At 38.8% G+C, this 72,089-nt stretch overlaps 1 protein-coding gene across 3 annotated transcripts; it reads right to left on the bottom strand.

Moving 5' to 3' along the window:
• Nucleotides 1–21,880: 21,880 nt before the first annotated feature.
• TNIP3 (TNFAIP3 interacting protein 3) lies at nucleotides 21,881–69,575 on the bottom strand. 3 transcript variants are annotated; one of them, XM_058666684.1, is made up of 12 exons: nucleotides 69,470–69,575; nucleotides 55,069–55,155; nucleotides 51,533–51,607; nucleotides 50,160–50,225; nucleotides 48,735–48,863; nucleotides 46,348–46,476; nucleotides 41,631–41,750; nucleotides 38,695–38,820; nucleotides 34,281–34,331; nucleotides 33,379–33,477; nucleotides 31,237–31,297; nucleotides 21,881–22,500 (listed from the first exon to the last, which is right to left on the bottom strand). In XM_058666684.1, the coding sequence occupies exons 2-12, from the start codon at nucleotides 55,132–55,134 to the stop codon at nucleotides 22,469–22,471; spliced, it is 954 nt and encodes a 317-aa protein (XP_058522667.1). In that variant the 5' UTR covers nucleotides 55,135–55,155; nucleotides 69,470–69,575; the 3' UTR covers nucleotides 21,881–22,468. The 3 variants fall into 3 exon arrangements, with proteins under 3 accessions (XP_058522667.1, XP_058522668.1, XP_012785077.3); XM_058666685.1 differs by having other exon boundaries at nucleotides 46,348–46,473; XM_012929623.3 differs by lacking the exon at nucleotides 69,470–69,575 and having other exon boundaries at nucleotides 55,069–55,162.
• Between the last annotated feature and the right edge of the window lie 2,514 nt (nucleotides 69,576–72,089).

The following is a 72,089-nucleotide window of genomic DNA, read 5'->3' as shown; positions in this document are numbered from 1 at the left end:
TACGAATGTACCTTTAATTTTATCAGCTAACAAATGATAAAATCATGAACATTGGGGCTGTGTTGGGGTACTGTGTGTAAAGCTGTGACAGTAGCATGCCATAGGAATGCAAACTCAAGTCCCTGCTGCTCCGCTTCTGACTCAGCTCCTCGCTGATGAGCCTGGGAGGCAGAGGAGGATAGCCTTGGTACACAGGCTCCCATCACACGTCTTTGGGAAACCCAAAACAGACTTTTGATCTGCATCCTGTTCCAGTCTTGACTACTCAAGCCATTGGTGAATCAAGGAATAAAAGAAGTCTCTCTCTCTTTCTCCATAACTCTGACATTGAAATAATGTTTTTTTTTTTTTACTTTACCATTAGTTTTATAACACAGTGAACATATTGAAATGCATCTATCCTGTATAAGGAATAATATTAAAATTCAGACCCAAATTTTAGATCCAAAGAGTAGCTTTGAAATAGGATTTCTGATGAGTCTGTTTATGCTGTGAATTGTAGCTAGATCTCCATATTTTTTCTCACACATTCTCTTTGTATTTTACTTTGCTTAGACAAAAATTAACAATAGGCAAACCACTTCAAAAGTTCCAAATTATTTCTCAAAATAAAATTATAGATTGTTGGCAAAAATAAGAACAAAAAATGGGCAAAGATTTATTAATACTACAAACAATGAAGCTTAGCTTAAAATGGGCAAATTATCTCCTACCATATTCCAGAAATACATGCTTTTGACTTTTACTCAAAGAGGTTTGCTTGGTCAACATGGAAACTTTATTGCCACACTTAACTGGTACTTCAGACTGTTTGGAGGATTTCTAGGGTCTGTTGTTTCAGCAAATTAACAATGCCATTAATAATTGAGAGTTGTTCTTTTGTTCTACCAGTCTTGCCTTTCAGGCTTGCAAAATGAATATCTCCAAACCCAAGAGTCTCACAGATCAATGTTCAGAGACAAAACAAACAAAAGGACTCTTTGTCTCATGCCTCCTTTTAAGAGCTTAGAATCTTTTCCCAAAGGCACTCCAAGCGCATCAATGTACACTTATGCCTTGTTACTTAGTATTAGATCCTCAATCTCTGTCCTACTCAAACTAGCACAGCACACTCTTACAGCTTCAGCATAATCCAGGTTCTTTTTTTGGATCCGACATGGTTTTTTGATAAGAAAAGACAGTGCTAGGAAGAAAGGCCAAATGTCTGCCATGTGATACATCATAAAGTAACAGAAACTAGCATCTTCAAGGACGATGGAAGGCTATTCTAACTAATCACTGCCCTATAACTATATTTAGCTAAGGCATATTTTGTTATACTAAAGAAAATTCAGGCTCCTTTTAGATCTACTATTTTACGACTTGGAAATTTTAGAGACACCATGAATTACTTATGTATGTGATTTTCTATGTTCCTGAGTATTCAAAAGTTATATGTATTCACAAATTACTATTTCATAAATATTTAAAATGTGTGATGGATGCTTGGAATAGTTCTGTGAAGAGATTACACAAAACATTTAAACCTTGTGAGCACATATTCTATCAGGGAAAAGACAGAGAACAAGTAACAAACATAATAAATTTAAAAATAGATTATTATAGACCACATAAGTGCAATGGAGGAAAAAAGAATGAGGACAAAAATTCTAGAGCTTTCTTTAATGAGGTGGACAGGTGAGAGCATATATTAACATATATATTAATATATGTGTACCCATTGATAAAGGTACAGAAATATATGGTAAATTAAATACCTGCACAATGAATGTGTGTGTGTATACATGTATACTATTTTTACATTGGAGATCCATTAATATAGCCAACTAACTTAACAAATGTTGGCATTCAAAAACAATGTAAGCTATGGGCCCGGCTGCGTGGCCTTGTGGCTAAAGTCCTCGCCTTGAACTCCCCGGGATCCCATATGGACGCTGGTTCTAATCCCGGCAGCTCCACTTCCCATCCAGCTCCCTGCTTGTGGCCTGGGAAAGCAGTCAAGGACGGCCCAATGCATTGGGACACTGCACCCGCGTGGGAGACCTGGAGGAGGTTCCTGGTTCCCGGCTTCGGATTCGCGTGGGAGACCTGGAGGAGGTTCCTGGTTCCCGGCTTCGGATTGGCGCGCACCGGCCCGTTGCGGCTCACTTGGGGAGTGAAACATCGGATGGAAGATCTTCCTCTCTGTCTCTCCTCCTCTCTGTATATCTGACTTTGTAATAAAAATAAATAAATTAAAAAAAGAAACAATGTAAGCTAAAACTTCTTTGGTTTCCATAAAGAGCTTCAGCTAGTATAAGATTATCTCAAAATTACATCTATAATTGTTATACATCTGTGTAACACATTTTATTTTTCTTGATTCTAAAAGCTTGTTTATTTTAGAACACTCTTCACAGGGCCCAGCGGCGTGGCCTAGCGGCTAAAGTCCTCGCCTTGAAAGCCCCGGGATCCCATATGGACGCTGGTTCTAATCCCGGCAGCTCCACTTCCCATCCAGCTCCCTGCTTGTGGCCTGGGAAAGCAGTCGAGGACGGCCCAATGCATTGGGACACTGCACCCGCGTGGGAGACCTGGAAGAGGTTCCAGGTTCCCGGCATCAGATTGGCGCGCACCGGCCTGTTGCGGCTCACTTGGGGAGTGAATCATTGGATGGAAGATCTTCCTCTCTGTCTCTCCTCCTCTCTGTATATCCGGCTTTCCAATAATAATAAATCTTAAAAAAAAAAAGAACACTGTTCACATTGAGAGTATAAGAAATGATATCAGTAGTTAACTTTTCGTAGGTACATACCAATACTTTTAGAAGAATTCCTCCTTGGATGACTGATAGGACTTACAAATTGTCATACATATTGTCCTTAGCAGTAAATCTGGACGTGCCTTGTAAACCTGGAGTGCATTCAGGTGTCATGTGGATCAGTGTGGACTTTTAGTTTGATAATTGTGAGATTTCTAAAAATGCTTTTCACAGATTAGCCATTAAAAGACAGTATTTGGGCCCAGCACAGTAGCCTACTGGCCAAAGTCCTCGCCATGCATAAGCCCGTATCCCATATGGGTGCCCATTCCTATCCCAACTCCTCCACTTCCCTCCCAGCTCCCTGCTTGTGGCCTGGGAATGCAGTTGAGGACAGCCCAAGGCCTTGAGATCCTGCACCCATGTGGGAGACCCAGAAGAAGCTCTTGACTCCTGGCTTCAGAGCAGCTCAGCTCCAGCTGTTGTGACCACTTAGGGAGATGAAGGATCTTTCTCCCTGCCTTTCCTTCTCTCTGTAAATCTGACTTTCCAATTAAAATAAATAAATCTTTAAAAAATAGAATGTATTTGGGGTATATGGTTTCAGAAGTAATTTCCTATTAAATGAATTCAGATTCTCTTTTGGGTTACTTCTGCTTCCAGTTTTGGAAATAACCTAATTAAAAGTAGGATGCTTGCAAGTATCTTATTGAAGCTTCTTGATTGTCTCTAGGAAATTGCAAATATATTTAGACATGTGTATCAAGATATCATGGCTTTAAAAATGAATATGCTGGAAGTCTTTTTTAAACTGCAATATTATCAGGATCCAAAATTCCATTGCTTAGGCTGATGTACGTAAGTTTAACTTTGTTAGGCTGCCTGAAAAGCGACAGAATGCCCTAAAAGCCATACATATGCCAGACTGCTAACCAACACTAGATCTGCACATGGGGACCTGCTTCTCCTTAGTGGTATGATTTGTTTTCTAAAGGATATTAACTAGGAAATGCTGAAATCAGAAAGTCTTGAAATTCTTGAGAACTAAGAAGAACTGTAAGTCAGAATGAAAATTGCAAAAAAATGATTTCGTGTAATGGTCAATGGGCAATGTGTCATTAAGAGACCTGGTACTCCTTGATTTTGAGCTTTGTCCTGTATAGACCTTCAGATTTTCAAAATTATAACACACTCCCTCAAGGAAGCAAGCTGCTTGAATATACCATTGCTATATTTTAACTAACCCTAGATATGGTAACATCTTAATGTATTTTTAAAATTTCAAATGCATATCTAAGAAACAAGGTATTAATAATTGTCATATCATAAATTGTTTAGACATTCTGAAAGCATTTATGTAAAATTTAGTGTAGTTTATTCACAATATATTTTTGCACACTGATAATCCTGAGATGATTGAAAAAATAAATGAAGAATCATAGTAAAATGTGAAAAATCTATCACAAATTCTGCCCCATTACCTTCTTGTATTAGGAGCTTCCCAGGCTGTGTTTTCCTTTGCAGACCAACTGATATTGTTGCCTTAGAAACCTAAATAATATTTTTTAACAGTGTATGATTTTTTAAAGATTTATTTTATTTTTATTGGAAAGTCAGATATACAAAGAGGAAGAGAGGCAGAAAGGAAGATCTTCCATCTGCTGATTCACTCCTCAAGTGGTCACAACAGCTAGAACTGTGCCAATCAGAAGCCAGGAGCCAGGAGACTCTTCTGCATCTCCCACATGGGTACAGGGTCCCAAGGTCTTGGGCTGTCCTCAACTGCTTTCCCAAGCTACAAACAGGGAGCTGATGGGAAATAGGGCAGCCAGGATTAGAACTTGTATCCGTATGGGATTCCGGCGCATGCATGGTGAGGACTTTGGCTGTTAGGCTGCGGTGCTGGGCTCAACAGTGTATGGTTATTAACTTATAAGCCAAAATTGTCTTGTGATGTATCTAGAGACTTCCATTACACTTGGGTTAAGATGAACCTTCAATTTGCTTGGCTTGATCCTTTTTCAGTAGTTTGCAGATTAAACACCATCGTTGCTCATGTAAGATTTTCTTAAGGATTATTTCTAGGTTTCTATGCCCTTGTCACCAATTATTTGGTCATCAGAGCCATGCGCTGTCAGCATTAGTGTTTGTACTTGGGACTAACAACCTTTCTCCCACTTCCGGTTGGAGCAGTTCCAAGGATTAGGGAGATACCAGGTGTCCTAAATAGCTAGGTTCTTGGTGGTGCTGATCTTGCCAGAACAAGTTGGTCATTAGGTCTGAGGGCCACACGGACCTCTTTTTACTTGTATGATGCCAAAGTCAGTATTATTTTTTATGTGGGACCAATGCAATGCACTGAGTCCAGTGAGTTTGCTCCTAGCTCAACACATGCACAGCTCGCAGTGGCCCCCCCTGCAGTCTCAAAGCTTTTGCCCACTGTACAAAATGGCACTAGATGTGCCACTGCTGGAGTTTTAGATCCACTGTCTGTTAGGTTTGGAGTTATCTGGACGTTTTTTGGGTGGATTCTGTAGGATGCCACATTGTTGCAATTCACTGAGCAGGAATGAGTTTGCTCCCAGTTTAGTGCATGAGCAGTTGTGTCCCACAATCTTTGACTCCCTTAAGAAAATGGACCCCAATTTGGCTTTGTCAGTGGTTCGGGCAGTGAAACCACCCGGTTTCCACACTGCCTGTTTGGGATCTGGTGCTGTGCCTGCTCCTGGTCAAATCAAACAAGTCAGTAGGACAGGCAGTTCTGGGTTCACCTCCTGAGCTTCCAGTGAACTCGCATTCCTACTTGGTTGCTTGTGGAGTTCTGGCCATTGGTGGAGTTAAGATCACTGAATACCTCTGGGGTATATGGTAACTGTAATACCACATCACTGGCTTTGCTGCTTTCCCATTCTGTCAGTCTCTACAAGACCCTCTGGCATAGGTCTGTCCTCTCCTATTTCCTGGAATATGCCCTCTCTGCTTGGCACTGGCTAATGTTTCTTCCTTTGTTTAAACGTATCCTTACTCTATTTCACCATCTTGATTTCCCTACTTTCAATAGTTTTTAAAAATCCTTTTTTTTGTAAAATTTCTTTTAAATTAATTTTTGCTCTGGGATTAATTTTTAATGTTTCATTGGAAAGACAGATTTTCTGCGATGAATGCTATTAGAAGTTTTTGTAACTAGGAAGACTATAAAATATAAACTAAAGGTTAGTTGTCCTTTGGGGAAAATGGGTTTAAATTTTCCCAGTTATTAGAGCAAAACATTTAAAAAGAAGAATTTAGACAATTGTGGAATGCTTGGAAATTGCAGTATCTTTTCCTCTAATTTAAATTGCCAAGTTTTGAATTATGACAGCATAAGGATGATGATATGCTAGAACTTTTGGAAGACAAACAAATATTGGGAAAATTAAAAGACTCAACATCCCGTTGCTTCAACGCATCTTCCCACAGCTGCTAATAATTTTCCCTAGACAATAAAAGGGATAGAAAGTTTTTCTGTTCCATTCATCATGGTACACGCAGCACAGCATTCTTTCAATGAAATGACATATCCAAAAAATGACATTGACAGATAGCAACATTCAAAATAGACATTTGATCAAGATGAGAACCAGAATGGGGTAGAACTGACTGAATTATTAAAATTGTACTTACAGAAAAGTCTAAAGCCATTGGGAATGCTACCTTAACCTCTCATTGAGTCGCTGCTCTGCATTTAAAGTTTTGTTACAAAATATGGACAAGTTTATAACTCCAGAATTTAATTTTGCTGGAAAGAAACATCAACAGAATTTATTTGTTACAGTTTTTTAAAAAGATTTATTTTCTTTTTATTGGAAAGGAGGATATACAGAGAGGATATACAGAAAGAAAGCTCTTTGACCGATGATTCACTCCCCAAGTGAGCCGCAACGGCTGGAACTGAGCCAATCCGAAGCCAGGAACCTCCTCTAGGTCTCCCACACCGGTGCAGGGTACCAAAGCCTTGGGCCGTCCTCGACTGCTTTCCCAGGCCACAAGCAGGGAGCTGGATGGGAAGCGGGGCTGCCGGGATTAGAACTGGCGCCCATATGGGATCCTGGGTGTGTGCAAAGCGAGGACCTTAACCACTATGCCATCGCGCCATGCCCTTGTTACAGTTCTTAAAGAAAGGAATTCTACTTCCTTGACATATTTATTAGCAACATATTACAAAATAAATTATCAGGCACATTCAAGTAAACATTTCAGAAACAGAAAAAAAAATTACAAAACAGAGGTTTTGGTGGTTTTTATTTCACTTTCCAATTCCCTTTACTAAATTATCTGCTTTGTCAAACTTAGGAGAAAGTTCAAATAAAATATTACATTTTGTTTTCCTATTGCATTTTCTACTTTTAAAATGCAGTAAAATTTATTACGCCATTATCCAAGCTAATATTTTGTTAGACTAGAAAATGCAACGTTTTGATTGCTTAGCTCATCAGATTAAACCACTCAGTATTTTTATGAGAAGACTACTGCCAGTTCTACTTTCTGTAGTTACTGTAGAAGTATCTATAACATATTTTATGTTTTATGTTTGTGAGAGAGATATACCTGGTATAGCTATCTACATAGGCATACCTATATAGATATATCTGTATCTCACATAACACCATGGACACAAACTCTCTGAGCTTTTAAATCCGCATTTGTCATTCTGATTTTCTTTAATTCTATTTGACCGAAGAAGAGACAAATGGGATGCAAATGGGATGACAGGGACCTGCAGGATGTGTCAGTATGAAGAAGCTGAGTCAGTGGTCGCTGCTCCCTCAAACCACTCAGCTGGCTTGAAGTTCGAATTCCAGCCAAGCAGTATCCAGTCAAACTGGTTTGGATCACCTAATGATCTTGACCAAAAGAGGCCACAGGACACTTTAGATCTGATGGGAAAAGAGATAATTCTCCTAAAGAATATTAAGGCAGGTGTGTGACATCTGAGCAAAGGACAAGTTTCTCTGTTACCTTGAGTGGAGTATTAAACTAGGATAAATTTTCTCAGATACCAGAAAGATCTTTTTATTTTGTACCATCTGTAGAATATGCACACGTAATACAAACAAGAATAAATAACAAAAGATACTACCTAATAATTTAGTTTAATGTATAGGTGTGACAGATTGTTTTAGGATATATTCTAAATCACATTATTATTTGGAATTATTCTCATTTCACAGATTAAGAAGTTAATCTGTATTTGGCCCAAGTTTTAGTGCTAGGGACATATGGAGAATATATTATATTTAGAAAATTTTATTCACAAATGTCTGTTGTAAAGAAATTTCTGGCCTAATGTGGTAACCTCGTGGCTAAATTTTCACCTTGGGTACCAGTTCATTTCCTGGCTATTCCTCTTCCCATCCAGCTCCTGGCTGTGACTCTGGATGGCACTGGAGGTGGTCCAAAGTCTTGGGAGCTGGAGAGAGACCTGGTGGAGGTTCCTGGCTCCTGGCTTCAGATTGGCTCAGCTGTGGCAGTTGAAGAGTAAGCCAGTGAATGGAAGATTTTTTTCTCTGTTTCTCCTTCTCCCTGTGTTATCCATCTTTCTAATAAGACAAATAAAATAAATCTTTAAAAAAGAAAGAAAGAAATTTCCTTGAAGTTCTTTCATTTCTGGATGTCCTGCAAACAGAGGCTGTGACAGGAACCAGTACTGTGGCACAGCAAGTTAACCTGCTGCCTGCAATGCCAGTATCTCAGAGGAGCACTGGTTTGAGTCCTGACTGCCACACTTCAAATCCAGCTCCAAGTTAATATACCTTGGAAAGCAGAAGATGACCATAGTGTTTTGGCCCTGTCATCCATGTAGGAGACTTGGATGGAGTTCCTTGATCCTGGCTCCTGGGTTTGGCCTGGTCCAGGTCTTGCTTTTGCAACCTTTTGAGGGAAGACTCAAAGTATGAAATATATCTGTCTTTCGCACTCTCTCTGAGACCGCTTTTGAAGTAAATTAATTAATTAATCTTAAAAAAAAAAGAATGCCAGAAGATCTGACCATCTCTGTTCTGGGTAATATTTGCAAAGAATATTTTTGTGGTGAGTAGAATTCAGAGATAATCCAACAGATGTCCAACATGACAAAAATAATGTACTCTTCTAAAACTTCAGGTAGGATTCCTACCTACTAAAGAAGACTTGACTTCTCTAAGCACATGATTTCTTTGCTGCAATGCAGCCTATTTCATGCACTTCTATCAGTTGGGATTTAGAACTCAGCTAAGAGACAAAATGAAATGCTGATTCTATGCCTGTTGTCACTGCTGTAATGAAATCTGTCTTCAACCCTGGAGTCTCCTTTTTGCCATCATCAATACGATTGTGGCGTGCTGATTTGGAATTTCATAAACATAATGAAATATGAGAAACTGTATGCTTTTTGACACTATCATGTCAACCTTTTCCACATAGATGTTTTCCTTACAAATATAGAGACTGAAGCATGTATTGATTCCCTGATATATACTAGCCACTATGTTAAGCTTTTATGTACATTAATTGATGCCATTCAACATTTAAATAGTCCTGTATATTAGCATCTATTATCTTCAATTTAAGCCTCAGTACTTACAGAGAATTAAACTCATTACAATTTGTCTCAAAGGGAGCCCTGCAATTTGTTTTGCTTCATTTTCGGTGACAGAATACATTATCTCTGCTCTTGATAAGAGCTCAAAAATACATGTAAAATACAAGGAATGGCTATAAAACAGCCAAATTCATGACAAAGAAGGGAAGGAGTTTTGCTGCTAGTTAAGGGAGAAAAGAAGCACAAAGCTAGATAGTCACAAAACATAGCAAGGACAGAAACACAAAAATAAACTTGTGCTGGAGGGAAAGGCAGACTATTCAAATATAAAAGAGGGAATTTCAGTGTAAGACTATGCATGCGGTTTCTTCCAAGATTCCATGATTCTCCAGGATTAACTCTTCAGACCCTAAGACATTCATGAATGCTCTGATTACTTGTGGATGCTCCAAAAGGTTTTGATTTTTAATCCAACTTTTCATCAAGATGGACATGCAGTTTATGAGTTTCTAATATGATGATAAAAGAAAAAGCAGGGGGCTGGAAGCCTCCAACTGCTGTCTGGGATAAATACTGAAGGAAGACTCTTGGAGCACAGAGGCTAAATACATTGTTCTAACTTCTGAAACTACTTAATGTGCTGCATATTAGAAAAATAAGAAGCGTTCGTGTTTTCTAGGAGAAGGTAGAAATAGGCACAATAGCTGTCGATGTTAGTGATATGATGGTTAAATAAATGTATGAAGCTTGTGTAATTTGTGGAGCACAGGATGGAATGAATGAGTTTCCTGGGAAAGACTCTCTTGAGGAAAGTTCTTGGTTAGGCCAGAAAGAGGAATGTGACAACTGGTATTCTCTGGAAATTGCTCTTTGGTTATAAATTGTCTTAAAAGCCGTACGAAGGAACTTGCCCTTCATTTTACAGGTCATTAGTTTTTAAATGTTATAAAATGGGTTTTCAGTTTTGTCCGACGGATTGTTTTAAAAAATTTATTAGCCATAACTGAACACACTGTTGGGCTTGAAGTGGTATTTTAGAATGTGTATATAATGTGTAGTGATCTAAACAGAGAGATCAGTGTTTCCCCTTCTTTGAGAGTGCCTTCCAATTAGCGGCTTGGAGTGTCTCCTATTTATCCATACTAGGCATATCAGCTATTTTGAACTATGGTCTGCCCCGACTGGGCTGTTTAGCACTAAAATTGTACTCTTCTAATCTGACTGATTTGGTAACTCATTACCCAGACCCTCTCTGTTCCTCCCCTTTTCCTCCCAGACTCTAGTAATGAATCATCCTATTTTCAGGTAGGGGTTCTTGTTTTCTTTTTTAGTTCCTACTTACCAATGAGAATATGAAGTATTTGGGTTTTTTTTTTAAGATTTATTCATTTTATTACAGCCAGATATACAGAGAGGAGGAGAGACAGAGAGGAAGATCTTCCGTCCGATGATTCACTCCCCAAGTGAGCCGCAACGGGCCGATGCGCGCCAGTCCGAAGCCGGGAACCTGGAACCTCTTCCGGGTCTCCCACGCGGGTGCAGGGTCCCAATGCATTGGGCCGTCCTCAACTGCTTTCCCAGGCCACAAGCAGGGAGCTGGATGGGAAGTGGATGGGAAGTGGAGCTTCTGGGATTAGAACCGGAGCCCATGTGGGATCCCGGGACTTTCAAGGCGAGGACTTTAGCCGCTAGGCCACGCCGCCGGGCCCGTATTTGGGTTTTTTGGGATGTGTTTAGCTTATTTCACTGAGCATGATCTTGTTGAGTTCCCTACATTTTATGAAAAATTTGAGGATTTTATCTTTTCTGTGTTGGTGGGATAACATTCCACTCTGTACATATACTCATTTTCTTTTTCAATTCATTTAATAATGAGTTCCCTGATTTATTTTGTATTTTGGCTAAAATAAAGAGTACTTCAATAAACATGGCAGAGCAGATATCTTTGGTACAATCAGTGTTTGCTTTTTAAATATATATCCAGTAGTAGAATTTTTGGATTATTTGTGAATTCCACTTCCAGTTTTTAAAGAAATACCCATACGGTTTAGGAGCTTTACTGATTCACAAGCCTCAAAATGTGAGACTTCTTTCTCCGCATCCTCATCAAGATTTATTACTTCCTGTCTTTGTGATAGTAACCATCCAAACAAGAATATAGTATCATCACATTGTGGTTTTGATTTGCATTTCCCTGATGATTCAAAATATTGAGCTGTTTCCATATATGTCCTTATTATTTGTTTCTTCTTTTGACAATGGTCCATTGCTATCCCTTGCCTATTTATTAGCTGAATTTAAAAAAATCTTTTTGTTGTTGAGTATTTTTCTGGTATGTTTTCGATATTAATCCAGTGTTGACAAGTAGCTTGCCACTGTTTTTGCCATTCTCTTGGCTATCTCTGCCTTGTTCCCTTTGTTGTGCAGTAACTTCTGCATTTCATTATAGGTTTGTCTAGTTTTTGCCCTGGTTGTCTGTGCTTTTGGTGTCTTACCCAAAATAAAGCACTGTCTATACCCCGTGTCTTGAAGTGTTTCCTCATGCTTTCTTCTAAAAACTTCTCAGTTACTCCAGGGTTTGTAGCACCAACAAAATCTATCCAAGAGCTGTGAAACACAGAAGGAACTTCTTTCAGTTCCCACAAGACATGCCAGGGCGGTGCTGCAACTTGTGCTGTAGCTAGCACCCTGTGCTAATGAATGCAGAAGGAAACTTGCTCACATGGATTCCTCTGGGCTTGTGTATTGGCCACTGATGGTGCTGAGCCTCAAGAAAGAGGGTGGACTTCGAGAGCAGTACTGCTACCTGCATGGTATGAACCAGGTTGTAGTGGGAGGTAGCACACAATTTAAAAATGAGAAGAGAGAGCGGTAAAATATAGAAGTATAAAGACAGGAATCCAGAAGGAAGCCTCCTCTTTTGATTAGTGGAAGGGAGGATGACCCTATAGGCTCCCTGAATTGCTTGAGGAGTCAAATTACGAAAATTGATGCCACACCAACTTTAATAACCACCCCCATCAAGCAGCTAACATTTGAGAAGCAGAAAGCAACAGTGTGAAGCAAGTACAGAAGTTAGTGCGTGTCTGTCTCAAGGATATTCTTAAAGCATACAGTTCTGTGGCCTTGTATTTTTGCCCAACTGTGAAACCTGGCCTGCATAGCTTAGCCTTGAGTAGCACACAACGTGTCTAGAACTATATGAGCCACTGTTAATGAACAACCAAGGGTGAAAGCAGGTTACCCAAGTGACCTAGATATTGTAATTGTCACCCTTATGAAAGTGATGTGTCTTCTATTTTTTTTCTTAGTGTTTTATAGTTTTCTTTATATAGATCTTCCACATCTTTAGTTAAGTATATTCCCAGGTATTTCATTCTCTTCTCTGTTATTTTGAAGGGTACCATGCTAGTTAGTTCTTTTTCAGCCTTGGAGTTGTTTGTCTACACTATGGCCGTTGATTTCTGTTCAGGGATTTTGTACCCTGTCACTTTAGCAAACTCTCATGTAAGTTCTAGCAGTCTCTTTATTGAGTCTGTTGGTTCTCCTATGTAGAGAATCATGCCATCTGCAAGCAAAGATAGCTTGACTTCCTCATCCCAGTTTGAATTCCTTTGATTTCTTTTTCATGTCTAATAGAATGTACAAGTACTTCCAGTATTATGTTAAAAGAAGTGGCAATAGTGGACATCCTTGTCTGGCTCCAGATCTTAGCGGGAAGGCTTCCAACCTTTCCCACTCAGTATGACGCTGGCATTGGGTTTTTCATATATTACTTTGATTATGTTGTGAATAATTCCTTCTATGCCTATCTTATTTAGAGTTTCTAGCATGAAATGGCATTTGATTTTACCAAAAGCTTTTTCTGAATCTATTGAAACTATCATATGATTCTTGTTCTTCAATTTTTTATGTGATGTATCATATTTATCAATTCATGAATATTAAACCATCCCTGCATGCCAATAATGAATCCCACCCGGTCCGGATGAGTAATCTGCCTGATGTGTTTTTGTGTTCTGTTGGCTAGTATTTTGCTGAAGATTGTAGCACTGATATTCATCTGGGAAAAAGCATGATGGACTTGTGAAAATTGCCCATTGAAATGATTGTCCGATGAAAGACACCCATTATAAGACTGGAGGGGAGAACTATAATGAGGGGAGGCAACTTGGTGAGGGATAAAGGAGACCCTAGTGCTTATTAAACTATGTCATAAAATAAATAATAATAATAAAGAAAATAATGCAAGTGTGGACTAATGCCCAGTTTGTGAGCTCTGGGAAAGAAGAGAGACATTGAAGATAGGCAGAGAGGTTGACCATCTCCTCTGAAAGCCAGCTCAAAGAGGAAGTGTGGCAGAAGAAGACATTGGTTTCTGGTTTGGGAAAATTGATGCATGAGAATTTCATCAATGAAAATAAGAACTAAGTGGCAGATCCTATTTATTTATTTTTTTATTTATTTTTAATCTATTTTGTTGTATTGTTGTTGACAATCTTTACATAGTTAATCATGGTTTAAAAAAAAAGGTTCGGGGGTATAGGGAAGTGGGTAATACTATTATGTCCTTATTGTTTCCATCATGTATCTGAGGTAAAGGGGGATATTGAGGGAGAAGCCCCACCCGTTTACCCACCCACCCCAAGTCCCGGATGTGGGGCATGCTCTGAGATATTTGCTCAAGTGGTTTTAATAGTTCACCAGTTATGAATCACTGCCAGTTTCGCTCGATGAGGTCGTCCACTGATTGATATGGTCCACCATAAAGTCTCTGTTTGCCCAGTATTTCGGTGGCAGATTCTATTTAAAAGAGAAAATTCCACCAACCCATTTGGAGATGATGAACTCTGTTAGCAACCAGGAGACGTATCTGGGGGTCTGGAGGGTTTACCACATCTCCTGAGAGAATTTGGGGATGGTATTCTTTTCATCCACTGTTACATCTGCATGGCCCTTTTGAATGTTCAATTACCTAAAAGACCTATAAGGACAGTGTGATAAAAGAAATTAAGCCTAGAGGGAAAAAACATGTGGTTTTCATCTGAAAAACTAAGGAGAGGTCAGGAAGCTGGAAGACATTAGGGCTTCCATCCTGGAAACACAGGGGGCAAACCTCATACAGTTTGAAAAGAATCAAAGGAAGACAGAAAAGTATATTTTCCTTCTTTGTATGCCAAGCCTTGCCCCAGTTTGCATGCCCTTGAGAGAAACAGAGTATTCCAGCCCAGGCCAGACCTGAGATACCATGCACAGGTTCCCAGGGCAAGGGAGTAGTAGTGTTGAGGGTGACAAATCTGTATGCATGCAGTAGTGCATTGAATAGCCTCGCCAGCACCAAGACTCAGAAAACACTCCAGATATGGACATGTCAGGAGCAGGATTGATTTTCTGCTTTTGGTTCCTGTGGCCATATTCTCATGCCAGTGCCTGATTGTTCCTGGAAGTCATCATGCATACTGACTTTCAATTCTCTTTGTTTCTCTGCTTTTATGTACTGTTTCCGGAAGCAGGAGGTTCCGTTAGGAGAAAGGTTTTCTTCCCTTAGTTGTTTTTTTTTTCTCCATTTGTTTTCTGCTTCATCCAAGTTAGCCCTCCTGCCTGCGGAGGCAACCAAAAAGGGGAGAGGCTTTTCCTTTTGAGCTCTGTGTGGGCCTACGGTTGACTGATGTGGTTTGCCCGGCTGTGGCTGCAGGTGGGAACAGAGCAGCCCACACATGTTGAAATGAAGCCTCAAGTCTGTCTAAGCACAGTGATGCTTACAGAACTGAGGAGCAAACTCAGGAAAATCCATTCAGAAAATGGACTCTCCCAGCAAGTTGATTCTCAGTATTAAGCTAAATACTATAAAAAGCCTGAGGGCTAAGTCTAGCTTACCACCAGAATATGGCATGCTCCCATAAAAAATGCTCTTCTGATACTGGAATGTAATAAATTAGAAGGTCACACAAAGAATCTACCCTCATCCCTCAAAAAAACAAACATGAAAACTCCTCCAGTGACTCAGCAATTACTTGTAAAATTGACAAGCGCAACATGTCAACATTGTCATTTTCTATAGGAAGCTCAGAATGGAACTTGTCAGTTTGACAATTGCACACACAGTGACTTGAAAGAAAAACAGAGGAAAATATGGCTTTATTATATGATTTCTTCAATTTAAAATGAATCTACTTATCATAGATGGAGAAACCAGGAATATATGGCATTTACTGCAAAACTAGGGAAGTGGGGAGAAGTCAGGTGTATGATGGATGGGCATGTGTATGTGTAGGTAGATTTTTTGATATGTCAACATGTAACGTGTGTGGTATGCAGAGTGTGGGGAAGGTTTTTTTTAAAGACTTAGATAATTTATTTTTAATTAATAATTTTTGTTTATTAGAGAGAGAGAAGCGCCCATCCTCTGGCCAACTCCCTGAGTACCTGCATAGTTATAATTGGGCCAGGGCCATTATCAAGAGCTAAAAACTCATTGTAGGTCTCCCTTGTGGGTGACAGGGACATAGTTATTTGAACCATCGCCTGATGCTTCCCAGGGTGGGCATTAGCAGAGAGCTAGAATGCAGAGAGGACCCAGAGGCTCCAATCCGGGTATTCTAGTGCAGAAGGTGGGTGGCCTAAGTAGTGTTTTAACTATTAGGCCAAGGACTTATCCCAGAGATTTTCTTTTCTATGGAATCACAAAGACAGAAACAATTGTAGAACATGGCACCTCTCTCCTTAAGAGCAAAAGATTAACAAAAAAGTGAAGACATAGATATCTAAAAAACTAGGAAAGAGAAATTATATCCAAGATTATTGAAAAGTAGGAATTTAAGCAACTATATATTTTTATTTGGATCTTTTCTTTTTGGAGTTTAAGCAACTTTGGTTCAGGGAAAGAAAGATCATAGTGCAGTTGCAAAACCAAAGAGTGGACTTTGTATCACCCCCTGGGATTTATTGTTGTTGGGATCCTCAGATGATGGAAAGACAAATGACAGAAACACAACAGGGACCACGGGATTTTCAAGTTGAGAAGAACCTGGTGTTACTGAATGGCTCTGTCCTCCCATTCAGACACAGGTTCATCCCAGAGCAATGGCCAGAAACAGAGACAGCATAAGGCATTATGCACTGCTGGGACATTTGCGAAAATAAGTGGGTATTTAAGCAATAATGGTGAAAGCGAATGATTGAATTGGGACATCGATTATTTTTCCGAAGCTACTCTAACTGGTATCTGAGCCACATTACAAGTGTTGCTAGATTAAAGCAACCCTTCAGAACCATTCTTGCATTATTTTTTGCCCTTGAATATTAAGTTCTGTGCTTGTTGCTGGATGAAAGAGCTCAAACAAAATGCCAGAGATTCAATCAGTAGTTGGTCCATATTAATTAACACCAGAAATTTAGTCCAAAATGTTTAGGATGGCAATGGAAATAGTTTCAAAAGCAAAACAAACAAAACAAAACAAAAAATCTGAAGAGCAGCCAAGGAGACTCATCTACCCTTACACCTTAAAAGGTTCTCTTCATCTTCTTAAAACCAGTGACTTCATCTTTTAGGTGACAGCTACAATGGTCACATTCTCTGTGATCACCAAAACCCTTCAGTATGCCTGATTTTACATTTTCCAAGTAAGACAAGCTATGTGACTTCCTGTGTCTCCAAATGGAAACAGCGATTTCCCCAGCTTCCACAGATTCCATGTATAATAATGAAGTTAGAGCCACAGCAAAGGATGAAACCCTTACAGTGAGTTGTGGCACAGAAATCCCCAAATTGTACCGTGCTGGGGATCCAAGAGACACCAACTGATCCACAGGCCAGGTTTGTGGTAAGAGCTTTGTGGAAATGGCCATGGCACTCTGAGCATGGGGTCCTCTTCCCACGTTTGTAGTCCACCTTGGGGAGTTGAAATTCAATTAAGTCTCACTTAAATTGGATTTTCTCCCATTACATCAGGATTTGCAGAATCTTGCCAATGTTTGGTAACTCGCTAATTGGTAATAGGGTAGTTTCAGACTGGATGGCTACATCCTTTTTCACTGCTGCTAAATAGATCTGTGAGTGTCTATCAAGGACAGTTTCTCTTCGTTCAGTTTTTATTTTCAAGAGCACATTTCAGTTGATGAACATAACATACCACTGGAAGTGAACATTACAATGAGTTGTTCACTGATCTGAGTACATGGACATATTAAACTGTGCCAAAATGTTTCATGTAGTTGACTTGTGAGTTCTGTTTTTTACTTTTTTCAAGTATTACCTGAGAAGGATTTGAATCTTTGATGAATAATGAAAAGCTTTTGAAAAACAATATACGATAAGGAGAATTCTGTCTCAAGACCTATGTTCTAAGGCACTGAAGAATTGGAGCTAAAGCTGGTTCATTTCCTAAGGTTCTTTCACCTTCCCATTATACAACCATCCACTGTCTGCTGAAACTGAAACAAAAATAGCATGTGCTAGAATTAAGCAACACAACTTCCAAAAGCTGAAGCAAGTCTCAGTAACATGGCTCAATTGTTCTATTTGAACGCATAATCAGCAAATGTGCTTGGTTTTATTTAGGTACTTCTAGAAGTACAGGTGTTTGTGGAACTCACGCCCCTGTTACATATATCTTCATAGAGAAGAATGCAAGCTGATTCTAACAGGATCCTGATTAAGTAGATAAACGTAATACTTCTGAATCTGCTTATTTTTTTGGCATCTGTCACTATAAATTAATGGCAATAACACATAAATATATTCAGTTTATATTTTAATTGGTTGAGAAGTCAGAGCTGTTTATTTTTTTCCACAAAATGACCGAAATCTTTGGAAAAAACATATTTATAAAATGTTAAAAAAAAAAGTAGTATGCATCTCTACTTCCAGAAAAAGATGGACTTACAATGAAACTGTCTACTATATCTTTTTAAAAAAATTTTGTTCATAATAATTGTACATATCTTCTCTACTATAATTCTTTTTTTACATTTTATTATTATTATTATTTTATGATACAGTTCCATAGGCTCCTGGCATTTCACTTATCCCAGCCCCAATCCCCACCCCCCACCTAGTTCCTCTATATCATTACTAAAGTATAGTTCTTCATACACAGTCATATGTCCATGATTGCGGGCATGGACAATGGCAGAGAGTCCAGCATCCTATTGTCAAGATATAGTAAACAGTTTCATTGTTAAGTCCATCTTTGTCTGGAAGTTGAAATGCATATTACATTGTATCTTCACATCTGGATATATTAGTCTCCATTTGACAGCTACTGTACATCCCTCAAAGGAACAGTCATAATACAAAATCAACAATAGAAAGAAAAATAGAAATTTACAATGCCATGAAGTTAAGTAACATGTTACTAGATATGACAGGCTCCATTACACAGCTACTATACATCCCCTTAAATGAAAAAACACAAAACAAATCAACATCAGGAAGAAAAACAAATTAACAACACCAAAAAGTTAAATAACATGTTACTAAATGACTAACGTGTAGCTGAAGAAGTGAAAATCAAGAACCTTCTTGAAGAAAATGATGCTACTGTATAATCTATGAGTCAATGAATGATTTAATCAGGAGAAAGTGTTTTGAAGAGATGAAACTAACAGAAAACAACAAAACCCATGTGATTTAATTTCCGCTGATTTTTGTTGGAGAAGTGTGTTGTTATAGACAACAAATACATGAGTTTTGTTTTTAATCCAGTCTAATAATCTATGACGTTTGATTGAGCTTAAGCCATTTACATTCAGGGTTAATATGTATGGGTGGTATTTTGGTCCTGTCATTTTAGGAATGGGTTGTTCATTGGTTTAGTCTTCTGTTGTCATTTTACTGAGATGTTCTTCCTGTTTGCCTTTGGTTTTGTTTGGTGCTATTCCTCTTCTCTGTCAAGAGAACATCTTGAAGTACCCTTTGTAGGGCAGGTTTGGAAGAGGCAAATTCTTTTGACTTTTCTTTACTGTGGAAAAATTTTATTTCATTTTCAAAGACAAAAGAAAGCTTTGCTGGATATGTTATTCTAGGCCAACAATTTTTTCTTTTAGAATCTGGAATATGTCACTCCATTCTCTTCTGGCCTGTAGTTTCCTATGAGAGACCTCCTGTGAGTTTAATTGGCATTTCTTTATATGTCAATTGATTTTTTTCACGTGCACATTTAAGGATCTTTTCCTTACGTTCAATTGAAGAGAGCTTGATGATCCTGTGTCTTGGTGAAGATGTCTTTTGATCAAGCCTGTTGGGAGTTCTGTGCCCCTCCTGGATGTTGTTTCCCAGTTCTTTCTCCAGATTAGGGAAATTTTTCTTTATTATTTCATTAAATATATTTGTAAAACCAGTTTCTCTTTCTGCACCTTCTGGGACTCCTATAACTCTTATATTTGGCCTCTTAGTAGTGTCTTTCAATTCTTGAATACTTTTTTTGGCCTGATCCAGCTCTGCTTTCAGCTTTTTGTTTGCTTCTCTCTGATGACAGGAAATATCTGCCAATTCTGAGATTCTTTCTTCTGCTTGCTTCATTCTATTTTGGAGACTGTCCACTGTACTTTTAATTTGCTCTACTGTGTTCTTAATTTCTGATATACCAGCCTTGACTTGCTTTATTGCTTCCTTAAATCCTTTGAACTCTTGTATGTACTTCTCATTGTTGATCAGAAGCTTTAAAATGAGTTTTCTGAATTCTGTGTCCCCCATTTTCTCGATGTTTTCCTCAGTTAATTCTGAAATTGGCAAAGCCTTTTTGCTCCTTTGCAGGGGAGTTTTCAGTAATATTCATTGTGCTTTTCTCTTTTCTTTTGCTCTTGGTCATTGTACTTCTGATTAGCAGAGTCTTCCCCTTGGGGTAGGTTTCTAAGCTGTGTCACCCACAAATCTACAGTTCGATTTTACTTATCACAGTTGGTACACAACTCTTTGCTTGCAGCCACTTGTGCCACAACCTCCAGCGAGTTCCAGGTCTGGGTTCTTATGTTAGATTCCCACCATGATCTCCACAGCTCCAGCTCCTGGCTCACCCCTCTCCACCTCCTGTGATACCGTGCTGAGGCTTACCATTGTCTCTGCTACCTTTCCATCATTTCTGGTTGGAGCAGGTCCCAGGCTTAGAGAGACACCAGGTGTCCTATATGTTAGGTTTTTGGTGGCGCTGATCTTGTTGGAACCAGTTGGACATTAGGTCTAGGTGCCACACGGACCTATTTTGACCCGTACGATGCCACAGTCCGTATTATTTTCCTGCAGGACCAGTGCAATCCACGGAACTCAGTGTGTTCTCATGATCTCAGCACATGCGCAGTTCACTGTTGTCCCGTGCAGTCCTAAAACTTTTGCCACAGTGTACAAAATGGCGCCTGACGTACCACTACTAGAGTTCTGACCATCATATCTGAGGGCTACCCAGATCTGTCTTGGGTGGAACCCATAGAATGCCATGTTGCTGCAGTTCACTGAGTCAAAAATGAGTTCACTCCCAGCTCAGCGTGTGCTCAGTCCTTTTTCTTGCCTTTGCCTCCTTACACAAAATGGCGCCAAATTCGGCTCTAGGGGGCTGAGTGGGCTATGAAATCCACCCTGTTCTCACACTGCCCCATCTGGGATCTGCTGCTCTGTCTCTGCTCCTGGTCAAATCAAATGGACCATCCGGATGGACAGGTCTTTGTCTGGCTTCACCTCCCAAGCTCCCAATGAAAGTCCCTACCCACCTGGTTGCTGGTGGAGTTCCAGCTCCTGGTGGAGTTCAGATCACCCATTAGCTGAATGCTGCTGGAGTATCAATCACCGCAACACCACACCGTTGTGCCTGCTGCTTTCTTGTGTCTGTCAGTCTCCAGGTACCCCTCTGCTGTTGTTCTGTCCTTTCCTATTTCCTGGAATGTGTCCTCTCTGCTTCATCCTGATTAAATGTTTTTCTGTCCGTTTAAATGTGTCCTTACCCTATTCTGCCATCTTGATTCTCCAGTCTATTATATCTTGACAATAGGATGCTGGACTCTGTGCCATTGTCCATGCCCGCAATTGTGGACATATGACTGTGTATGAAGAGCTATACTTTAGTAATGATATAGAGGAACTAGGTGGGGGGGGATTAGCCTATGGAACTGTATCATAAAATGATAATAATAATAAAAAATGTATAAAAAGAAAAACATATATTTTACCACAAATTCATGCATCCCTGACTTACCCGTATAAGGATAAATGGGACATAGTAAAAGCATCACCATCTCGTTAGAATTTTATCTTTGTAATCCTTTTCACTAAAAAATGAAGTCAGCTCAAAGGTTATTATAATCTTAAGGAAATGACATTTGCAGAGTTGTTTCAAGCTTGTCATTTTATTGAGTGAATCCCTCCTTTTAACTTAATTAAGTAAGTGAATGCACCTCTTCAATCCTATTTTTAGTTTATGAGTCCAACAATGATGAATCTTGAATGAACTAAAAGTAGCTAAAGAACTGAGCATCTATGAAAAAAAATGGAAGCAGTGTTAAAAACCTATAGCAGGGGAAACATTTTACTCCCAGTGAATATATATTTTTATTTTTATTTAAAATTATTTTCATTGTATTTGAAAGGCAGAGTGATAGAGGAAGAAACATACACACAAAGAGAGATCTTCCATTCATTAATTTATGCCCCAAATGCCAACAATATCTGAGACTTGGCAAGGTTGAAGCCATAAGCCCTGAGATTAATCTGGGTTTCCCACATGGGTGACTGGGATCCAAACAATTGAAACTGCTTCTTCTTGTGGTATAAAATAACAGGAAACCGAAATGGAAGTGGTGTAGCCAGGACTTGAAGCATAGGATACAATTGTTCCCACTTGATGATTTAACAAGTACGCCATACCCATCATTATAACAAATGCACACGTACGTGTGTATATATAGAAATGCTGGAGACAGAAAGAAGTGGCACACATCCACTTGTCCAATCTCATCTCAAGGACATCAGACGTTGTGTTGGGTGGTCGGACTGGCTCCTCAGATGCGATCGGGATTAGTTGTCAGTAGTCTTTCCCTCCATTCATGGCAAAGGTTACATGACGAGGCAGAAATTATGGAGGAGATGTGCAATTGTGCAGAAAACAAACCACTGTCAAAGTGACAACCAAGCACCCGCAGTCAAGCTCTCAGCCCATTTCATCCTCTGTGGCTCCACGCCTCTACAGATGGGCTTTCTTTTCTGAGGACAAACCTATGAAAAACAGCACCAAAATACTTCAGATGGAAAAATAAAATTTCACTTCTGTTTTTCTGGCTTAGGGTTAACATAAACTTCTATATTGGAAACTAAAGAGATAATTTTCCTTGTGTGTCCTGCCCAAGTTTATAGAGACATTGAGAGACAGGAAAGTGAGGGCTATTATTTTAAGAATTGACATATACTATAATTTGTTAAATCAGTTGTGGCCTAGTTCTATTCATACCTGAAAAGGAATGTTCTACACCTAGTCTCATTTATGTTGTCAATATAGTAGCTTGGGAGTTTTCTTTGATACCTACCTCTCTGTGGGAGATAGCTTGCAAAATGTGCTATCTTTAAAAAATATAGAACTAGACACATGATTGTGGAAAAGATCACAATGTATCATAAAAACTGGTATGAGAATATTGGTATATTTTACTGGAACCAAAATATGATACCACAAATTACTATCACCAAGGAGACAAGTTCAAGAAATTTACTCCTAGCCAAGAAAAAATAGTCATAAAAATGCTAAGGAAGAAACTCTCTTCCTTACTCATGATCATTTTATAAAATGTTAATGCATTTGTTATATACGAAATACATTCTAAGCTAACATTTTGTAACAAAAAAGCAAACAGAAAGATCATGATTTAGTTTCTAATGTGTAAAGATCATATAGCTCTAAACTTGGACTGCTGAATCAAAGATATTTTATATGTTGAGAAGAAAAATTTGAATCCAGAAGCATGATTCACTGATCTAAGCAGTCTGTACTTAGATACTACCTGTCCCTAGGTATGATTTTTTTTAAATCTATTTTTCATGATACAGTTCCTCAGGCTCATCGACTTCACCTTCCACTCTCCCCACCCACCCTCTCCCACAATGTTTCCCCCTATATTGAAACAACAGTATATTCCCTCAACAATAGTCACAAGTCCAGTATTCTTCTACTTAAGTGTATCATGATATTGTAAGTATAGAGAATGGTAGAAAGTCCAGCATTCTAATGTCAATATATATTTAACAGTTTCACTAGAAGTTCATATTTTATTCAGGAGTAGAGATGCATACTGCAAAGTACCTCCACTTCATGGTATATTTGTCTCCATTATATAATTCCACTAGATGACTATATGTATATGCATTTTTAGCTATATATTGATGATGTTTTTTGAATGAAGTTTGCCTTATATGAGAGAAAACATATTTATCCTTTGGGGATTGGTTGAGCATAATGGTAACTACTTGGGGCCATTTTGTTGCAAATGGTGCAATTTCATTCTTTATAATGGGTGAGTAGTATCCCGTACAGGAGATGTACCACAGTTTCTTTATCCATTCCTCTTTTGATGGGTATCTGAGTTGATTCCATATCTTCTCTATTGTAGATTGTGCTACTTTAAATGTAAGAGTACAGGTTACTTTCTTATATGCAGGTTTCATTTCTTTTGAATATACTCCCGGAAATGGGGTAGTTAGTCAAATTATATATCAACTTTAAGTTGTCTTAGCCCTCTCCATACTGACTTCCAAAGTGGCTATACTAGCTTACATTTCCACCAACAGTGACGTAGGGTGCCTTTCTCCCTTCATCCACACCAGCAGGTGTTGGTAAAGTTCTGAAGGTAGGCCAATTTCACTGGAGTTAGGTAGAATCTCAATATGGTTTTTATTTGTATTTCCCTAACAGCTAGGGATCCTGGGCATTTTTTTTCATATGTTTATTTGTTATTTGAATTTGTTCTTTTGAAAAATGTCTATTCATTTCCCTTGCCTATTTCTTCACAAGGTTGTTTGTTTTGCTGTTGTTGAATCTCTAAAGCTCATTGTAAATTCTGGGTATGAATCTCTTATCTGTTGTGCAGCGTGCAAAGATTTTCTTCTTTTCTGTTGTTTGTTTCTTCATTTTGTTGATTGCTTGCTTTGCTCTAAAGAAGTTTCTTAGTGTAATGTAGACCTGTATTTTGAAGAGTGGTTCCTATATTTTCTTTAATACTTTGATGGTTTCTGGGTGCAGATTTAGGCTCTTAATCCATTTAGGGCTGGATTTTGTATAGAATGAAAGGTGGGAGTCTTGCAACTTATTTCTGTAGGCTGTTATCCAATTGTCTCAACAGCATTTGTTGAAGAGTTTGATCTTTTTGCATGGATTATTTTCAGTTCTTTTGTCAAAGATTAGTTGGTTATACAAGTACGGGCTCCCTTCCATGGTCTCTATTCTGTTCCATTGACTGTCGTCTCTGTTTCTGTACAGTCAAGCTGTTTTGATCGCCAAGGCCTTGTATTCTTGAGGTCAGGAATGGTGATTCCTCCAGCTTGATTTTTATCCTTCAGGATAGCTTTGGCTATTTGTGATTTCTTGTGTTTCCAGATGAAGTTTTGAATGGAAGATTTTCCATGAACATATAACAAAATGACCTGTAATCTTATATTTACAGCAGCATAATCTGTAATAGCAGATATGGAAATCTCCCTGATATCTGTCAAAAGAGGGATAAGGAAACTATGGTGCATCTATTCTATGAAGTACTACTCAGTCATCAAACTCAAAGGGACAAATATCACATGTTCTCTCTGAAAAAAGGCAACATTCATGCAAAATACTAAACAAATATTATATATATAAGTAAACATGTATATACATATATTCACTAGAGGCACTATATAACGGAGACTAGCATATCAAGAACTGAAGATACATTTCAGTTCGCATCTGTTCTCCTAAATAAAGAATGGACTTTCAATGAAACTATTAAATGCATCTTGACAATAAGATGGCTTTACTGCTTTTATTAAAAAGAGTGTAATATTGTAATAATATAGGGGAAATCAGTTGTGGGGGGTAACGGGAAGGTGGGAGAGGACATCCTGAGCCTGTGAAACTGCATCATGAAAAATAAAAATTGCCAAAAAAATTTAAATACATATTTATTCACTCATTTGAAAGTGCTACAAAGAGAAGGTGAGAGACAGGAACAATATATATCCAATGGCCATGATTGGGCCAAGCCCAAACCAGGAACCAGGAACATCTCCCAGTTCTTCCAGGTGGCAGGAAACCAAAACCTTGGGCCATCCTCCATTGATTTGCCCAGCTTCTAGCAGGGAGTGGGTCTGGATGTGGAGGAACTGGAACATGAACTGATACACGTGTGGGACACTGGTGTCACAGATGGGGGTTTTGTGATATGGTTCTGCAGTTATTATAATGACAAGGACACAAAATGCCTTGATGGAGGCACAGGACCTCACATTGCTAGAAAAAGGGTTTTGTGTTTGTTTTAATTTTTATTTTGTTGTTTGACTGATCTACAAGTGATGAATGCCAAATTGTGCCCCTGATAGTTTCCTATGTTTCAGTCTGTGCCTCTTATGCTCACAGAACACAGTCTAAACAGCATGAGGTTGGAATGAGCTTAAATGTTACCCAGAGACTTGGTGCAAATGACCTGACTTGACTCCACATCAGGATTAACTGAATCAGAAACTCTGTTAATGGTAAAAGGGGAGGGGACTGATACAGCATAGCTATAAACAGGGACCACACTAACTCTGCTCTCCATATACTCAATCACCCTCCCTGAATGCAGACACAATGAGGAATCCCAGTAAACATCATCACCAGCTTGGATGCAATCTATTCCATATGTCTCACTTTCTTCCTATGGATCTTTACCTTCCATTTAAGAGAGCTATTGTAATTTTACTTATCTGGCAAAGTTGTGACTATCCCAGACTTATGCGCATTTTTCCAGCTAGAATCTACATGGTTGATTTCTGTGTGTATAAATACACATTATATTATATTCTCCATTGTGCATTATTATAATACATATGTTAGACTATTTATTATTCAGTTATAAAATCCATGCACATATAAGTACATTTATAACCTGTATGTTAATATATGTTAAGATATAACTCTTGAAGTTTATTTATTACTTCTGTAGTAAAATCACTCACTTCACTGATAAACTGCCCTTTAAAGCATGTAGTATGGGTGAGGGGGCATTTCTGCTATACTTTTATTTTTAAATATTAGGAATAAGCATAAAAACTATCTGCTTTATATTTTGAGTAATTTATGTTAGCCACTGGTAAAAAAAATAAGAAATGTATTTTATCAAGAAATAATCTTATTAAAGCTTAAATTTGTTAAAAATATATCTATTGGGGAAGGAATGATGCAGAAGAAGAGAGACAGTCAGACCATTTGCTACTTCACTTCTCAATTGTCTGAAACAGCAGGAGCGGGACTAGGTTAAAGCTAGAAGCTGATAAATAGATCCCAGTCTGCTCCACTTGGGTGACTGTTGGAGCTTTTCAAAGCCTGCATTTGGAGGAAGCTGGACTTGGGAACAGTCAAAAACTTGAATCAAGGTTCTTTGATATAGGGTAGGAGCTCCTTGATTGTTAGGTTAAATACATAACTGAGAAAAATAGTATTAACATCTTATTCACCTGTGTTGAAAACTATACTAATCCAGTCTCTTAATGTCCTCTAATTTTTGCATCTTGTAAGCAGCTTTTACTATTTTCAGTAGGCCCTATATTTCTTTGACTGGCAAGAATTGAAAGAATTCAACAAGCCATTTTAATAAAAAATTATCTGTGATGCTGAGATATAAAGCCAATTACAAAGAGATACAAAGGGAGACATAAATATACTGGCTTTTAGAATGAGTGATCACAACTTATTTGAATAAACTATATGCAAACTATTGTATTATTTCCCTTACTGCACAGCATAGCATAGTTCCTGAAATCAGATTACCTGGGCTTGTCTATGTCACAGACAAGACTAATGGTGTGGACTTGGACAAGTTATTTTATCTGTCTCTATTTCAGTGTCCATATTTACAAAACAGGGACAACTAGCACACTAATCCTCAGCCTGTAGCACCGATATCTTATATGGGTACCAGTGTGAGTCCTGGTTGCTGGACTTCTGATCCAGCTCCTGCTAATGACCTGGGAAGGCAGTGGAGAATGGTTCACTCCCTTTGGCTCTTGCACCCATGTGGGAGACCCAAAGGAAGCTCCTAGCTTCCAGCTTCAAATTACTCCAACTCTGGCCATCGTGGCCATTTACAGAATGAACCAGTAGATGAAGATCTCTGTTTCTCTCTCTCTCTCTCTCTCTGTAACTCAAGTAAAATAAATAAACCTTGACCAAACAAACATATCATTAAAAAGGAACAGCAGCAGTACTCATTCTTATGGTTGCTATAAATTTTAATGAGATAAAAAAAATCACAAAGCACCTACAATTGTTTCTCGCATGTAGCTAGTGTTATCTGCTAAACTGTGTGTTCTGAAAATCTAGGTTTAAGTCCTAAGCCCTAGAATCTGTGAGTATGACATTTTTGAAATATGTAGGGTATTTTTTGGATTGTGCTAAGATCATGCTTGATGAGCCTCTGTAATCCAATATGACTGATATTTATGAAAAGGGGAAAAGATGGGCATCAACTTAAAACACAGAGGAAATACGGCCATGTGAAGAGAGGCAAAGACTAGAGCTATGCTATCCTAACCTCAGGTATACCTGGGGCTAACAAAGTTAGCAGAGGCAGAGAAAGAGCCTTCCCTGGAGGCTCCAAAAGAAGCCTGAGTCTGCCAACACCTTGATTTTGGACTTTTAGCCTCCAAAGCTGTGAAGACCATGGATTCTGTCTCAAGCCACCCAGTGTGTGGTCCTTTGTTCTGGCAATTCCAGAACACTAAATAAGTCAGTATTCATTTAATTAATTATTTTTAGACATTAGTGAAGGCAAATTTCAATAGTGGGGCTTTGTTCTTTTATACTTTAAAGAATAAAAGATGTTTGTTCAGAACTCAATCTCACATACCAATCCAATATGTAAGAATTGAGCTTAAGCTCATTAGACAAACTCAACTCAGCACTGTATGAAAAATTTGGAGGGTACGGAAGTGATTGGTCTCCTGGGACCAGTGCAGTGTTTCAAAGGCTCATCCTCCACCTCCAAGCTCTGCCATCCCATATGAGCACCAGTTGCTCCTTTTACAAGCTAGCTCCCCACATACAACCTGAGAAAGTAGCTGAGAATGGCCCAAAGTCCTTGGGACCCTGCAGCACATGGTGCACCTGTCAGAAGCTCCTAGCTCCTGGCTCCTAACTGTTAATAGGCTCACCTCCAGCCACTGTGGCCATTTCTCTTCCTGTTTCTCCTTCTTTGTAAGTCTGCCTTTTAAATAAAATTAAATAAATCCAAAAAAAAGGGTTCCTAGTATAACAAAAAAAAATCTATGTAACTATTTAATTACAAGACTTATAAATCTATGATTTTAAAAATGATGGTTAGTTGTATTTGTTTTATTTGACATGGAGAGAGAGAGATGGATCCCCTAGTTCCCTTCCCAAATTCGCACCACAGCTGGTGCTGAGATAGGCTCAAGCCAAAAGCCAGGAACACAGGAGGCAGGGACTCATCTCCTTAAGCCTTCATCTGTTGCCTACCCTTAACAGGCTGGACTAAGCAGAGCTTGGACTTGAGCTCAGGCACTCCTATGTGGTAATCAGATACAGAGAGGTAGCATGAGGTCTTCCATTTGTTGGTTTACCTTCTTATATGCCTGCAATAGATGCTTAATGCTTAAGCCGGGAACTAGGAATGCAATCCCGGTCTCCCATGATTCAAAGCACAGGTTGTAGAATTCTATACAAGGGTACTTCAAAAATTTATAAAAATGGAATTAGAAGATAAGTTTTTAATTCACTTTTTTTTAAATCCATGAATTATTTCTTCATAATAAGCATTTTTCATGAGGCTTTTTGTAATACCCTTATCTATCAAAGAATCTGGTCCCACTGCTGATTTTACTGTATGATTAACCCATGTTACTTAAATTCTTCAAGCTTTGGTTTCTTCCTGTGTAACATGATATAAAATAAATTTTTTCCATAGAATTGTTGTGAACATTAGGATAAATAATAGTCTCATTAAATATTGGAACATAACAGAGGTTTTATAATTATAATTTTACATGTGTCTATACCATTAAATACCTTGATTGTGTATTTTATGACTATATCTTTCCTAAATGGGAAAATTAAGTAAGTCTCATGCACTGGCTGACACTTTAATTTTGCACATTTCTGAAAGTTGTCATACTGCCTTTCTATGAATATTTCCTATAATTTTTAGCCTCTATAACATTGATCCAGGACAAATGCAGTAGCATAAATAGCCTTATGCTGTTCCTCAATTCTGCATGGAGTAGCTGAAGTTTCTAGTGATTAAACTGTAACTCAGGGAGGAAATATCTTCAGTAGTGATTCCAGACCAATATAAAATGGAAAATTATAATTGGGTGACAATTATCCTATTATACATCAATATGCTTCTAACACACAGATATTTTGCAACAATCCCTCTGCTGTTCTAATGAATTCTCCATTATTGCTGGAACCCAAGAACTTCATTAAAATCATTAACTATATTTAAAAACAAAGAGGAAAAAAGGTCTTGTAGTTTTCTGATAAATACCTGGACATTTTACACAGAAGTCCCACTTTTTACATTTCTTTTCTGTGGTGCTACTCTAAGCTATGGCATTTGCAACTGCTAGTACTGAAATGAATAGCTGTTCAGGCTGTGTATTGTCCAACTTCTGGAGGCTCTGTGGTGGTATTCCTGCACCTTGACTTCTACACCATAATGAACCGCTTGCATCAAACTAGAATTCCGGGGCCAGTGTTGTGTTGTAGCAGGTAAAGCTGCTGCCTGTGATAGCAGCATTTCACAAGGTGTCTGATTTGAGTCTTGGCTGTCTCTTCTCTCCCTGTAACTCTGGCATTCAAATAAATCAACAGATAAATTGTTTTACGAATTAAAAACATAATTGTGTAATTCTAGGATCTCAGTTCTGAATTGAATGAGATTAGGTTTCAAGCATAGCCTGAAACTTAACCTTTTCTAGATAGATTCACATCTCTGTAAATTAACAAGTGAGGTTCACAGGTGATTGTCATATGAGACTTTAAATGTGTAGCAGACAGCGTGGATTTTGATCATATGTTTTGAGAATAGAAACAGGATTCTGAGCTACACTTCATTTTATATGATCTGCTCCCGGGTGGCCTCATGAGACCATAGAAACAAACACTAGAAAGGACAGAATATTTTGGAAAAAGTAAGAAAATAAAAATAAGTCAGAACAGATATCTTATCAGTGAGTAGAGGTGTCTAGTTTTTCCCAGCATGTTTCAAGGTGGATGTCCTGGGCAACCCTGGCCTAAAATAAGAGCAGTGCCTTGGAGTTTGATGTTTAGTCACAAGGGAGCATAGTTCTAAGCCTTTTGGTTCTTTTGTCTGTCTGCCAGTGACATTTAAAACATCTGTCTGTCTAACAAACTCAACCTGGAATAGTGGATGTGCATTTTATTTTGTAGTAGACTCCCAGGGCTTTACTATTGTTGTTAGGATGCCGCTCAGCTTAAAGTCTTTATTTGTAACTCCAGATGGGATTCTGACCCTGAGAGAGAAATAGGAACGGAAGCCAGAATTGAGATTCATGCATTCCTGCATCTGAACATTTTCTTTATGTTTTAAGCAATTCAATTTATACCCAGGTGCATTAAATTACATTTACGTACGCAGTACAACTTTGCAAAGTCTTTCTCAAAGACAAGTGAATGTATGTTGAATAAACATCACAAAAAGATCCCATTAAAATGTAAACATGAAAGAATGCTCCATTGGGCTGTGGTCTTACCATTTGCCTTGTGCTGTACATCTGCCGGAAACTGCTCAAAAGCATGCCACTGATAGTCTGGCTGTGTGGAACAATAAAATATTATTATAGCAATATGGACTTCAAACAAAATATAGTGGGACATTAAATTATAATTATACTATGTGGCTTTTATTGAATGGGAAACAGAGAGGTAATTTCCACCAATTCTGTTACTAGTCTCACTCTACCCAATCACTTCCCTCATCACAAACACCATTGCTTCCTAACTGCTCCTGCATCCACACTAGGTTTGGGTTTCATCGTATTACTTTAAACTATGGTATCCTTTCTTTTCTTTTTTCTTTTTCTCTTTGTTTTCCTGTCCCTTCCATTCCCCCTCCTCTCTTTCCTCTCCTTCCTTTCCCTTTTCTCTCTTTCTTTTTTCCTTCCTTCCTTCCTTCCTTCCTTCCTTCCTTCCTTCCTTCCTTCCTTCCTTCCTTCCTTCCTTCCTTCCACAGATCTGTTTTGGGTACCTTTAGAAGTATAAACTCATTTGTAAAACTTACTTTAGCCTACAAATAAAACAAAACAACCAAGGATCAGTAAGTAATCCTCTAAAAACATCACACTAGAAACTATGAGAGGGTTGGAGAACGGGGACATTTGTTTGATTAAGCATTAAATGAAATATTTAATGATAAAATGTTGGTTTAATGCTTTCTTGAGATTCAAGGAGGAAATTTCAGCTCTTCAATGGGGTCATGGCTGCTGGAGATTCAGAATGGTGAAGTAGATTCAAAATCTTTCCCTTTTTACTACTCAGAGAACTCTTATCTCTAAAGTGATCAAAGATTAAGGTAAATTAGAGGCTAGATTTTTCTCTTGAGAGTTTTCCTAGGCTTCTACCCAATTAACAATAGCTATATGCTATCAGGGAACATTCAAGCAAATTGCATGGAGCAATAATAAGCCAAAGGCCTAAATTATAGCTCCCAGACTGCCCTTCTGCACTTAACCCCTCAGAATCCAACTGAATCTGCTTTATCTGCCCCCAGAGAAGGTCTGCTCTGTGCTGTGAAGGCTCACCTCTGCCTCCGACTTCACCTTTAGACCTTTTTCTTATTATCCGTAAGAATGGAGAATAAAAAACATTGCTTTTATTATCCAATTATTACCTAAAAATAACTAGATGGAAAGTTCCCCAGGGAATATTCAGAAGGCTGCCAAATTTCATTCACGTGACAAGACAACGAAAAGACTGAATTCAGTAAAATCTGACCCTACTTCACCTGCACTCTAGACACGTAGGCTCTTGACTCCTTTGTGCCCAAGAAAAATCTGGAGGAGGAAATGAAATAACCTGTTTTGTGTCTTCTCACTTATTTTTAGATGCCTCAAATAACACATAGGATAAGTGACATGTGCCTCAGTTTTATGTTGCAATAGAGCCGCCAAAAATGGTATGCATACTGTATTTACACCAACAAAATTGCATATTATTTAATTTAGACTTTGAGATAAGCAAAAAGCATAAAATTCTCTTAAAATCAGTTTTGGGAATATAAAAATAAATTAAATGTTATACTGAAATGTCTGCTTAAATGCTGCTAAAATGTAGCCTACTAAATATCTGGGCCATCTTCCCTGTTATAATTAACTTGGAGTTTGATGAGTGATGGAAGGCAGATTGCTGCCTCCTTCCCATACATGAATATTGACAAAATATCCATTTTTACACTGAGATGCATTTGAATGATTCATTGGTTTTATAGTTACCCTTTCACAAAAATATTTCTCTGAAGTATATTTCTATTTTGCTTTCTCCACAATCTTAATTTACTTTGACACTGTTGAAAAAAAAATATTCAGGGATGATCACTGTTTGACAATTCCCAGAAACATTTCTGGTAAAGACAATAAAGTAAGCAAACATGTGGAGAAAAAAAAAAAAAAAGGAAATGGGGATGAAGTAAGGACAGAACTATCACATGAAAACTACAGGAGAAACACCAAGACCTCAGCAGGGTGCTGTGTCATACCAGGGTCAAGTAAGACGTGCTCATGAAATCCTAACTTCTGTCTGCCACCCAAGGTCTCATTAGCTTGTAAAAGGACTTGTAAAATGATTTCTACCAGAAGAATACTAAGTCCTTATTTTTTGAAATAAGGCTTTTTACTTACTGCGTGCTCCACCTGATCCTGTACTGCTGCAGGAGTGGTTGATAACCATGGGTCCCGTGGATAGAAAACCAGGCCACAGTTACAGGTAGGGAAGTGCATCTGTGGAGAACAATGCCGATCATTTACTGGCAGTGAGCAAAATCGGGAAATCACATTGATACTTTATACAACATGATATGGTTTCAATCTAAAGGCTTAACCTATTTTGGCATATATTTAACTCAATGTATCAATATAGACTCATGATTGACATAGCTGACGGTGACTCATGGTCTAAATCTTATCAAAGGTGAAATTGTATGAAACTAGAAATACTTTAAAAGTATATATAGAGAGATATATGTATATAGAAGGTCCTCATGGAAAGAAAATAATTTTAAAAAGATAAATTATAGCCAGAGATGTAACTGAAGTCCAAGGAGGAAATTCAGAATGAAGAGAAAGAATACTCATTTTAAGTTCACCAGAGAACCAATGGGGTAGAATGCATCTGTCCTGAAGAAACTATTCTGCCTTGTAGAAAAAAGGAAAGAGAATATTTGGTGTCATTTTCCACTGTAAATTGGGTGAGCAATTGCTAGAACTATCAAAGAAATGCAGTTCCCAGGTGTGTGTGGGCTTATGGAAACATTTCCATTTGGGTGACCTCACACCAGGGCTTGAGCTGCTCGTAACATACTCTGTGAAGCATGTGGTTTTCATGAGTGTGAAGGTGGAAAGGCTGTGGTAGTTCCTAAGAATGATCTGTCTATTGATGCTTCAGTCAGTGCCATGCATAGCAGAATTTGAATGTGTCTTTAATTGGGACAATGAGAAATGGTATGAGTGGAAATACATGTGTGGGTGAAACTGAAAGTTACCATTTGAGTCATGACAAGAGGACTAGGTAAGAATCAATATACCTGTTTTAATTGCTTTTCCAGCTTTTCTTTCTCCATCTGACAAGCTTTGATCTGTGGGCAAAACAAAGGCTTTTGCTTATCAAAGAGAATTCAGATCATCAGCTGCAAAGCTATTTTTGACTTAGCTATCCATGATCTTCCCATAATCCCTTAGGATGAAACAACACACATTACAAATGAAATTGGTCATGTTTTGGTTATTCCAATCTTAAATGGCTATCTTCTCAAAATCACCAAATGAAATTTGTAAAGTCAGATTGCTCTAAATTATTTGAGCTTGTTAACAGCATTTTAATTCTTTTTTTTATATTGACCCATTTAGACATAGACATAGAAACAGGTTCCACTGATTAGTACAAGAAATTGAAATTGGTCAACCTGACACTTAAAGTTCTACACAATAAGTTCTTGGAAATAATATTATACATTTGGGAAAGCATTTTTTTTACAGTTGTTAAGAGTTCACTGGGGATGCTCACATTCTATGTAAGTGCCTAGATGTGCGTCCCGGCTCTGTTTCCCATTCAGCTTCCTGTTAATGCACACTTGAGTCAGGCGATGACTCAAGTACTTGTGTCCCTGGTACTCATAAGAGAAACTTGGATGGACTTCATGGCTCCTGACTTCAGCCTTACCCAGTCTTAGTTCTTTTGGAATATAAACTGGCAGATGGAAAATCTCTCTCTGTCTCTATCTTTTTCATTCTACATTTTGATTTTTTTAAAAAAGGAATTACATATACAATCAATATATGACATACATTTGTCTATGTATTTTCCATGCAATAACTCCTTGACTCCCACTGCTCATATAATTAACATGTTTATCTCCATTGGATCAATGAGGATATAGACACACAAGATTCTGAATAACATGGGCAACGTTACACTGCTATCTTTTATGGCTTTGCACTATTTAAGGCCCATCTCAAATGACAGAGTTACCTGTTCTGTGTTCCCTTCACATCTGATGTATTCAGTTTTCCTTTGGTGTTTTGGTCATGCCATCATCTTCCCTGAATTCCATGTCCAATACCCTTATGAGGCATGATCCCAAAGTGCCTTCTTAAATGAAACCTTTTGAAGCCCCGCCCATCACAAACGTTCACTTTTACCTTGGTACTCAAATTCAGGGCTGCAATATATTATGTGACTTTTTAGTTCAACATAAACCATTTCCTGTCACTGCTCGTTATTTGCAGTACTCATGTCCTGTAAAGTCACCTGGAATACTACTGAATTCAAAAATACTTAACCCCTGATCTCACATGAAATTTTGGCCACAAAAAATTACTGACTGATCAGTGCATAACCTTGCTTTACAAGTTTTTGCTTAAAGATGCCTTCACCTTACTTAACAAGGACAATTGATTCGCTAGCTCTTATACACTCATGAAGCTTATCTAACAAAGATATGTTCTTTGTAAAGGTACAGCACAGCCTCTTTCACTTGGGAGCAACAGGAGCACATTAACACCATGTTTGAAAGCCATTTTGAAGAGTGAAGTCACCAACAAAAAAACACCCAAATGTGAGAAACATGGTGCTCACTAGCTTGTTAGAAGCACACTTGTTTGCACCATGAGATGAAATCAGAGACAGGCATCACCTCATCCTATCTTGTCTAGGAACATGCATGTCAGCAGACTGATTTCCTGATGCACAGTGTATTATGGGAAGCACCAAAAGTACTTCATTTATTGGTCTGGGGGGACAAATACTCTTTAATAAGTAGGGAAATTCATAAATATAGAATTTACAGATCATGAAGATGGCCTGAAATGTCTTTTTCACTATATTGTTAATTCTTTATGCCCTCCCAGCACACAGAAGAATGCCTTGTAGAAAAAAAAGTCGAAGTTAAATTTGCAAAGTACCTGGCACCATGGCCAGAGCTGAGTTTAATAGATTTTTTCCTCCACCTAACTCAAGAGAACCACTGTGAAATCATAGGGTAGATTTCATTGTCCATGAAAATAGGTGAGCATAAGGAGAAAGATCAGATCATACTTTTACAGAAAAAGGTTTTAGGGTTTGAAGAAACATTTTGTAGATAATCTGGTTTCAATTGGTCATTTTGTAGATGGAGAAGAAAACTGCAAAACCTTCAATAACTTTCTCAAGTTTACAACCAACTGGGTATCAGAGCAGATAGGAACATCTGAACTTTCCCCCTTGGTTCTTCTTACATTGTCAACTTTCTTAAGTTTATTTCACTTAACCACTTGTCCAATTTACCATTATTATTGGTTTAAAATATCCTCAGTGCTAGAATGAAGACATTCTGGCACGTAACTAGTGCCAAAATGATTTGGACAAAAACTTCATTTTGAAATTTGTTTTGATTATAAGTAGTTATTTTATTTACCTAAGATAATGTAAGTGTTTTGAATTGTACCATTACAACTAATTGGCTACTAACATGTAAGTAACATGTAATAACTAATATCAATATAATAAATAATGCATCGACCCATCTGCATCTGTTTTTGAATTCTGTCTACCTTTATCAGAGTGAATGAAATTCAATGAGAAAATCTGATTTGGGCTATCATTATTTAAAAGAAAAAAAGTACCACTTGGATATCATTAAGATTATTTTTAGTTTATTAACAAAAATATACTATACTATCTTGATATCTATCTTGCATCTATCTTGATATAGGTGTATCTTCATATTAATAAAAAGTTACAGATGATTCCTGAATGAAAAATAATTGTAGGTTCTATTCCAACAGTTTTAGTGAAATGGATATATTTTAAGTTCTGTAACATCAAGAACATTGCCAGCATTGCAATCAATTTATTACCAATCTGAACTGAATATAGTAGAATGAATAAAGTTGAAATATGGCATGAGAGGCAGGCACTTAGCGCAGTGGTTAATATGTCACTGGGGATGTTGGCACCCTGTATTAGAACGCCTGGTCCTAGTCTTGGGTCATCCACTTCATTCCAACCCCACTTCCTGCTAAGGTGCTCCCTGGGAAACACACACTGGTATCTCTAGTAGTGGAGTCTCTACCAGCCATGTGGGAAACTTTGATTGGCTTCAAGGTTCCTGGCTTCAAAATGACCTATCCTGAACTGTGGTGGGCAAACCAGTGGATGGAAGATACACCTCTCTATTTGTCTGCTTCTTTATCTGTCTCTATCTTTAAACTAAACTAAGATTTTAAAACTTTTAAAATAAGCCAAGAATCAAAATACTTTGTTTACTGGCAGCTTCAAAGACATCAAGACAGCAGCACCCCCCACCAAAAAAAAGAGAAATGAAAACAGTCCTATATGTAAGAAGTAAAAATTGAGAGAGTAATTTCTTCACCAAGAATAATCTGAAATGTTCCCATTCATGCTTATATAAATTATGTATTAAATCCGTAAATTATTTTTGGGAAGTTACCATATTTTATCACTGTTTTATCCATTCTAATTTGTTGGAGAGGAAAAGCTCTGTCAAATAATTTTCCACATATAATTAGGAGTTTCAAATTAATCCTTAGAAAAATCAGAAAGGAAATTAAATTTAATTCACAGTTTACTTTATATTAACAAGAGGATGGCTAAGAGCTTAATTTTTTTTCTAAGACTAAACATGTTCCACAACAATTTATGATTTATTGGAAAGAATTGTATGATTTTCAAACAAAATATGCTGCGGCTCACTTCATTTTCTCAGTCAAAATTGTGTTAACTACAGTTTTTTTCCCATTAACATCAATATTTATCTATTACGATGATTTCCTCAGTCTACTTCTAATATATTCAATTACACTTAATTTTAGTGTACTTATATTTAATGTGTCCTAATAAAGTGATAACCATTTTTGAGCTTCATTACTGTTTCTCTAATTATTTGAAATTTGGCAACCCACTGGATAAAGTTCTTTATTTCGCTAGATGCATAAATGATATTGAGAAATATCTATGTTTTTTGGAAGACAAGTACATTCCAACATAAGCCTTTAAAAAAAATGACAAGAATTTAGAAACCACTTCACTGTGCTTGAAGACTAGGTACTTCAACTTCCATTCCAGCAAGATAAATGCTATAAAAAATGATCAAAAGAACTTCATATATATGTATATGATATATATAGGATATATAGAATATATATAGGATATGTGTATATATACATGTATGTATATATGCATATATTCATACATGTATATATACATATATATATATCAATCACTGAAATCCAATTTCGTGCATAATTCCTCAAGATACTTTAGTCCAAAGTAATTTCCAGTCATTTTCTTCTCTTTCAAAAACTGAATGATGTCATCTCAGGTGCTGATGTCTCCAGAAAATCCAATGTCAATTAGTAAAGCAGAAAAAAAAGTCTTGAGTTTATTTTTTTAAATGAATAATATACCTATTCTGGCAAAATCTGTTTTGTCTGTGATCATACCTGAGAATCCAGCCTGTTCAATTGGGATTGACAAGTCTGATTAATTTGCTGCAGCTCTTCTTTCTCTTGATTAAGTCTTTCTCGGTCTGATCGCTCCTTTCTGAAGTCTTCTTCATATATTCGCACCTGTAAAACATGGGCCTGCTAGTAGTGCTGGCTGGCTTTTGTCTGAGACCAGTGAAATGGAAAGATGCTACTTGGGTCTCAGCTGCTGCCACTCCTTATCCCTCCTTACCAATCTGTCTTTATGCTGAGATACAGAAACGCATATGGCTGCTTGTTCAGAATGAAAATTCTCAATTTTTTTTTACTTTTGAATGTGTATCACAAATTTTTAAACAAAACAAAAAATTTATTATGAACAATGTCCTTTCGCTGGTTATTCTGCTACATACTTCATGACAGTGAAGAAATTCTTGGCCTCATGTTAAGTAGTACTGCTTTTGGAGCAAGTCATCCATCTCCATTACAGCGCTTTGATGGAGGAATACTGCTTGAAGTTGCAAGAGACAATCTACTGATATAGCTGCGTCACTGAATGCTAACATGACAGAGTTTCCAACTATAATGTCCAGGTTGAACACAAAGCACATAGAAAGGCTGATGCATTTGGAAAAGCAGAGCATAGTTACTGAAAGGTATTCACAAGTTTTTGCCCTCTAGGTATACTTAACGTATAGTCAAAAGAAACATACACTACTTTACTCAAACACTTCTCCAAGGTTATTCCAAATACTCCAGAAGTGTGACCAAACTTTGAATTGTCTTTAATCAGCATGTTGATGGCTGATGGCTTGGAAACCAGCATGCAAAGCAATAAAAACAAACGAAACTTAGAGAATATAGCAAAAGAATTCCTCTAAGCCCAGGATTTAAATGACTACGTCTATTGGAACATAGTGTCTAGATTTTTAGCTGTTAATTTTAATGCACACTGAACTTTTATTATGAGTCATGGAACAAATTTTAACTACAGGTTTATGAGTTTTAAGTTAACAAAATATAAAGTAGGCAAAAGAAAAAATGTCTTTTGTGTATATTTAGCCACAATGCACCCATATCACATACACACACCTGCATAAGTGTTCCATTTTTAAGGTTTTGTTCACCAGAAGCATTTTGAGAATCCTACATCAGCTTGCTGGCATCTTGAAATTTTTACTTGAAAGCTGAGGTTCAGTTCAAGATGCAGTGAAACCAGTGCTCAGAGGCAGTGTTAATGGGAGAAGCCCATCTGATCAGAACAAAACACTTCAGCAACTTTGTGACTTCAGTCAGGCAGGGACCAAGATTCTACTTCCATTTCCTTCGGAAGTTAAAAACGAGGATATTTCTTATGATACTTGGTGATATCATGGTGGTGGATGCTCAATTTGAAATGTGTGCATTTAAAGTGTGCATCAGGAAAGTCAGTAATAAAGCACCTCAAAACTAAGGAGATGGCTTTTGGTATCTCTTGAGGATGATGAAAAAGAAAGGGAGTAGCTGCATCGTGTCGTATAGAAGCTAAACCGTACTGTATACTGCCAGTGTAAGAGTGACTGCCTCCAAAGTAGTGCACGTTATTTGCGAGCACCAACAATGATTCAGGTCTCTGAAAATAAACCCTCACTTTCAAATTTTCTCTGAACGAATGGTAGTCAGCACCACACTGAAGGGCCAAGAGTGCTTTGAAATCTGAATGTTCCACTTATTTTCTTCAGAGGCTCGTGTTTAAAATGCACTTGAGAGGGCTTCAAAATTTTCTTTGAAAGTGCTCATTTATTTTTTAATTCCACTTATCCATGAACTTTGGGAAGCCTTCTCTTAAATGACTCAAAATATGAATCAGATTGTTCAAATGTAATCAATAGAGGAGCAAATAAAACTTGACCAATTAGTGCTCTGAACTTTCTGGATCTGTTTTTACACAGAATATTTTCCACGATGTAAGCAATGAAGTGCTGACAGCAATAACACAGTTGCTCAAAGTTTCCATGTATTACATCATGAATCCTTTCAAATGTTGGTTTCAAGAACTATTTATTTATTGAAAGGCAGAGTGACAGAGACAGAAATGAGATCTTCTGTCAACCAGTTATTCCCCAAGTTAGAGCCAGGTACAGTGAACTCCATTTGAGTTTCCCACCTTGGTGGCAGGGGTCAAACACTTGAGCCATTATCTGCTACATCTCAAGTGCATTCGCAGGGATCTGGACAGGAAGTGCTGCTCCACTGCTAAACAAGTTCCCTGGTAATGGCCTGGAAAAGCAGCGAAGGATGATTCCAAGTGTTTGGGCTCCTGCTACTCATGGTAGAAGACCTGGAAGAATTTCCTAGCCATTACAGACATATAGGGAGTGAATGAATAGATGAAAGACTTTTCTGCCTCTCCTCTCTCTCTCTCTCTTTCAAACAAACAAACAAATAAATATATATTTAAAGTAACTAATCAGGATTGCTATCCAAATGTGGGAGTAGCTAAGCACACCAAGCTCTTCAGTGATTATAAATCAGTCCAGAATATTCTCTTTAAATCTGACCTTATTGTTAAGACGTCTGGAGGTCAGCAGCTACAGAAACACAGTGCAGTACTATCATTCTCTGAAAAGCTGCAGAGTCTGGGTTTTTAGTGTTTTCAAAATAAAATGTGTTCACATAAAACTCTCTAGATGCATAATTATTGGATTCTAATCCAAAGCTTAATTAACATGCTCCTCATTTAGTTGTATGATTTTTGGCAAACTGACCCATCTGAAACCCAATTCTCTCTTCTATAAAATGTAGAAGTAAATTGCATGGTTTACATTCAATCAGTTTTAAGGATAGGCAATTGAAATAAAGTAGTGCAAACACCTTTGATAAAATTTTAATTGCAAGACATCCAAAATATTCAAAGAAGCATGAAAATTGAGTCCCATTTTCTCCACATGATTATTTTACTTCCAACTTCTCACCTGCTGCTTTAGGACTTCCATTTCTGTTCTCATTTCCTCATGGCTGCAGTCACCTTTGGACTTAGTCAGAGAGTCCTCAGAAAATGAAGAGTACTCAATTTTCAAGGCATCCTGAAGAACCTATATTTTAAGACAAGAATACTATTGGTCTCAGGTTTACACCCAATCAATTAATTTGTTATTATGGCAATGGTCTCAAATGCACCCACAAGGTAGATATTCCTTTTCAATGTTGCTTATATGTATATGTCAATTTCTTCTTTCTGACTTTCTGCTCAAACATATTTTCTTCCAGAATGTCTGTCTTTGCTCAATATGCTGTTATTCAACCCTGATTATTATTATTGGGATCTTTGATGTTGGACTCACTCTCCACCAAGCTAATGATTAAAAAAAAATACATTCATATGATTTCTCTATACTTTTCAGGCAAATGTCTGCATCACCACTGATGCACAAACTTTAGAGCCCACCAAGGTAGCAAATATACGCAGGTTTGGGAACTGCTGCCAGAGATTGTGAATCAGGTAACTGCAGAAATAAAGAAGTTGGTGCTGTTGGTCTCAGGTGATGTTCTGAGCAGTATTTTTGCTAGCTTGCTATGGGTGCTCCCACCAGCAGCAGAGGAAATCCACAGGACTATGCAGCATGAGATTTATTCTCTGTTGGGTCTGTTATCCTACTCATATCCTCTGCCATCCTTCAGCAAGATGCAACCTGGCCCAGTCACAGTCTTACATCGGCTCTGTTTAACTCACTGCAGCTTGGACTGCATGCCCAGCTTTCTTGAGGTACTGTAAAACTTTGTGTTTTTAGCATAGCACAAAGTGGTGAAATGGAAGTATGGAAGATATTTATATTCAGCACAAAATCTGCATCCTTGCTATCTTACGGTGGTCTTAACAAATATCATGCTTAGATGATATAAAAGACACGGCATATCTTTAATACATTTAATTCACTGATAAATTTACTAACCATTCTGACAGAACACATCCTGGCATAGTCCCACAGCCTACAAACATGAGTGCCTTTTTTCTTATCAAGTCAGTCCTCGGTACACATAGTAAGGCTCCTTTTGAGAGGTCTAAGAATTCAATTCCTCTGCGAGTGTTTCTTTACTCACTTCAGTGGGTAATAGCAGTAACTCACTCCTCTGCATTACTATGCAATGCAGTCATAATATTATGAAAGGAAAAGCAGAATTGTGTTCTTGAGGGAATGTGGACAGTCTGGGAATTTCCTCATAGAATGTTTTAGAATTATTAATACTGCCTACACTGACATGGATAGCATTCTCAAGAAGTTATAACGGTGATAAGAACTTAGTTTTTCTTTGCAGGAAAAATTTCAAAAGGCAGTAAAATCATTTGAAATTTAGCATTTTGTCAATATTTGTCTTAAATTTTACATTTTGTCTATACTTATTAAGCTCCAAAAAGTGTCATAATAGTTAATTAAGTGTGTGAATGGTAGTAGAGAAATCAAGGATGTAAAATATCAAATAAATAACAGTAATGAAATAATCTGGCTCCATAGGCCACACCTATGTTTGGACCGTCTTTATGGATCCTATTGTTTGAATTTCCCAGCCTTTATTTAATGCTACTCAGGATTCTAGAAATTTTACAGATGAGTCATAACCGATAAGTGTGTCAAGCAGACTTTATTTCATGTTGGGGATTTTCCAGCTTCCTTGAGGAAACACTTGTCACCCATTCTGGAATAGCTATTTCCTATCAGTACAGGCATACTCACAATGCTGGAATGTCAGACAAACAGATTTCACCCGTAGATGGCCCCAGCTGACAAGACTCAGACACTTTCTCTAACCTTGGTTAAACATCTTGATAAAGAACTTGATAAAAGTAAACCCCTTGAGTATTTTCCTCAAAGCAGATTAACTGAGTTGAATGCACACAGTCTGTACAAAATTTGAAAAGTGTATGTCACCTTCTGAAATGAAATATTACAAATGTCAGCTAACTGCCTTGGGCAATCAAAACAGGACCCAGATTCCATGGTGTGCTAGAAGGCGGGCACAATCAGATACCCAAATCAACATTTCAAATAATTTTTGTTTGTCACAGTGGTAAAAACAAAGAAAGACATTCACTGTATAATAGAAGAAGAATGTCTTTCATGTCATTAAGTATCAATGCATGCACTAAGTGGCTTTAAAAAATCTCATGTACAGTGAATCACTTCATGCTTTAAAATGACAAGTTAAAGTATAAATGTGTGAGATGGAAGTTTTCTAGTTTCAGGCACCTTTTTATTCTGATTTCTCATAAGCAGATTAATATAATTAATGATACATGAAGCTCAAGTCCAGAGTCAGCAATTGAACGAATTATGTACTAGCTAACTAATTCACCCATTCACCCATTCAACACATGCTTAAGAGTTAACTGGGACACATAGGTGTGGGAGGGAGAGCGGAACGGATGCCAGGATGGGAAGTATCACGTTGCTCTTAAAACTGTATAGATGAAATGCATTAAATTTGTTCCCTTTTTATAAATAAGAAAAAGTTTCTTATTCCCCCAAAGCAAGAAAGTACAGTTTAAAAAGGAAAAACTAATAACTTCAGGACTATATTTTGATGTTGCTTTTGTGAGCTCCTTTTTAATAAAAATACATTTAAAATTATGTTCTAAAGCTGCATTGTTGTAAGGTGAATATATAAGAAAACATGATTTAAACATAAAACTTCACTTTTTTTCCTGAAGATTTTAAGAGAACTGAAACATATTCAGGAGTCGCTCATCAAACAGTGCCTATTGTGCTTCACAGGGAAGTAAACCTTGCAAAAATCCTCTTATATAGATTGCAATAAAGTTTGAGGAACAGAAAACAAATGAGATAATAAAAACAAGGCACTAACCATATATTATGAGGTAGTGAGAAGTTCCAGGGGGAAAATTATAGGTGGAAATATCAGGGATAAAATGGATAACTTCAATATTAAAGCTTATATTTATTTTAAATGGGAGAGAGAGAGAGGTTGCTCATACAGCCACTGATTCACTCCCCCAAATGCCAACAAGCGTTAGATGATTCCAGATCAAACGTGGGGGCAGGGAACTCAATTCAAGTCTCCTAAATTCATGGCAGAGACCCAAATACTTCAGCTATCTCCTCTTTATTCTCATGGTATGCATTAGTAGAAATCTGAATTGGAATCAGATCCTAGACTTGCAATATGGAATGCAGGCATCCCAAGAGACATTTGTCTTAAATAATGCATTGAGAAAGTCCTATGATCTTAAGTCCTCTTTGAGAAAATAATGTCTATATAAAGACCTATATTTTACAGAGGGCATTAAATCACCTCTTGAGACAGGGCATCCTTTACTGGCTAACATATCATTGAATTCTCTGTTCAGTTTTGTTTTGGCTTCTGGCTAATGTGCCTAGGAGATGGCAGGTGATGCTCTAGATATTTGGGTCTTTGCCATCTACAGATACACCATAAGGGAAGATTTCTCTCTCTTTATTCTATGTCTGTGTGTGAGTATATGTGTTTGTCTTGTCACTGCCTTCCAAATAAACAAATAAACCTTACAGAATGGAAGTGATTTCAAATGTAATTTCATTTCCCAGCAGAGACTGAGAAAGGTTATGTATATGCCCTGACTTTACTCTTGATATTGTTTTTCTCTATTAGAAAAAAAAAATGTATGGATTCACTCTACACCTCCCCATTCTCTCGTGAAGGATAAACTTACTGCACAAACAGACCTAATAACAAAAAGCTTCCAGCCAAACGTGCAGGTCTGTTCCTAACATTTTGAAGACTCTAAATGACACTTCAGAACACCAGTGAACTCCAACCTCAGGCACATAGTCCCAAATAGAGAGCGTGAGCATATTTTCAAGGTCAGTCACTTGTGAGCTCTTACTGTAGGAGACCCATTCTCTCTCTTGAGAGAGGCATATCTCAACTCAACCACTTGTGTACATTATTCCCCTGCTTCACATATGACACAGCCTTGGAAAAGTCAACAGCAAAGGACATAACTGGTTTCCCCTGAACTAGCCGCTGATTGTTTCCCTAGAAAACTAACTAATTAGTCTGTAAAGCAGGGACATACCCACATAGGCACATCACCCTTTTGCAGTAATGCATAAGCTGTGGCTTTGAAGAGTTCCCTGGACTGAGGTATCAAACCACTTCTCTTTCCATAAAAGCCCAGACTTTGCTCATCCTGTTCCCCTTGAAGGCAGATTTTAGGCTTGCCCTGGAGAAAATCTGCCTCTCAACCTTGGCTCTGGCATTGAGCAAGCTTCCATATAGCGTGCCTCACACCTAGCTCCCTAGTGATCATTTTAAAGAGCGAGCAGCTAATTTCCTCAGGAAGCGTTTGCGGTTGACCAAGACATATGTTACTGTTCAGAAACACCCACTTGCTTCATGTGGTTCTTCAAGCTTCAAACTTATTCAGCATTGCTGTCTTCTATAATTTCCCCTAGTTTCTCCTTTTCGTAATGGTTCTTTGCAGGGACATGAATTCCCTACAGCCTCCTTAGCCATGCCTGGCCGAAAGCTGCAGATAAAAGCGATTTGCAAAAAACACAACAAGTACCTTCTGGGCCAGGCCACAGTGCTGGGAGCCCCTTAGTCACCCCAGTTTTGTGGCAAATTTCTGTTGAGATGCACTCTTTATACACGGACCTCTCATTTGGATCTCGCATGCTTGACCAGGCCTCCTACCTTATTAAGACGTTTTATTTCACATTCATAATGTTCCTTCTTCTTGTTCACAAGAATATTCTTTTCTTTCAAAAGCTTATTCTCTTTTTTTAACTCATGTAGTTCTTCATTCAGTCTTTCACTTTCCTTCTGGTGTAAAGGGCAGAGAAACAACATCAAAGTCAATCAATGTCAAAGAATGATGTTTCAGGAATCCTAATGCCTCAGTAACTGATGTCAGGCAGTTGGGGTCATCCTCCTGAGATGCAGTAAAACAGAACTGGCAAGGTTTTCTCTGAATGTTCCATTTTGGTATGGCTTTGCGTAGAGCACAGAGTTGGCACATTGGTTTTGTCAAAACTTTGTGCTGCCCCCAAAAGAGATGTGAATTTCACAATCCTTACTTTCAGTCATCTGCTAAATGAGTCTGCAGAATAAGGTGATTCCCACAGAGTGTTATTAGCTGAAGTGTAAGAGTCTGTTAAAGTAGTTGAAAACTCCTTAGAAGGGGGGGAAATCTTCATTGCAAGAAAACCAAGTATCTCAAGGCCTAGAGGAAAAAATCCTAAGCAGATACTTTACTATAAAAAATTATTCTGAACATTATATGGTGATTCTTAGTATTTTTAAAGAATTTTTTTTAATTTGAAAGACTGATTTACAGAGAAGGAGAAATATCCATCCATTGATTCATTCTTCAAATGGTTGCAGTGGTTGGAGCTGAGCCAATTCAGAGCCAGGAGCCAGGGGCTTGCTCTGGGTATTGCATATGGGTGGAGGATCCCAGGGCTTTGGGCCATCCTCCACTGATTTCCCAGGCCACAGCAGGGGCTGGATGGGAAGTGGGGCAACCAGGACACGAACCAGCACCCATATGGGATCCCAGCACGTGCAAGGTGAGGACTTTAGCCACTAGGCTACCGCACTGGGCCCTGATTATTGTTTTTAAAGGGAAGAGACAAACTGTTCCAACCACCATCATCCTTCCATGTTTAAGAGCATTATCAAGAAATGCACTGCTGTAAATCACTGAAGGTTAGCTGCTTAGACACCAACAAGCTCTGGATTCAGACACCGTGTCTCAGATCTCCAATGTCCAGTGAGCTTGAGATTCAAACTCAATTATTTCGCAATTTGGTAACTCAAAATCAGAGAATAGCTAATATAGATATTATAGTATCTTATTTTCATCATTAAAAATTCCCAATGCAATTACTGAATTTTAAAAAATCTACTTGATAGAAATCACTTCTTTAAAAACGAAAACATATCTACTTTTATTTCAGCAGACCAGACCTTTGTATTAGAAAATGAACCATTCATTACCTAATTCATCACAATTAAGGAGAAAACTGCTTCAACGAGAAAATAGTTCCATCTGCATTAGGGGAAAAGCCCTACAATTTCTGGACATCCTGTAACTGGAAAGGTAAGTAATGGAAAGTAGTTGGTAAGCCCTGCTTTCCTGATTCCCCGGGACAAGACAGGGAAGCCTGAACCTACACCACCTTCCCTGACCCCAGACCTCACCTTACCATTTCTGCAGGTCTGCCAATGCTGCCCAGTGTCAGCTGTAAGGCTTCACTCCCCAGTGGTTTGTTTTTGTTGTTTGTTGTTGCTTTTCCTGACATTATCTAAGTGATTGAGAGGCCATGGGAGATATTTTCTCATTTGGTAGGGCTTCATGGAGTCAGATAACAGACACCAAGAAGGGAAAGTATCTTTGGAGAGAAGCGCTCACGTCAGTTCGTCCCCACGTCCCATCGCAGGGATTGGAGAAGGCACGGAAGCTGGACTCCGGGGCCCTGCTTCATTTCCTTCCATGCTCCTTTATCAGCACTACCAAAGTCACCAGCCTTCTTCTAAAAATGGAGAAGCACTTTTCCTCATGAAGCCGGCTGGGAACATTAAATGAGATGAGAGCAAAGCGCTTTACAAATGTACGTTTTTGTGAGTACAAAAAGAATACCTACCTGTAAAGCTGAGGCTACTGTATAAACACAAGGAATTGGATAATGATTATTAATCATCTCTGGGAACTAAAAACACACATGAATTTAAGTTAAAAACAAAAACCAAAAGTCTTCTATCCTGAAATGACCTGGAGAGATATGACCAAATCTCTGGATGAGTTTTCTCTTTCCTAGTGGGGCCTGGCAAGCCACTGCGTGCCTATGACATGTACAAACACAGCGGAAACCGCCGGAGTCTCTCCTGCCTTCTTACACCAGAGAGTGCCCTTTATTTGTGGTTTTTGAGGACTTGCATAACCGTGCATCCTCACATAGTGGCACAGCTGAGCATGACTTGATTTTAGCAAAAACTGTAGCTTTTTCAACAGGAAACCAACGCTGCTTTTGCTCAACTCCCTGGAGGCCCAGGGAGGTGAGCTCCCTGACCCCGCCCACCTCTTCGCGCTGCCAAGGGTCCGGGGTCAAGTGGCCAGGTCCGTGGCTCTCTCCCAGGATCAGCTGACGATCCTTCTGGCTGCTCAGGAATCTTTCCACCGCATGCAGTTTCGTTTTCATCTCTGAGACCTGAGGAAGTAGTTCAGAGAGTGCAGCTGACACCTTCTCTGAAACCCCCGGCAAACTTGGACTTTCCCCACCCCACCCCACCCCCCGCAGCGGGGTCCCCCAAGCACTTAGGGACCTAAGTGCCTTTTCCACTTCCCCCTGGCCAGAATGCAGATCAAGATATTTGCATTCTAAAAGCAGCCTGGTGAACACAGGGAATCAAAGCTTGGATCCGGCCTCTCTAGGGTTGTCATCTCATTTTCCAAGATCGGCCTTGCCCAAAGGAGGCTCAGAGACCAGGAAGAAACTGCCCACGTCATAGAAAAGCAGGCCTGGCCTTAAATGTATCCCTAATGTGCAGCACTTCATCTTCCAACGGAGATTAAATTATAGACATGGAGACAACAGTCCAGGGAAACAGTCCTGGGAGAAGGACCCTTTTTCCAAAAACAAAGCCAACACCATGTCTTTGCACACCTGTGAGCCTTTCGAGAGAACATTCCAGACATGGTCTCTGGGCTTCCTCTTTAGAATTCGCAGACCCTAACTGCCGAGAGTGGATCTTTCCAGAGGCCTGACCATTGTTTGGTGGGATAGGAATCTTGTCTTCCACCTCCTATATTTGATATTTTTGAGTTATCAAAATGGGAGGGGGGAGAAAGAACAATGCTGCTGTATAACCTTGTGGTTGAAGTTCTTAATTCTGAATTATTTAGGGGAGCTTACTTTCTCCTTCCCCTCTTTTTGACGACAGAATGATTTCAGAGTCTACACTGACCTTTACCTATTGAAGGGATTCTCTCTGAGACATTCCTCTCTCCTCAGAGCCAAAGTTCCTTGAGAGTGAAAATGCTTCAGAGAGGAGGGAGAGAATTCCCCCCTTTCCCCTCACAGGTTCCCGTGGATCTCTGTTCCTTTGTGGACAAGACCTGGTGTGTTCTCATCGGAGAATTACAGACCTGGCATTGCAAGCATCGTTGTGAACTTGACACTGTTCCTCACCTCACCTGCAGCCTAGCCTCACCACGGTTGCTAGGAAGCCAAGGAAGGGCACAAGGTACTGTGAGACAGTTCATTGCAACAGAACCCTGGAGACCTGGGGATGTTAGTGATCGCAACTTTCTGAAGCCCTGCTCAAGACCGACACTCTTCATTAATCCTGCAAACCAAGAGCACACTAAGATGTTCAGCATGCCTACCCTTCCTTGTTTGAGAGCAGGTTACCCACAGGTCTTCTTGTAGTGGAAATCAATGAGAATCTTCACCCAGTTGGCCCCTTCAGAATTACTAGTTTTAATAAAGGAGAAAAGTGTTTACCTTTCTTTCATAAAATTCTTTCATGGTCCTAAATTGCTGATCCCATTGCCGGTTAACTTCCAGGAGCTGAAATTAGTAAAATTTGGTGAGTCAATAAAGGTTGCGACCCACTTGGAAACGACCAAAATGAAATTCCTTTTTGAGGCACTGGAACTTTGGAAGTCTTGGGTGAAGACAGTATTTCTTCCTCCAAATTCTGACAGGGCTGGGACAATTGAATTGAATCTTTCTTTCTTTCTTTCTTTCTTTCTTTCTTTCTTTCTTTCTTTCTTTCTTTCTTTCTTTCTTTCTTTTATGGAAAACCATCAACTCTAAGATGTACCTCTGACCATTTACCAGAAACTTTCAATTTCTTTTAATCATTTGATTGTTCATCCTTTTTGTTTAGTCCAATTAGGATCTGATAAAAATTCATAAGCTTTGGTGGTTGTCACTAAGATGTATTTATGTATGGACAAGGCACAATAGCCTAATGGCAAAATCCTTGCCTTGCTACTGCCGGGATCCCAAATGAAAGAATCCACTTCCATCCAGCTCTCTGCTTGTGGCCTGGGAAAGCATTCAAGGATGACCCAAAGCCTGAGGACCTTGCACCCACATCAGAGACCCAGAAGAGACTCCTAGTTCCTAGCTCCAGATCAACTTAGCTCCATCCAATTTCAAGGATAGTCCCATGTAATAGTATCATTACGCTCGCTAGGACTATAGTTCAGTAATTTTCTGAAATAACAAAATATTCCATGCAATATTGAGGAGCAGAAGGCACTTCGAAAAGAATACAATGTTATAAGAGACAGAATATGTCTTTTTAAAGAGGATACAACATTCACAATCTATGGAATGCTGAAAGCATTTTATTTTGCTTCTCTCCTTTGTCAAGAAAAGAAATTGTAACATTCACTATAATCAGAAAAACAGAACTCAAATAGTATTTGTCAATTTCCAATACTATTTTAGGAACAAGTTTTTTTTTTTAATGATTGTGTTCCTCAATGTATGTATTTGGATGCTCAATTTAGGAATTCACAATATCAAAATCACCCGCAATTACATAAGAGGTATTAACGGTTTGAGTTTCAAGGTGTGTCAAGTTGCATGACATGCAGGCCACAGGCCATGCAACGAGGAGACTCTGAGTTTAGGAAAAATTAGGATTATAATGATCATATTTATGACATTTATATTTTTTCCTTCAAGTTATAAGCACCAGGAGAGCAAGTGCGAGATAAGTAGATAAGGAGAAAGCGACTGCATTCAAACTGTGACCCAGTATTCTAGAGAAAAATATTGTGGCTGAATACTAAAAATACAGATTCTGGGTGATACCCTATGCTATTGGTGGTACTGAGACATTAAATCTTATTCCTACATACCTCTTTTATCTGCTTTTCCAAGCATCTTATCTTTTGTTCAAGGAAATTTGTCAAGTTCTTTCTTGATTCAGCACACTTTAAAAAAATAAAGATGATGATAAAAACAAAACAGTCTACAAGATAAACATGAGAAATGAAGTCATTCAGATACCCTGTGCATTTGCTCAATTCTCAAGTTGTGATTTATAAGCATTTGATTTTACAAAGGCAATCTTCATATTCTAAGTCCTTCACAGAGACTTAACTGGCTTCATATTATATTTTGAATCCTTAAGTTAAGTAGTTTCCAAAATATTTTCCAATAAATTATAAGTATATCTCAGGCCCGGCGGCATGGCCTAGCGGCTAAAGTCCTCGCCTTGAACTCCCCGGGATCCCATATGGGCGCCGGTTCTAATCCTGGCAGCTCCACTTCCCATCCAGCTCCCTGCTTGTGGCCTGGGAAAGCAGTCGAGGACAGCCCAATGCATTGGGACCCTGCACCCGAGTGGGAGACCTGGAAGAGGCTCCAGGTTCCCGGCTTCGGACCGGCACGCACCGGCCGTTGCGGCTCACTTGGGGAGTGAATCACTGGACGGAAGATCTTCCTCTCTGTCTCTCCTGCTCTCTGTATATCTGACTTTGCAATAAAATGAATAAATCTTTAAAAAAAATTGTAAGTATATCTCTATAATGGGAAAGACAGAAATTATAAACGTCATGAATTTGAATTTCAATTCTTTTTCTCAAAAGATGACCATTAAGACTACAATGGCTTATAGAAATTCAGTTTCACAGACACATATTAGATATTTCAGTAGTAAACCTTTCTAAAAAGCCAGTTTTGTAACAGGGTCCCTGAACATAGAGTCAGTAAAATTTAAGAGCGGCTCTGGCAAATATCAGTAATAGAACTACATTGAGTAAAGACCAACAGACATGACTAAAACGAGGCAAATTGATTGTAAAATTAACACATTACTACAATGAAGATGATACAAGTATGCTAAAGAGACGAACATGAATATCAGCTTCTTTGTAATTTTGACCAGTTCTTTGAATAAAACCCTATTCTAGTTAATAAAGGATTATACAGATTTAAGCTAGCTGCTTTTTTTTTTTTTTCAGGATGGGAGTATTCACACAGAGACAGCCAAAAGCTCTGGAAGATTCCTGCCCTCTGCCTAAATCTACCACCAGCCAAAATCTCACTTCAGTAAAGGATCGTTTTCTCTAACATAGCTCAGAAGTCTCATTACCATTTCATTCTGAGTCATTAAAGTAACACAATTAATTGAACTATGTCTTCAATCCTTAATGTTGTATTCATTTTCAAGCTGGGTCATGAAATTCTTTAAAGACATACATGGACAATTAAAATACTTTTGAAAAGATGGAAGCTTTTGTCAGAAATGTTTACAGGAGTAGTTCTTTTGCAATCGGCATGGGATTTCATGAATTTTTTTCATTAGAAATAATTTAGAAAACTGTATTCCTTCTTTTTTTTTTTTTTTTTTTTTTTTTTTTTTGCTGTGCTTACTTTTGTCTCATCCTGTTAGAGTTGGATGATACTTTACAGCAGAGTAAATGCTATCCTGGTTTTATTCTTCCATGTTATAACAAAAATTTCACTTTAAATGTGACAGTCTTTTGCTGGCCAATTAATTTATAATGATCTTAAAGCCCTGGTTTATTGGTGCACCAAGAGTGACATCAAATCTTGGGTGGCAAATCATGACTGCAGTTGGGCTGTCTTTTTGGAAAAGACTTCTAAGAAAGTAGGTCCATGGCTTTGCCTGATGGTTCAGTGGCTGACTCCTAACCTTTTAAGTGCCAGGGTCCCATACGGATGCCCATTCAGGTCCCGGCTGCTCCACTTTCCTTCCAGCTCCCTTCTTGTGACTGGGGTAAACAGTAGAGGCTGGCCCACAGCCTTGGGACCCTGTACCCATGTGGGACACCCTGAAGAAGATTTGCTTCGAACTGGCTCAGCTTTGGCCGTTGTGACCACCTGGGGAGTAAACCAGTGGATGGAAGATCTTTTTCGCTTTCTCTCCTTTCTATCTGCTGGTTCACTCTCCAGCTACCTACAAAGCATCAGCTCAATCTAGGTGTTCTAAAGGAGTGATGGGGATGCAAGGACTTGAGTTGTCATTTGCTCGCACCCAGTGTGCACCTTAGCAGGAAGCTGGAATGTACAACAGAGCTCTGTCTTGAACCCAGGCACTCATAAGGGATTAGGGTGTCTAAAAGACATATTGACTGTTGTGCCAAATGCCCACCCATATCAAATAAATGTCCTAGATAGTAATTATTCATATTAGAGCTCACTAGCTCACTCTAGATTTCCTTGGAAATACATACAAAAAAAAAAATCTTCTCTTTTTGTGATATAGACAAAAATCTGTAACCAGCCAACATTTGCATGCTCTTGTCTTCTGTTGAGGAACCCAAAACAGTGTTTTCTTTTTCCCATGAATAATTTTCTCTGGAAAAAGATTTCTGTTTTACTTTTTATTGCATCAGTACGAATTTCTGGAAAGCTAAACACCAAGTTTATGCAAGAATTCATTAGTAACTATAAGAGTACTAAGTTCTGAGGCACTGAAGTAATCATTAGAAGTGGGGAGGAAGGGAATATTGGAAAACACAGAGAAAGGAACTGCCCATGGGCCACAAATGCAACACAAGGGGTCACTCTGAGGTTAATCAGCATTTTGCCATGGATCACCTTTCCTAAGTTCCTGTTCAAATGAAGTAAAATAATTCAAATGCATAGGATATGGGAAGGGCATTATTTATTTGTATTTGTTTTGCTTTCCAGTCAATAATGAATGCATTTATATTGCAATACATACAAAGATTTTGGCCATGGGTTCTTGCAAGCATACCTAGTTACAGAACAATTATTCCCTATAAATAATTTTGTATAATCATTCTAATAAAGCATAATCTGTATTCAGAGTATTTGGTCATTAATTTCTCTACTGTAACATTCATTCCAATATCTAATATATTCAAGTTCTGGTGCTACTCAACTAAATATCTAAAGCAGATAAAGTTCTACTTTGTTTCCCATAATACCTTGATTAGCTTCTAAAAAGTAAAAATAAAAAAGTACAACTATAACAAAGCAGTTTTATTCATTCATTCGAATAATAAGCCTAGACAAAAACTATGCTATCAGTTGGGAACATATAGAGATACTTCATTGCTTTAGTACAATCTGTTGCTGCCACATCAATACTCAGTTATTTTCTGATTTTTACCTTGAATACATTACTTTAAATAAATGGCAAGTGTAGATCCTATGAAGTTGGGCAACTGGAAGGGGTCCAGGCATATTTATACCTTTTATTTTATAAAAGAAGAAACATAGGCCAGAGAGCTCAAAGGCAGTGCAACAGTTAGATACTTTGGTTAAACATACAGAGCAGATCATCAGTAAAGAAAGAAAACTAGCCATTTCTGCTATTACCAATCCCCAGGCACTCAGCAGCTGGATATGTCATTGGTGCTGGCAATGGCCCATTCATCCCCTGGAAATGTGACCTTACCTCTGTCTGCTCCGTGGAGTCTTCTGCAGCACTGCTTCTGGGTGTACCCTGCATAAGATGTGCCATGGAAGCTGTTTCTCCTAGAACCTTATATAGCAGAAATAAAAAGAAAAAAGAGATTCCTTATGGAGTCTTTTTAGGATGAACTCAAATATTATAAAATAGAAAAACCCACACCGTTAAAATAATAATAGCATTGGTTTGTCAGTGCAAGCGAAAAGAAGCGACTCTATATGTGAATGATGTATCTATGCCTCTCAGCACAGACACTGGGGTCTTAACTTTTTTTCTCTTCCAAAAGGGATTTCCCAGGATGTCTCAATGAGGCAGGCTGTGACAAAGACCTGGGGCTGATCAGCCTTACAATGGTATGTAAATTGCCATTCTTCCTTTACCGGCAGTGTTTCTGTTGGAGGAGGAAGTTACCACCACAGAAAGCCTGGGCAAACCAGCTCTTTCCTCAGTAGCTTAACTGTCATAAACTCATTGTCTTTCCCAGAGCAATTAGGTAATGACTTTTTGACAGCTTGATAATTTGTTTTCCCAATGGCAAGATTTTCTGGCCGTATCTGCTAAATCTGAGTCTAGTTGTGTAGAACATAATGAGTCACATTCAATTCTATAAATGTAACTAATTCTTACAGAATGGGAAAAAATCATTACAAAAGAAAATGAGCATTGTTCACAAAATCTATGTTGGCAGGAAAGGTAAACTGGGTTTTCAAGTTTAAGGCTGTCTTTTCTCCATAACTCACCCATAATCTTCCCCATGAGTCATTTTTTTTTTTGTACCAATGTTTTAGCTTTAATTTTCATTAGTTGATGCCAGTCCTTTGACAGGGCCTTGCGATTATGGATCAACAGAAGAAAAGTAATGCAGGTAAAAGCAGGGAAATGGTATAAATGGACCTCGATGGAGCAGATCTATTTCTGCACTTGGAGTGAAAGCAGAGACGTGGAACATGAAAAAAGGAAGATTGCGTTGCTGAAAGCAGAAAACAGCATTGATAATTATTTGAAGTCTTATTAGACCTGCTTATTGTATAGCCACATGGATGTAGGATAAAGTCTACAACTCTGAATTGCACACTATTTAAAAGTGAATGATTGGAGGTCCAAGATTTGAATCAGCCTTTTCTTGTTAATGTGTTCCAGTTCTCTGCAGCTCTTCCCTGTGCTCCTGTCATAAGAAGCTACCTCCGTCTTCTGAAGCAGTTTTCTATCCCATTCCCTCCCCCATGCTGTTCTCTCCATTGTAAGACTGCATTCTCCCTCTGACCCAGTGGCCTCTAAAACCAAGCGATTGCCTTTCTTGCCCTCTGACTTGTTGACCTCCCCTCATCAGTCAAGAAGAGCACTTGCAATTGTTTATTTACCTTTCCCTGTGCTAATTCCTGTGTCAACAGCACACTGGTTCTGAGCAGTGTGAATCAGAGCAGGTGTTCAACACATTTTGCTACATAAATAAAATGATGACTCTCTTGTTAATTAAGTGATTTGCTAGCCTTACAGACTTTGTGCCCATGTATGTTTGTTTATGATTTTATTCTCCGCTGTTTTCTTTCTCTGTTTTGAAGATGGGCTTCACTGACAGGGAACAATGTTGCCTTAAAGCCATGCCCAAGACTATAGGTGAGACTCAATCTGCTTGTTCAGAGTGCAAAGAATAAACACTATGTTTCAAATATCTAACTGTAGGGAATAGAAGAGGGGAGTTCACGGAGACTGATGCTTTATTACTCTAAAATCTGCTCATTGGGAAAAAAAGTATAATACAAAAACATTTATTTCCAGAAGCACACACACATGCAATAGTTTTACTGAGTTTGATATTCCCCTCAGCCTTATCTTTTATTAGTAGTAATAGCACAGTGGACGTGGTAACAATGACCTAGAAAAATTTCTCTTGGTAGGAAATACTGTCCTTAGCTTGTTTTCTATTGATCTTCCAGGTAACAGTATCCTAGATGCACTGTCTTTCCATGGTGGCTCCATTAAGTGGAAATCCTAAACCTTTGCATTTTTCATTACAGTTCCTATCTCTACTGCTATGTAGGTTAACAAAAAGCAGGTTTTCTATTAGCACAAGAGTCATGAATGAACAATAATTATATTGGAGAATCTCGAGTTGGATTTATGAAAAGTGGAATTTCACATAAGCCAGCCTCAGGAATGACTGTGTGTTTTCTATTACATATGCTCCTCGCTCTCGACTTTGCCCTTCTCTCACGCATACTATGTATTTCAAGATTCTGGCATCTCATCAAGCTTTGTTTCCTGTGTTTCCTCACCAGCTGAAATAACTTTCAGAGATGTGGAGGCATCACTTAGTGTTTCCCAGGCTACTTTGAAGGGTCTCCATTTCTCAAGTGGCTAAAATCCTGTGAAGAGGGAAAACTAACAAAGAGAAATACAATAAAGGAAAAGGGTAGGGAACTGTCAGTTACTGGTATCATTCAGCTTGACAATTTATTCGCTGAATATTAGTCCAAAAGAAGAGCTTCACATTTCTGTGAATGCTTAGGGACATAATTTGCAGGTAGAAGAAACATGGCCTTGTCCATCACATCCTTTTGAGTAGTTTACTTCACTTCCTGAATCTATTTATGTAAGAGTTTAAGTGTGATACCTAGGTAGGAAAGACCTACCTGGCTCTAGGGACAGGTCAGTGGAATCTGTTCTTAGCAAATATAATCACTGCCTGTGGCTCTGGAAAAGAAAAGATGCTTCATGTTGCTAAGACTTAGTTTCCACATTTATACAACATCATAGGAAAAGTCTTCCAAGGGCTGAACTCTATTACAAGAACATAAAAGATACATGTAAATAGTACATGTAAGAAACATAGATAATAACAATTATACATACAAATAGAAACATACATACACATACATTTGAAAAACCAGTTAGTAAATGAAAGCAAGCAAATAAGCTTAGAGACAATAAAGTCTGCAAAAGTTGGGAGGAGGAAGAGATCATTTTCAGCCTTAGTAGTTGAAGTTTCCACTGGACATCGAACGTGGTTAGGGCTTGCATAGACGATGACAGCTGAAATACTGTGCTGATTAGAACTTTCACAGACAGTGGAAGCTAAGTGGCTATGCTATAATGGCAGTAGCTTAGTAAATAGCATGGAGATACACAAACTTAAGGATGTTGTGACAAGCCCAGTTTTACCACAGTAGGGGTTCAGGGCATACTAAAGTTAACAAGGATGGAATCATGAAAGGATTTAATTTCATACTAAGAAAGGTTGACATTATATCACAGATAATGGGGAGCTGCTAAAGACCCCGAGCAAAAGAATTACATGATTCAAATGATTTTTAGTAGAAATAAACCAGGGAGTGCACAGTATGTGTTCAAAATATTCCACAGCTTGTGGCACTCAAAATATCCAGCAGTCAGTTCACTGGGCCTGAACTCCAGACTCCAGTCTTAAATATTTGCTTGTGGATACAAATCATCTCTAGGTGGATGTTCGCTAGTTCCCTCTCTACCTGTCTCAAACACAATTCTCAATGTTCCTCATCACAATGAATGAGAACTTTCATGGTCTCCACCAACAATCTTAGGAGCCATCCTTCACTCCTTTCTCAAAGTCTGTGTCTACTACACCTGAGCATCTTCAGAAAGGGAGAGCAACCCATCACCACAAGAACCTAGGCACGCTCCAGCATAATGAGGGGAAAGGTGAAAAAAGCACACCTTTCTACAATCTCTTCAAACCAGAGATTTTAATATTTGCTTCCTGACTTATCTTGGGCTCTGTCTCAAGTTCTCACTCTGTTCCTTACTACTGATCTGACTCTGAAAGTTTTCAACATCTTGGGCCCGGTGGCATGGCCTAGCGGCTAAAGTCCTCACCTTGAACGCCCCGGGATCCCATATGGACACCAGTTCTAATCCCAGCAACTCCACTTCCCATCCAGCTCCCTGCTTGTGGCCTGGGAAAGCAGTTGAGGATGGCCCAAAGCCTTGGGACCCTGCACCAGTAGGAGACCCGGAAGAGGTTCCTGGCACCCCGCTTCGGATTGGCACAGGACCGGCCGTTGCGGTCACTTGGAGAGTGAATCATTGGAAGAAGATCTTCCTCTCTGTCTCTCCTCCTGTCTGTATATCTGACTTTGTAATAAAAATAAATAAATCTTAAAAAAAATAAAGTTTTCGGGATCTTTGGATTGACATCGAACTACCTTTACCCCTTAGCTGGATGTTGCAATAGCTTAAGGATTTCCTCCTTCTACTTTTACTTTCTCCCCTTCCCTTTATTTATACAGTAGCCTTAGTGAGGCTTTTCAAATGTCATTTCATGTCACTTCCCTACTCAGATCTCCCCTCCCTTCCCATCTTACTCAGAGTGAAAGCAGAACTCCCTGCAGTGGCCAGCAAGATCCTTCATAATTGTGCTCATGTCTCTGACCTCCATATCAGTATCCTCCCAATTGACCCCTCACCCTGGTCCACGCAATAACCTCACAGCAATTGCTTTCCTCTGTCTGTAACTACCTTTTCACAAAATGTCACAAAGAGGTCATCCCTTTGTCTTTAATAAGTAATGGCTTAAATGCTATCTGTTTTTGAAGAACTTACCTGACCTCTATAATGTAAAATTTCTTGGCACTCTGGCACTATCTATCCATCTTTCCTGTTTTCTTTTGCCCTAGCAGTATATCTAACCAGCTCTATAGTGTTTTCTTTGCTCATTGCTAATAACTGGGAGCCTGTGGACTCCATATCATCATTATTTTATTTATTTATTTGACAGGGAGAGGGAAAGAGAGAGGGCAAAAGAGACAGAGAAACAGAGCACTCCCCATAGCTGATTCAATTCTACATGTTCAGAAAGGCTGGCGGATTGAAGCTTTGAGCCAGAAACCCAACCTAAATTTCCCATCTGGGTGTCATTAACCCAATTATTTAAACCATTACAGTTGCCTCCCAGGAAAAGCCATTTCAGGGAGCTGGAGTCAGGAGCCAGGAATTGGAGTCAGGTGCTCTTATACATGAAAAAAGGCATACTAGTTGGTGGTTGCACTACCAGCTCAAATGTCCACATGATGATAGCAATTTTTGTATAGAGTGATCATTTCACCTCCCTCACATCTAAAATAGTGCCTGTTATTTTAATACCCATCCCTGTGCACAATACAGAGGGCTCAACATAGAGAAATCACACTTCCTACACTGAAACAAATCTGTCATGTTCTCAAACTTAATCATGTCAAAGTTTATAAAAGATTTGAAGACCAGCAACTTCAACTTACTAGCTTACAATCTCGAAAAGGATGTCTCTTCTATCACTTAAGCTCCATTTTAGATTAGGGGATAAAGAGATTTTAAAAAGTGTGTGTGTGTATGGTGTGTGTGTGTGTGTGTGAGAGAGAGAGAGAGAGAGAGAGAGAGAGAAAGTACTTCCCAGTCACCCTGTACTTCAAGGCTGATATATTTTTTGTGCCCCTTCAGTTAAGAACTCAGAGACATCTTCACGCAACACAGTAATGCCACCTAGACTGTCTTTTCTATGAAAATGCAGACTTCCTGAAATATCCACGTGTAGAGATTTCTCAAAGCTTCCAGGGCAGCGGCAACTCCTCTTGGAGGGCTGCCCCGGTTCTCCAGAACTGAGCCAGCTACTTCCTCCTTGGTGACTTCACAGCACTTTGCAAAGCATCAGCTCCAGCACTTACCATAAACTAGTCATTAATTTTATGTGCCTTGTTCCCCTCAGAGGCTCTAAGCTTCTCGAAAGTGGGGTCAATATTTATTATGTTAACCATGGAAACTAAAACAATACCTTCAAAGTACAGAGTACTGAAACAATACTTTTTATTGAATGAATATGTTTCTATTCTTATTATGAATTCTCATTGTTCATGGACTGTGAATCAAGAACTGTGCTATGTGGTAGAATAGAGATGAGAAAAACAAGGGTAGACATTAACTTTGCAGGTGGCAGTTAAAGCACTCCTGTTCCTTATCACAGCGTGTGGGTTTGAAATCTGACTACAACTTCTGATTCATTTTCCTGCTAATTCTTACTCTGGGAGGCAGAAGTGATGGTAAAACAGTGGGTTCTTGACACTCAGGTGAGAGACAGAGACATGGAAAGGGTTCCTGGCAGTTGACCAAGGACTGTTGTATGTATTTGAGCAATGTTCAGCCTGGTGTGTATCTATCTCCCTTCTATCAATGAAGTGAATTTTATTTTAGAAGGAGAAACTGTGAGGATAAAAATGTGTTTCTTGTATTTTCTGTTTAATACAAAGTATGAAGATCAGAGAGATTCCTTCTTTCATGATGGAATTCTTTCTGTACCATTTCTTCCAAGAGATTGTCCACATTAGCTTGAGTACTTCAGGTAAAACAGAAGCCGGGACCATCATCTGCTTCTCCCCAGGGTTTATAGGAGGTTGGATGAAAAGTGGAGGACCTGGGCTAGAACCAGACACTATACCAAGAGTAGCACTGCTGTGCCAAAAGCTCACCCCTTTTGGGGGACGGGGAATTCTCCCAGTAAAGGAATAGACTACCTCCAGGGTATGAAAGAAAACATCTTCAAAACAAAATCTTATTAGCAGAGGGACCCTCAGCTTAGATCTCCACAACTTGACTTCTCCCGTCCTGCAGAGAACTTTTTCTCTAATAAGTGGGTGTCTCCCCCAAATTAGGAGAATTTTTGTCTCCTACTTTATAGACCCAGGTCTGTTTTACTGCAATGTCCAGTAGTATTCTTCATTATAAAACGAAGGTCATGTTGGACATACCTGAACATATACTCCGTATTTGTGTTCACTGGGAGTCTTTTAAAACCCTTGTGATCAATGGAAGGAGAAATGTGTCAGATTTGTCACAGGAACAAGTAAAGTTTATGGTGACATTTTTGGGGAAAATACAACTTGGCTTCTTTATCCACTTGTTTTTTTGAGGTTTTATAATACTTCCAGAATCAGAAGAATAAAAACTAATAGCCAGATTTTACAGATAACAGAAGGTACATGGCTCCTGTCATTTACCCAGGTTGTCAGCAGAGGTCAGGAAGAAATGCCAGCAATACTAGCAGAGAGAGGCTTTCTCATTGTCTGACAACTTGTAAGCAGGACTCTTCTAGTCAGCTAGTTAAATATTTCCAATAGAAAGTTAAACAGGTCCTTACACAATGATGTAAAAGTTTTGTTCTAAAAACAACAAGAAAACTCAGAAGGATCAAAATACTTAATGTCTATGACTGATAAAATAAATCAGATAAATTCAGAAAAGGCAAGTGTACATGAAACATTCCCATTCTAAAATCCAAAATCAGAAATGTTAACAAAATTCACAATTTTTGAGTATCAACATGACGCCAGAAATGGAAAAATCACACAGTTAATCTCATGTGACAAATCACAGTCAAAATGCAGGTACAATAAAGTTGCATGAAGTTCCTTTTAGGTTATGTGTACAAGGTAATATAAAACATAAATTAATTCTGCATATAGACTTAGATCCCTTCCCCATAAAGCTTACCATGTATGTGAAAAATTCCAAAGTCTGAGACAATTCCAATCCTTAACAGATTTAATCTATACTTATATGATGAAACCATTAACTAAAATTTTTAGGCTCAAGTTAATCCAACTAGCATTACATAATGATGAAATTATGATGATGATCTTTGGAACTTTGTATATGCAAAGTGCTTTATCATTTTCAGCACTTATATTGTTGTTACAATCCACTTTACATTTTTTTCAAATCAGATTTTGATTACCAAATTTTTATTTTGACAAAGAATGAGTATTGAATTTCAGAAAAAGGCAATAAGGAAAGGGAATTTGGATCATGAATTAACTTACTGAGGAAAACTTCCCGAAGTAAAAGTCCTTTTCTTTCTGTCAAATGCTTTAAGTTTATTAACATGAATGACCTAAGACATTTTCTCAGGTCTTTTACTTTGAGAAAATTTCCAAATCTAGGTTTAATACATAGCTATTGCAAGATCCTTTCTCAATTCATACCCAAAGTTATTTTAAAAATTAATTTATAAGTATGGTCTCTAAGTCAAAATCAGGAAAAAGTAGATTTTGAAGACAAAACAAAATACTTAAGCAAATTCCATCGAGGGGATCTTAAAATTTGAGCATTTTCTTTCCACTCCTACGGTGCATTTTTGATTCCATATATTCCTGGCAATGGATATGTTTACCCAAGGAATAAACTTAATTCCTTCTCTTCCTTTTTTTCTGTATAATGTAGTTACAAGGGCCATAACTCCTCATATATTACACACACATATGTTATATGTTATATGTTATATCAAATATCAAATATAATATAGCACATATCAAATATAATATATAATATATCATATATTATATATGATATATAATATATGATATATTATATATAACACCATTTGTTCTATTTATTTGAAAGAGTGAGAGAGAGAGAGATGCACAGAAGGATAAAAAGGAACTTCCATCTGCTGGTTGCAAAATTTTCACTTTGTCAATGTCATCCAGGACGCCTAGATGATTAACAGAGGCCCAAGTATGCACACCGCCTTCTGCTGCTCTCCTAGGCACATTATCAGGGAGTTGAATGAGAAGCAAAGCAACAGGGATTCAGATCAGCACTCCTAAATGAACTGTTTGTGTCACAACCCTCTGTGCCACAACATGGCCCCATAAGTGCAAAATGAATATTCATGCATTGCTCTATTCATGTACTACATCTTGGTTTAGGGTCTATCTTCTTTTACATTAATTTTTAAATCAATGTAATTCATACTCTGACACTTAGGTTTCCTTAGCGCCAAGATTTTAAATGACCTTTGCTGGCTAGCTTCTTTATCAGCTCTCCCAGAATAGTGAAGTATACGTTCATATTTGAATACCTCAAGTTCACCAATAATACTTTCTAATTTCCTCAAAGCAGTGAGGGCAGCCGGTTCATTTCTCCTTTAATAATCCTCCTACTTTGCTTATTTTTGGCAACAGTAGTTAAGCAAAAAGGGAACCTGACATTTGTGCCTGGCCCTTTTATTGAATCACCTCTCTCTTTTTCAGCTGTACTTTTGCCATTTCATAAAAACATAAAGAAATCAATTTCCTGATCTTGAAAAAAGTTGACCTTCTTGTTATGCTGACTTCATTTGAAGTGAAACAAGAGAATCTTTGTTCAGAGCCTTTGTTCCTGGCCTACCTTCATCTTACCCAAATGAAATTAAATTTATATGTACTTCTGGTTCTACCAATATATCAGAAATAGCATAGCAGTTATAGATGTTTCTGTTTTATTCTGAGTATGGATTTTCATCCTCAGAGTGTGACTGTGTAAATAGTAATTCAATAGACATTTTAGCTTTTCCAGTCTGAAACAAAGGGAAGTTTGCTCAAGGAATGAAATATTTGAAGACATTTTCAGAAGGAAATTGTGGCTAGAGGAGAGGGCTGTTGGGGTGAAAAAGTAAGACTGGTGGGGACTGTTCTGGAGGGGGTTGGTCTGAAAAAGCCACAGAGACTTGATCTGAGGACCTTACTCGACACAGAGAAGAGAGGGGAGATGAGTCTGAGAAAAGCATCAGTTGTCACACCAGTCAGAGTGCTGGTCAAGTTCTCAATATTATCTGGGATGAGGGAAGGGAATTAAATGCAGGAAATATAAGACCCTGGTTCCAGTCAGATAGAAATTTGGATCCAGGGCTCGGCATGATAGCATAGTGGTTAAGGTCCTCCCCTTGCACAACCGGGATCCCATATGGGCGCCAGTTCTAATCCCTGCGGCCCTGCTTCCCATCCAGCTCCCTGCTTGTGGCCTGGGAGAGCAGTCGAGGATGGCCCAAAGCCTTGGGACCCTGCACCCGTGTGAGAGACCCGGAAGAGCTCCTGGCTTCGGATTGACTCAGCTCCAGCCATTGCGGCCGCTTGGGGAGCGAACCATAGGATGGAAGATTTTCCTCTCTGTCTCTCCTCCTGTCTTTATATCTGCCTTTCCAATAAAAATAAATAAATCGTAAAAAAAAAAGAAATTTGGATCCAAATTGCATTAGTTATAGGATTAGGAAAAGTTACTGCACTAAACCTCACTTTGTCCTTCTGTGGAGAGATAAGGATTAACGACTAAACTATAGAGCTTTGCCAAGCATTGATCAGAACAGGCACTCCACAGATAACAACTAAACCCCAAACAATAGAAAATGGAAAGACACATGACACATGTCACAGTCTGTGGAAGTGCAACACAGTGCTCTGGCTTGTTATAGTGAAACTTGGGTAAGGAGTGTGTCCGCTTTGGTGACAAGAGCAGTAGCATTTAGTTGGCTTTGGGGCTCAGGAGGATATATCCCGCATTGGACACAGTTGGCATAGTGAGTGTTATCAACGGTGCTCCTGAGAGTGGTACAGCAGACATCCAGAAGCATAACGGTGGGTGACTATCACAATATCATCATCAGGGAATAACCATAGGAGATTACAGAAATAAAACCAATTGGTGGTTTCCGTATGGGAACTAAGAAATTGGTTTTATGGGAACACGTTCACTATTCCTCTGCAGACTCTGAGAACTAATTTTTTTTTAAAGATTTTATTGTTATTGGAAAGCCGGATATACAGAGAGGAGGAGAGACAGAGAGGAAGATCTTCCACCCGTTGTTTCACTCCCCAAGTGAGCTGCAAAGGCCGGTGCGTGCCGATCCGATGCTGGCAACCAGGAACCTCTTCCGGGTCTCCTACGCGGGTGCAGGGTCCCAATGCATTGGGCCGTCCTCAACTGTTTTCCCAGGCCACAAGCAGGGAGCTGGATGGGAAGTGGAGCTGCCGGGATTAGAACCGGCGTCCATATGGGATCCCGGGGCACATTCAAGGCGAGGACTTTAGCCGCTAGGCCACGCCGCCAGGCCCTCTGAGAACTAATTTTAAGAAATTCTAAGGACAAATTTCAGATTCACGTTTGTGATCTTTCTATTTCATCCTCAAGAAGTCCACAGCTAGTAGAGAAAACATGTATTAACATGCATGCCTATAAAGCCAAAGTGATAAAGCTTGTACATGATGCATAAGGGAGGTAAGTATTTGGAACAAAGCAATAAAGGGTTTGATGTGCAGAACAATGAAGAATGAGTGAAAATATCATGGAGGGTTTGCATTGGTACGAAAGATTGGATATCCAAGGAGGCATGAGTTTCCATAATGAGTAGATTATATGTGAAAGATGAAGTCCATGAAGCTTGATGTTATGTTAATGAACACCAGGTACATTCGGAGAAGTGCCGGAATATACAGAGAACAACATGACACAACAATACACGCATGGCAAGGTTTGCTGGCCCGAGATTCACCCTTTACAACCGTGTGCCATGTAGGACATTCAGGCAATGTCTTAAGATTTTTAGACCCTTAGTTCTTCATTGGAAAATGAAGATAAAGTGTTTTATATCTAAGTGTTTTAACAGAAACCATACAAAACAGTTTCAGGAAGCTGACTTAGTTAAGATGCTTGGATTTGATACCTGGCACTGGTTCCTGAATCCGGTTTCCTGCTGATGCAGATCCTGGGAGGCAAACATGACGACTGAAGTAACTGGCTTCTGATACTCAAGTGAAAGACACAAATTGAATTTGGGGCTTGGTTTGGCATGGCCCAGCTGCTGCTGGCATTGGAGAGTTAACCCGTGGAAGGGAGTTCTTCTGTCTGTCTGTCAGGCTCTCTCCTGTCTCATTCTGTCTGTCTTGACCTCTTGTAAATACAATTTTCCAAATATGTGTATATAATATTCACCAATATTTGTTATGGTAAATGCCCAACAGATGTTAGATCTTCCTGAAGTTTTGTTCTAAATGTTGGCAGAAGCTCTGTTGGAGGAGGTGTATATATATATACACACACATATATAAAATCATATATATCATATATCATATATATATATGTCATGCAAAGGCATTTGGATATTGTGATGTAGGTAAAACCTTTTTAAACATCAGTTAAGTTGGTGTTGGTAGAATGAAGAAAAACGGAATAAAAATTTAAGAACAGTGTGAAGGAAGACTCTGAGGGAAATCAGACCCTTAGGGGAAGAACAAGGCAAAAAAATCCAAAGATGGTGTGAAGGTAGGATAGCTAGTCCCTTAGGGAAGTTACAAGATACAGCAAAAATGATGCTGCTCTCTGAAGGCTGGCATCTGGGATTGTGCAGGTTGGTGGTCCTGAAGGGATTAAAGCAGTGCTCCCAGATCTGAGTAACTGACTGAATACTGAATTGCTCCCTACCATAAAAAATGTGAGGATAGGCAGATATAGTAGGAAAGATACAGAATTCACATTTGTATGTAGATATAAGAGAGGCAAGAGGAAAAGGGTTGGGGGGGAGTTGGGGTTTAACATTATAGCTGTTAGGGGCTGGTGTAGTGGCCAGCAAGCTAATCCTCTGTTTATAATACCATCTGCTCAACTTCTGATGCAGCTCTCTGTTTATGGTCTGAGAAAGCAGTAAAGGATGGTCCAAGACCTTGAATCTCTGCACCCATGTGGGAGGGCAGTGGTGTGAAAGGTTAGGGGAAGTTTGGTGGCTGTGCCCAATAAGCTCAGCTATGATGTGTAAAAATGAGTTTTAACATTACTCATCAAGCACTATAGGATCTCATAGTACGTGTTAAAAGTGCAGCAGATTTTAATATATTTTAAGATGGTAAAAGGTATTGGAGATGTTGAAGATACAGGAGCCCCAATTCTGTTCAGTGTGCGTTCTTACCACAGAGATGGTTTCAACTGCGGCCTTCACTGCTGCTCAACAACTCATTTTACTTTTATTCGTCTCTCTGTCTTCCTGTTTCCAGAGGCCCTTCTATACATTTCAAAACTCCATTACCTCTTATTCTCTGTAGATTTTTTTTAAATCTCATATAGTTCCCTGGGGCGGTAGAATCCATCAACTAAGAATCCGTTGCTTTTTACCTGGAGGTGTTGAAGAATGACTAACCTTCATCAATAAGGTGGTAAAAGGAACAGAATGCTGGAGGGAGACAAAGTTTCAGTTAGGAATCCAGATAATGAACCTTGATAAGACCCAGAGGACTGCAGCGAATCTTCCTAAGTAAGCTTGCTTCTATTGTGTTGCAGGGATTTTCAAGACCGAGTAGACCGTTCTGTGAAGAAGTCAGTCACGAGTGAACAGCACTCAGGAGATAACCAGAGGACATGAGCATAAGGATACTGGAAGGAATGGATGCAATAAAATTATCTCTATGAAATTTCTCTGTGACGTTAGCCAAGAAACTCACAGGTGAAAAACACACATTTGATGGAACAGTTCTTCAGCTGGGAGTTGGAGGTAATTATCATGAGGATTCCAGTGAGAAGAGAGGAATGAAAGAGGAGAAAGCAGCCTTTGAAGCCCCAGGCATTTGCAGATGTTGATTTGTACATTTGAAAATTAAAAACAACAGATACAAGAACAGCCGTCTTAAGTAAGGCAAAAAGCAATAGACCCTTAGCAAATATTTTCTGGCCTCCCAGTGAACTGTGTAAGGTACAGTGGGCTCTCAGGCTGGGTAAGTACCATGACATCTAAGAAGAGACACATAGTACTCATTCTTCACTACATGAATGAAAGAGAGACGGAGTACCCATGGCAGATTATTAAACAAAAAAGCTGTTGTGAATGAACAGGAGAGACAGTGTGTGTGTGTGTAAGTGTGTGTGTGTGTGTGTGTGTGTGTGTGTGTGTGTAAGGGAAAAACAGGCAGATGCCCCAGTACTAAGAAATGCACTCTAGAAGTAGCCCACCTGGTGATTTCTGAGACATATCTACATCTAGTGAGGCCTGAGTTTTACATAATTCTGGAACTCTCTTTAAGAGAGAATGATACAAATTTCTGAATGTAAGTTGATTATAACAGTTTATTTAGGTTAGCTCAAGCTCAATTATCTCCACAGTAAAGCAGTCTCTACAAAATTTAGTTTTCTCTGTACTTACCCATATGTATTTCACAAAGTGAGCATGAGTTACTTTAGAGAGATCTAACATTATTTTTGCAAGGAGGAATACATAATTTTTTAATGCCAACCATGCTTACAAATACACTCTCTGCAGATATTTTTATGTTAATCATGAAAAACAGTTTCCAATCAAAAGGATTACAAAGCCTAAGAGTTCATTTTGTTCTTTTTGATACTTTTCTACATCTACAAATGCATTTTGTCATTTATGAAAGTCCTAGATCCACTTTCCCCTGGAATTTTACTTGCTTACAAAAAGCACCCTAAACAAACACCCTGAAACAAGAGGAAATTCAAACAACTCTCCTCATCAGTAAAGCTTTGATTTTTTTCCCTTCAAAGTAAAGCAAAACAAAACAGAAACAGTAACTCCAAAACAGGCATGCACATGATTTTAGTAACCCATGGTAAATGCATTTACCTAAGTTCAATCACCTCTCGCAAAGTGTTGTCACTGTGTTCAGAACTGTTTACATGGCTTGAGCAACTCCTCGCCTCGCTGTGGACTCTGCTGTCTGACACTGTAGTCTGGAAAGCACTTCTGCCCTAGGTTTTCTTCAGCAACAGGAAGTGACTGCTAAGAGAACTGGTTCACTTTACCCTCCCCGTCGTCAAGGAAGAACATGAATGACTGTAAATGATGTGGGGACTGTCCTTGCAAGTTCTTCCTGGTGAATGGAGTGTCAAAGCCAGGATGACTTAAAGTAAAAAGGTGGGATTTCCTTACCTTTGGGGAACAGGGACTTTTGAGATCAGGTGTAGCCTCTGGGGTGACCCTTTTGAGGTCTAGGGAAGAACTCCTCTCAATCAGATGTCTGATTTCATTGTCCAGCTCCATGCTTTCACACCTGCCAAGGAGAAGGAGGAAAGGTACAGTTCACAAAGGCAACAAGAAACACTCAAGGGGACAGACCGTGAGTGGGCTTATGAATGATCTGGAGGTGCTGTTCATGCGTGATAACTCTCAAGTCTTCCAGATGCTGACCACAATCTGTTTTCATTATGCCATACCACAAGAACACTTGCTTGTCCAATCTGAAAACCAGACAATATTAGAGATTTTCACAGTCTGAAAAAATGTCAAGAAAGGAGGCCCACGGATATCCAGGTACTTTGGTATTTGTTCTTGTTCTACGGGTGCAACAATCCATCTAAGTAGTCCCAGTTTGCATTTTTACAGATAAGATACCTTGAGTTTCAGAGGCATTATTGCTTACATGAACTTAAACTTTGAAATCCCATTGGCAGGGTCAAGGTTTAACTCAGATAAGTAGGATAATTGGTCTCTTAGGCATTTTTAAATTATTATTTTACTATGTATACTCAGATAGCCTAAGAATGAATTCCTTGGAAATAAAACAGTCAGAAAGTGTCCGGAAGCTCTAGTCTAACAGCCTTCTCTGGCTGAGCCCAAATGACTCATCTATAGTCACATAGCCATGAACTGACAACAACAAGGTTTAAACCAGATATTTTGACTCAAATCCATCTGCACTTTTTTAAAAGTTAATTTATTTTATGTTATTTGTGGTTTTAAAAAAATTTCTAAATGATGCGTCCACCTTCATGTCCATATGCTCTGTCTCTTTTAGGCTGTGAAGTGTCTATTTCTCCTATTCCATACCCGACCCTTTTGGAGAATACAGGCCTCTTACTCTAAGGGAACTCTCTGACGACCCTAAATGTTGTTCATGAACAACATGAAATTTGAACTTTTGTTTTTTTTTAAGATCCATTTATTTTCATTTGAAAGGCAGATTTATAGAGGGAAGGAGAACAGGAAGTGAAAGAGAGAAAGAAAGAAAGAAAAGAGAGAAAAAGAGATCTTCCTCTTACTGGTTTATTTCCCCAAATAGCCACAATGGCTAGAGCTAAGCCATGCAAAACCAGGAACTAGGAACTAACACAATGGAGGGTGCTACAGTGGCCCAATTTATAGGGTCCAAAGACTTTGGACCACCCTCTGCTGCTTTCCCATTTCACAAGCAGGAAGCTAGATTGGAAGCTGAGCAGTCAGGACTAGAATTGGGCCCATATGGAATGTTAGGATTGCAGGTGTAAGATCAGCCTATTGAGCCACCATGCTGCCTCCTTGTCCCATATTTAAGGCTTTCACAACCCATGAAGGGACAGTAACAATTTTCTTTAATAACTGCTCCCAAATCTTTGGGATGAATCAGATTCCCAAGTAACATTCAAATTTGGACTCAACTGTGCAATGCATGAGGCAGTTTTCTCACCCATTCTGAACAAGGCTTGTCCGCCAAGAGTTCACAACATTTTCTAGTACTTTGTCTTCTGTGACAAATGTGATGTTGAACCATTTCAAACACCTGAAAGGATGGTTTGAGATGACACGCTACAATGGCCAAGGCCAAAAATGATTGAAGCCCTTCATCACCTTTCTGAAATTGTTTCTCATTTTTTTCCTGCTCTTTTCCTCCCAGGCATGCTTGCCCAGCAGGCAGAGCCTGGCACCATTTGGTGCACTGGCCGCCCCGTGGCGAGCTCTGGGGTTCTTATGATTTGAAATAGCTGCTTAGGGACACCCATGAATAAGGCCAGCTTTAGTGTAGGTGAGACATGTATTCCTGGTGATTCCCAGTAATAGGGACATGAACTTCAAGGCAAGAGTGGGACTGAGACCTGAAGGTTTGAAGGGGAGTGCCCATAAGATGAGCAGCGGCACTCGAGAGTGCATCCTGAGTGGGGTGTGGTGTGGGCCGGACTGCAACTTTCACCAGCTCAGGCAGAGCCAATAGGGCTGGATTGCGCCGGGCACTAGCCTAAAGCTCAGTGGCATCTAGGAGAACTGGATCTGGGAGGGGATCAGGGGGAGAAACTTGGAAAGCTCCCCAGGCGAGTTATAGCTCCCACTGGTGAACAGGTGGTCCGGACCTGGGGTTCGGACAGGCTGGGCAGAGTTGCACCAACGGCTCGTCAATGTATGAAAGGGCGATGGAACGGGCACACTGGGCAGTACTGAGCAAACCTAAGCCCACAATGGAAATCAGGAATTGGAAATCAGGATGGACCACAGG

This window comes from Ochotona princeps, chromosome 7 (assembly GCF_030435755.1).
Source record: "Ochotona princeps isolate mOchPri1 chromosome 7, mOchPri1.hap1, whole genome shotgun sequence".
NCBI lineage: Eukaryota > Metazoa > Chordata > Mammalia > Lagomorpha > Ochotonidae > Ochotona > Ochotona princeps.
The sequence above is the reverse complement of the archived record's forward strand: the minus strand, read 5'-3'. Positions and strand labels throughout refer to the sequence as shown.

Coding starts and splice junctions, on each gene's coding strand:
- TNIP3 (XM_058666684.1), bottom strand. CDS start 55,134: ATGGCACATCTTATGCAGGGTACACCCAGAAGCAGTGCTGCAGAAGAC. Junction 51,608..55,068: donor ACTCCACGGAGCAGACAGAG/GTAAGGTCACAT, acceptor ATTTTTTTAAAG/TGTGCTGAATCAAGAAAGAA. Junction 41,751..46,347: donor AAATAAAACGTCTTAATAAG/GTAGGAGGCCTG, acceptor CTTAAAATATAG/GTTCTTCAGGATGCCTTGAA.